This window comes from Bos mutus, chromosome 24 (genome assembly GCF_027580195.1).
Source record: "Bos mutus isolate GX-2022 chromosome 24, NWIPB_WYAK_1.1, whole genome shotgun sequence".
Classification (NCBI taxonomy): Eukaryota; Metazoa; Chordata; class Mammalia; order Artiodactyla; family Bovidae; genus Bos; species Bos mutus.
Window position 1 is genome coordinate 45,479,866 of NC_091640.1, and position 51,923 is coordinate 45,531,788.

The 51,923-nt window shown below is 45.3% G+C and overlaps 1 protein-coding gene across 1 annotated transcript; it reads left to right on the plus strand.

Moving 5' to 3' along the window:
- Window positions 1–784: 784 nt before the first annotated feature.
- On the plus strand, window positions 785–14,711 carry LOC102279157 (urea transporter 2). Its single transcript, XM_014477169.2, has 8 exons — window positions 785–932; window positions 1,598–1,787; window positions 2,101–2,229; window positions 3,090–3,282; window positions 6,132–6,279; window positions 6,910–7,044; window positions 8,085–8,134; window positions 14,511–14,711. The coding sequence occupies exons 1-8, from the start codon at window positions 785–787 to the stop codon at window positions 14,709–14,711; spliced, it is 1,194 nt and encodes a 397-aa protein (XP_014332655.2).
- The last annotated feature ends 37,212 nt before the right edge of the window (window positions 14,712–51,923 follow it).

Below are 51,923 nucleotides of genomic sequence, written 5' to 3' on the forward strand. Positions count from 1 at the left end.
TCAAAACAGAATCTCTACTCATTTAATTTTATGGATAGTTAAATTTTAAAGACTAGACATATTGGAGTTTGGGGAGGTGCTGTCTTCAGCAAAGAGTGTGGTATACTAGAAGTAATATTTTTAAAAAAAAGAATCTAAAAATTTGTGGGTAAATCTAAATTATATATTTGACCTTGACCTTTATAAGTGAGAACCTAACCTCTCCATCCACACCTGAGACCTCATCCACAGAATGAGGCTAAAGCTAGTGTCTTGTTACACTACAGTCATGGGGGATTGGTTCCAAGATCCCTGAAGGGTACCAAAATCTGTGGATGTTCAAGTCCTTTACATAAAATGGCGTAGTATTAATATTTGCATATAACCTATGCACATCCTCTGATACCTTTTAACTCATCTCTAGATTACTTATAATACTTAATATTAATACAATGAAAATGCTGTGTAAATAGCTGTAAATACAATGTAAATGATATGTATTAATAAAAAGTTGCCAGTGTGCAGCAAATTCAAGTTTTCCTTTTTGGAACTTTCTAAAAATTTTTTCAAATATTTGTAATCCACAGTTAATTGAATCTGTAAATCATATAGAGACAAGTAACATGTGAAACGAAACAAAAGATATTCTAGTCTACAGTATCAAAGATGCTTAAATAGCAATTTCACTAAATATCAAATGAAAACCTTAGCTTGCTGCCTGGCAAGCACGTCACTCCTCAGTGTGAGAAGCTCAGAATGTGGGGCTTCTTGCCCGTCTCTTGTCCCTGGACAGGCTCTGGAAACCATGGAGGACAGCTCCGAGATAAAGGTGGAAACGGGCATCTCCAAGACTTCCTGGATTTGGAGCTCCCTGGCCGCCATCAGGAAGAGGATCCGCAAAGCCCTGGGGTACATCACCGGAGAGATGAAGGAGTGTGGAGAGGGTCTTAAAGGTGAACACTCCACGAGAGCAGCCCCTGCTCCCATCCCTGAAAAGGCCCTCTCTGCTGTCCTCTAGGAAACACGCTGCTCGGATCTCTGTAGATGAGATGGAGTCCTGTTTCCATGGATAGGAGTTTCCCTGTTACAACAGGCATATGGACTCTCAGAATGTCAATGCCAATACCCGTAGATGTGCAAACTCTCACCTCTGAACATAATGGTCACGCTCTTGCCAATATTCCCTCAGAATGTCACTTTTTAGTACAGGGATTCTAGAGCCAGCTTTCTAGGAAAATTCCCACCTAGAAATGGCTTATGGGAGAGCTGTGTCTACTGTTCTAACAGGTTCCCATTAGCAGTCTCCCAGAGGTCAGGCCAGGGGCTTGGCGCCTGGATCCGTCCTCCTGAAAATTCAGGCCATTCTCTTGGCACAGGTTGTGCAGGGTACCCCCTGCTTGAACAACAACCTACAGACCAGAGCCAGCTCACAATGGGGTGAAGGGCTTTCTGGGCAGTCAGACGCCCTCTTGGGTTCTTTCCTTACCCGGCTCTGTGGCAGGTGACAGCAGGGGGCGGAACCCACCTTGGAGGCCAGCTTCCCTCACCCTCTCACCCGCTGGGGCCTCACCTGGCACAACTGAGCCTTGACTGACTCCCTGACCCATTGCATTTTCAGACAAATCCCCAGTGTTCCAGTTCCTCGACTGGGTGCTCCGGGGCACGTCCCAGGTGATGTTTGTGAACAACCCCCTCAGCGGCATCCTCATCATCCTCGGCCTCTTCATCCAGAACCCCTGGTGGGCCATCTCGGGCTGCCTGGGCACCGTAGTGTCCACCCTGACAGCCCTCATCCTGAGTCAGGACAAGTGAGTCTCAGGAAACCCAGGGTCCCAGCCTGAGACAAGAGTCAGCTCCCTGAGGGGACCCTTCCCCAGCTTCCCATCCTCACTGCTTGGCTCACAGCTCAGAAACGCCTCAAACAAGGTCACTCATAACTAAAACAAGCATCCCCTGGTTACAAAACTGCACGTTCTCCAGGGGACAGTGAAGGGCTGATGATCGGAAAGTGTGTGTGGTGAGGCTCCAGCTGAGAAAAGCCTGGCTCAGAAGGACAATCAGGGGGGCTGTGCCCTGCTTTAGGCCGCAGGGGACCCCCCTTCAGTAGCGCTCCCCTCCCAGGTCCGCCATCGCAGCTGGACTTCACGGCTATAACGGGGTCCTGGTGGGGCTGCTGATGGCCGTGTTCTCAGACAAAGGCGACTATTTCTGGTGGCTTCTACTCCCGGTCATCGTGATGTCCATGTCTTGGTAAGTTTGCTTCTGAGGCTGTGGGTGCAGATAAAGGGCTTCCCACCTTTCTACCTAACTCTGTGAGCGTCTCAACAGGTGTTCAAAGTAGCATTTCCTTAGAAATATCGTCATACCAGAAATACCATCTGAAAGTAATTACTGACATTGTACAGTGATAGCACCACAGTGCTAGGTGTTCCACACACAGTATTTCATTACCTACATTCCTTTACTCTTCTTTTTTGAGATCTAAAAGAGCCCCTGGCCCTACCCCACCAGACAGGGAAGGGAACTGAGGTCCACAGAGGGTTTAGAGCCAGGGGGTCCTGTCACTCTCCGGAAAACTTCCCATCCCTCCTCCCCAGCGCTGCCCTGTTCTCGGACCCCATGCCCCAACCAGGACAACCTCCCAGGGTGGGCTGCAGGCCCAGGCACTGCCCAGAGCCCTCAGAGGGCCAGAGTCCAGCTCCTCCCTCCCCTGCAGAAACCAAAGGGCACTCCTGCCAGGATCGCCCTCAGCTCCTCTGCAAACATTTGTTGAATGAATGAATGGGTTTCCCCTTCGCTGGTCTGTCCTCTCTGCTCACACTTGCAGAGGGAGCCTTAAGGCCCTTCAAGGAAGTTCTGTGACTCCCTTGCCTTAGGACTTTCCCCAAAAGACCTGCTTCTGAAGCTGAGTCTGGGCACCCACCCTGTTGTGGTGTGGGGCAGAGGAAGGAGGCCCAGGAAGAGGGCTGCCCAGAGCCAGTCAGGCTGGGAGAGGGAGCCAACCAGCTGTTTTTCCCCCAAGAAGGCTCAGGGAGCCCCCTTGTCCCACTCAGTCTAGCGCCAGGGCCAGAGGGCATCATGAACAGCATCTCCTGTGCTTCTGCCATCAGCCCCATCCTCTCCAGTGCCCTGGGCACCATCTTCAGCAAGTGGGACCTCCCGGTCTTCACCCTGCCCTTCAACATCGCCGTGACCCTGTACCTGGCGGCCACGGGCCACTACAACCTCTTCTTCCCCACGACACTGCTGCAGCCGGTCTCCTCTGTGCCCAACATCACCTGGTCAGAGATCCAAGTGCCCTTGGTAGGTGGAAGGTGGAAGGGCAGCATGCCTGCCAACACTCAGTGTTAAAGTGGCATTTAGTTATTTTGCATGTCAGAAACATCCAGTTATATTAATACCTATTACCAATTATTCAGTGCAAGGCACTCTACCTACAACATCACATTAGCCACCAGCTTTTTCTTTTCTCTTTTTAAGAGCTAAAAGGGCCATTTCTGGCCCCACCCTGTCCTGTCGTAGCCAGAGAGAAAGACCAAGGCTAGGTTAAGAGACTGCCTGAGGTCATGCAGCTCATGAGTGAGGGGTAAAGTCAAAAGAAGCCTCCTGATTTCTAGATTTGGGTTCTTTTATCTTTTTTTGTTGTTTTGTTTTTGAGCCTCTTGATCCCTTACTCCAGTTCAATCCAAGCTACGTCATGTTTTCCTTCTCATTCAATGTCTTTGAATCATTGACGACATGCACTCCACACTGCCTTCTGTTGGCTGGAGAAGTCTCTGCTCCAGGCTGGGGAGCAGGTTCCCGTCGCTCTCTGGGGTATCGCCCACTTTAAAGCACGGGTGTTCCTCCACTAAGAAACATCTAACAGAGTTTTTTAAGCTTTTGGTACGCATTCTGTATATAATGCTGGCCTCTGGAAGTCTGCCAAGATAGATTAAAAAAAAAAAACTACACTAAAAGCTTTAAGTCAGCCTGGAGAAACGTGCCCATCAGCCTTCTTTCTTAAACTGGGCATGTTTTCTCTGAGGTCCTCTACTCTGATACACTAAATGACTCTGCGGACTAGCACTCGCTCTGAAATTTGTTATTAGCAGTCTATCATCTAACCACAAAGCCACCTGGGCTTGTTGAAGGGACTTTGTGTCAGAAATAATGGTGCCAAGTTTCTCTGACAGTTCATGGAGACAGCAGGATGGCATGGGAGAGAGCCCTGCATTTGCCCAAGATGTATTATCTAGGAAGACACAAGTTGACTTTAGCCCCATGCTTGTTGATGTGTGTGTGTGTGTGTGTGTGTGTGTGTGTGTGTGTGTGTGTACCTTCGTGAGCCAAAGGTGAGAAACGGGCCATGTTGGCAGTTCAGACCCTCACGCTTCCCTTTCACAATATTCACCCAATCAGTATCTTTTCAAGTCAAAACGGCTCTAACGGGCATGGCTAAGCGGGGATGATGGTAGAAAGGGCAAGTTTGAGATACTTTGCATTCTTCAAACCACAGTTTCCATAGAAAAGATAACTAGGAATTTTGTAAGAAAAAAAAATTAAATGGAAAATACTGTACAAATACTTTGGAACCCCCAAAGTTCCAAGAAAGACAAATTCAATGCTTGGTGATTATTCTTTGAGAAATACTCTTCTGGCTAATTTTGAATGTATTATGATGATGATGAGAATGTCTTGTCATTTTGACCATCATAATTAGAGCCTTGAGTTTGGGGAAACAGCGGTAGATGTTAGAGAGAGGGTCTAGGCCTCCCAAGGATTTTGAGGCTCTGCAAGCTCCCCTGCTCTTTGGTGATGGGAGAGCCTGCTGGAGGCTACAGCTGGCTGGGGACCAGATAGCCCAGCCACTGCCTCTGTCCAGAACTCTGCCTGTCCCACTGTCCCCCACATAGCAATGTCTGAGTCCTGTCCTGTTCTATGTCCTAGGTTAAGGGGGGACTGAACCCAGAGGGTTGCCCTCTAGACCACAGCAATCCTGTCTGGATGTGGAGTGAGGGCCCTACAGCCACAAGACCTCCCTCCTCTGCACCCCAGGAGGAGGCTTCAGAGGGCGTGGGAAGACCTGCTTCCCCATGAACTATAAACAAAGGCAGGATGAACCCAGTGCCCCCCAGCAGGCCCAGAGCCTCTCCTACGTTTTCCTAGCTCAAGTTCCAACCTTCAAAACACAGAACCCAATCTCAGCCACTGGGAAGACTATGTGCCCAGAATCTTTTCCCAAACTTCAGGGCACGTGTGCAAGTGCCCACAAGGCACTGGACTCTGGACTTCCTTTCTCATTCATAGACACTCACTATCTGAGACACACAGAGGCTTGACACATCAGGGCACTCCCCCATCAGCCACCACGTGATGGCTTTACCACTAAAACCTGTGCAAGCCAGGGCACCACCTGCCCAGGGGCTCCTCTGTGGATACAATCTAGCTGCTCATCCAGACGACCGCACCAATATGACCATGGCCCAGACATGCTGCTCTTGAAAACACAAAGAACCATCTTCCCATCTAATATTTGGCCTTCTAGGCATGTTTTTAGCTTAAAAAAAAAAAAAAAAAAACAAGATGTTACAAGAGTTTTTCAATCCCAACTCTGATTAGCCATCTAGTAATTTTCTAATGACCAACACCCTGATTTTTTTCTAAACCCAAATCCAGTTGCTCATCACTCAAAAGACAATTCTCAAGAGACAAGCATTGGTAGGAAAGGAAAATTTGCTTTATTTTGCAGGCCCTTTAAAGGAGAGTTGAAGGGCTTCCCAGGTAGGGCAGCAGTAAAGAATCTACCTGCCAGTGAAGGAGACCCAAGAGACACAGATTTGATCCTTAGGTTTGGGAAGATCCCCAGGTGTAAGAAATGGCAGCTCACTCCAGTATTCTTGCCTGGAAAATTCCATGGACAGAGGAGCCTGGGAGTTTAGTGCCTTACACTCATGTTTCTAAATAAAGGAAACAACATTTTAACCCTTTACTGTTCTTAGAACTCAAGATTAAAATAATAAATCTTGTATTCCTTGTAGAGTGACATTATTTGAAAATATCTTGGAAAATTGTTGCAAAGTGTTAGTATGGAGGGTTTGGCACCAAATATTTTCCTGTTCAAATTGTCTCTTTTGCCTCCGTAACTGCATGTGATCCTGTTGGACCTGAAGCTTTTGAGAGCCATCCCTGTTGGAATCAGCCAAGTGTACGGCTGCGATAACCCCTGGACTGGAGGCATTTTCCTCATAGCTTTGTTCATATCATCGCCTCTTATTTGCTTGCATGCTGCAATTGGATCCACCATTGGGATGTTAGCAGGTTAGTGTCATTATTAATTAACTTAATTAATGGGCCTTATGAATGGGTCCCTTATTAATGGGCTGCAAGAATGTTGTGCCTGGGGCCAGCTCCAAAGAAAATGCTGACGTGTGTCTTCTTGCTCCACCTGCTTATTCCTGTAAACTCTTCCTCCTTCCACATCACCTGGTCTTAGCATTTTGGGTGCTGTGCCCTCCTACTCCGCTGAGCAAACCCCATCCCTGAGAAAAGCTCTGGTCACTTACACCTCTGGATAAACTAAAAGCTTGGGAGGAGCTTGTTCCAGGCATGTTTATATTGTAAGCCTTATCTCTAATCATGATAAGAAGCTTGTTCTCCACGAGAGAACATTCAGGTTGATACCTTAACCCTCCTTCTTCTGGCACTGCTCAATCAAACTTCAGATCATTACTCAAAAGAGTCTCATACCCATACCAGCTGAAGCACTGATATGCATGTGACTCTAAAGCCATTTGTCTGCTTTAGATGTTTTCCCACTGAATAGCCAGGAGTCCTTTTCATAAATACTTCGGGGGTACTGATAACTGTCTGAGTTGAGAACGGTGGGGGACTTCAGGGCTAGTGGGCCCGCTCGACCCCACGCAGCACTCAGCCTGTCTTCTCCCCCAGCTCTCACTCTCGCGACGCCCTTTGACTCCATCTACTTCGGACTATGTGGCTTCAACAGCTCGCTGGCCTGCATCGCCATAGGAGGCATGTTCTACGTCATCACCTGGCAGACGCACCTCCTTGCCATCGCCTGCGGTGGGTACCGCCAGCAGAGTTCCCTATCCACCTCAAATGACACCAGCGTCTATGCCCACAGGGAAACCACCCTGCAAAACTTTTGCTGAGCCTCCAAAGATAAATGGGAGGATTTGTTTTCTTTATAAAGGGATTTTTATTTTAAACAATTTGAATAGTCCTTTAGTGATTAGTACTTTAAAAACTATTTTCACTGAATGCAAAGTGTTCAGCCACACAAAGACAGAGTTTTTGATGGAGGTTGTTCATTTGTTGTCTGTGATTCCTGCTTTCCAGGCAGGTGATTGAAGCAACTCTTGTGTAAATTAATCTTTATATGGAGAATTGGGTGATTTACATCAGATACAGCAGTTAACCTTAAACACCCGAACATTGACCACAGCACCTTCAAATAGTCCTTGTAGGTGTGTGGTTGGGGTATTCAGTGACTCTCTAATAAAGGTTTGCTGTTGTTAATATCCTAGGAACCATTGGGATGTTTTTAGTGGAGAAATTGAGGGTTCAGAAGCAAATCCCAATTACTGTGGCCCATTTTCATAGACCCTGACCTCCCACCAGCTCTTGGGTCTCCCCAGTGGCTAGCCTGGCGATGCCCTCAACATGCAAAGCCCAGCAAGCATATTTGGTCTTCCTCAAGCTTACAGAATGCTGTTCCTCCCTGGAAACCCATATTATGTTAATAACTTGTGATGAAATATCCCAGCAGGGAGTTCTGGGATTCACACGCCTTGGCTGTATAGTAAAACGCTCATTTATGGTTTATGCTGCTAAATGCTCCTTTGCTAGAATGCAAGGTGGTAGGACCCAGGAGAACTGTAACAGCTAAATTCTGGTCCTTTTTAACAAAGTTCATCTGCTGTCTTAGTTATGCCGACATTTGCGTGGAATTTAACACTTTTCAAAGCTGCCAAGCAATGGAAATGTAACTCAATTTTTTTTTTAACCCAAGAGATAGCATTTGTGGCATAAAATGTATGGGGAGAGAATGTATAAACTTGAGGCACTGCTGGTTTCCTGACGATTTCTTTGTTCTCTTGCAGCACTGTTTACAGCCTATCTGGGTACCGCCCTGGCTAACATGTTGTCTGTGGTGAGTCAACAGGGCTAAGGACATGCCTCACACCCTCCCCCATGTTCTCTCGGCTCCCCAAGCCCCTCTTCCAAGAACCCCTCCCCAATCCATCTCTCGTCTCAAATCATTTGCATTGTGTAGATCCTCCACTGTGGGTTGCTAGGATGATTATGCAGATCTATCAGATACAGGGAAAAAATTAAGCCACCCAGATACTGCAATCCCTGCAAGACTACATCTGAAATGTTGAAAAGGTAGATTCTTTATTCACTGAGCCATCAGGGAAGCTCTTCATTTCTTCAAATACGTGATCTTAAGGAGCAGTGACGCCACAAGGGACTGACCCAGACTTGCCCGTGAGTGTCCGGGAGTCTCTGGCGGAGGTGTGGGTCGGTGGTGGCCCACTGCAGGGTCGGGGCACTGAGTGCAGCAGTGCGTGCGTGGGACCTTTTGAAGGAGGCCGCCATTATCTTCATTACCTCCACCATAGTTTGGTCTCAGGTCAAACAACTGGAAGGGAACACAGCCCCGCCCATCAACAGAAAAGTGGATTAAAGATTTACTGAACATGGCCCCTCCCATTAGAACAAGACCCAGTTTCCCCACAGTCAGTCTGTCCCATATGGGCTTCCTTGGTGGCTCAGAGGGTAAAGCGTCTGCCTACAATGCAGGAGACTTGGGTTCAATCCCTGAGTCAGGAAGATCCCCTGGAGAAGGAAATGGCAACCCCACTCCAGTCATCTTGCTTGGAAAATCCCATGGTCTGAGAAGCCTGGTAGGCTACAGTCCATGGGGTCACAAAGAGTTGGACATGACTGAGTGACTTCACTACACTTCATAAGCCTCTTATCATTCTCCATCAGTGGGCAGACAATAGTAAACAAAATCACAGAAAACTAACCAATCTGATCAGTGGACCACAGCCTTGTCTAACTCAATGAAACTATGAGCCATGTAAGGCCACCCAAGAAAGACGGGTCATGGTGGAAAGTTCTGACAAAATGTGGTCCACTGGAAAAGGGAAATGCAAACCACTTCAGTATTCTTGCCTTGAGAACCCCATTAACGGTATAAAAAGGCAGAAAGATAGGATACTGAAAGATGAACTCCCCAGGTTTGTAGGTGCCCAATATGCTACTGGAGATCAGTGGAGAAATAAGTCCAGAAAGAATGAAGAGATGGAGCCAAAGCAAAAACAACACCCAGTTGTGGATGTGACTGGTGATGGAAGTAAAGTCCGATGCTGTAAAGAGCAATATTGCATAAGAACTTGGAATGTTAGGTCCATGAATCAAGGCAAATTGGAAGTGGTCAAACAGGAGATGGCAAGAGTGAACATAGACGTTTTAGGAATCAGTGAACTAAAATGGACTGGAATGGGTGAATTTAACTCAGATAACCATTATATCTACTACTGTGGGCAAAAATCCCTTAGAAAAAAACGGAGTAGCCATCATAGTCAACAAAAGAGTCCGAAATGCAGTTCTTAGGTGAAATCCCAAAAACAACAGAATGATCTCTGTTCATTTCCATTCAACTGAATGGTTTGAAGGCAAACCATTCAATTTCACAGTAATCCAAGCCTATACCATAACCAGTAATGCTGAAGAAGTTGCAGTTGGATGGTTCTATAAAGACCTACAAGACCTTCTAGAACTAACACACAAAAAAATGTCCTTTTCATTATAGTGGACTGGAATGTAAAAGTAGGAAGTCAAGAGATATCTGGAGTAACAGGCAAATTTGGCCTTGAAGTACAAAATGAAGCAGATCAAAGGCTAACAGTTTTGCCAAGAGAACGCACTGGTCATAGCAAACACCCTCTTCCAACAACACAAGAGAAGACTCTACACTTGGACATCACCAGATGGTCAATACTGAAATCAGATTGATTATATTCTTTGCAGCCAAAGATGGAGAAACTCTATACAGTCAGCAAAAACAAGATCAGGAGTTGACTGTGGCCCAGATCATGAACTCTTTATTGCCAAACTCAGATGAAATTGAAGAAAATAGGGAAAACCACTAGACCATTCAGGTATGACCTAAATCAAATCCCTTCCAATTATACAGTGGAAGTGACAAATATATTCAAGGGATTAGATCTGATAGAGTGCCTGAAGAACTATGGATGGAAGTTCATGAAATTGTACAGGAGGCAGTGATCAAGACCATCACCAAGAAAAAGAAATGCAAAAAGCCAAAATGGTTGTCTGATGAGGCCTTACAAATAGCTGAGAAAAGAAAGATGCAAAAGGCAAAGGAGAAAAAGAAAGATATACCCATTTGAATGTAGAGCTCCAAAGAAAAACAAGAGATAAGAAAACCTTCCTCAGTGATCAATACAATTAAATAGAGGAAAACAATAGAATGGAAAAGACTAGAGATCTCTTCAGGAAAATTAGAGATACCAAGGGAACATTTCATGCAAAGATGGGCACAATAAAGGACAGAAATGGTATGGACCGGTGGCAAGAATACACAGAAGAACTGTACAAAAAAGATCTTCAGGACCCAGATAACCATGATGGTGTGACCACTCACCTAGAGCCAGACATCCTGGAATGAGAAATCAAGTGGGTATTAGGAAGCATCACTATGAACAAAGCTAGTGGAGGTGATGAAATTCCAGTTGAGCTATTTCAAATCCTAAAAGATAATGCTATGAAAGTGCTGCACTCAGTATTCCAGCAAATTTGGAAAACTCAGCAGTGGCCACTGGACTGGAAAAGGTCAGTTTTCATTCCAATCCCAAAGAAAGGTAATGGCAAAGAATGTTCAAACTACTGCACAATTGCACTCATCTCACACAGTAGCAAAGTAATGCTCAAAATTCTCCAAGCCAGGCTTCAACAATACATGAACCATGAACTTCCAGATGTTCAAGCTGAATTTAGCAAAGCCAGAGGAACCAGAGATCAACTTGCCAACATCCATTGGATCATCGATAAAGCAAGAGAGTTCCAGAAAAACATCTATTTCTGCTTTATTGACTATGCCAAAGCCTTTGACTGTGTGGATCACAACAAATTGTGCAAAATTCTTAAAGAAATGGGAATACCAGGCCACCTGACCTGCCTCTTGAGAAATCTGTATGCAGGTCAAGAAGTAACAGTTAGAACTGGACATGGAACAACAGACTGGTTCCAAATCAGGAAAGGAGTACGTCAAAGCTGTATATTGTCACCCTGCTTATTTAACTTACATCCAGAGTACATCATGAGAAATGCTTGGCTGGATGAAGCACAAGCTGGAATCAAGATTGCCAGGAGAATATCAATAACCTCAGATATGCAGATGACACCACCCTTATGGCAGAAAGTGAAGAACTAAAGAGCCTCTTGATAAAGGGAATGAGGAGAGTGAAAAAGTTGACTTAAAAATCAACATTCAAGAAACGAAGATCATGGCATCTGGTACCATCACTTCACGGCAAATAGATAGGGAAACAGTGGAAACAGTGACAGACTTTATTGTTTGGGGCTCCAAAATCACTACAGATGATGACTGCAGCCAAGAAATTAAAGATCCTTGCTCTTGGAAGGAAAGTTATGACCAACGTAGACAGCTTATTTAAAAAGTAGACATTACTTTGCTGACAAAGGTCCATCTAGTCAAAGCTATGGTTTTTCCAGTAGTCATGTATGGGTGTAAGAGTTGGACTATAAAGAAAGCTGAGCGCCGAAGAATTGATGCTTTTGAACTGTGATGTTGGAGAAGACTCTTGAGAGTCCCTTGCACTGCAAGGAGATCCAACCAGTCCATCCTAAAGGAAATCAGTCCTGAATATTCATTGGAAGGACTGATGCTGAAGCTGAAACTCCAATACTTTGGTCACCTGATGCGAAGAACTGACTCATTGGAAAAGACCCTGATGCTGGGAAAGATTGAAGGTGGGAGGAGAAGGGGATGACAGATGATGAGATGGCTGGATGGCATCATCGACTCTGTGGACATGAGTTTGAGTAAGCTCCAGGAGTTGGAATGATAGGGAAGTCTGGTGTGCTGCAGTCCATGGGGTCACAAAGAGTCAGACACGACTGAGCGACTGAACTCAACTAAACTGTCTCAAATCACACTCTCCTCAGCATCTACTAGACAGAAGGAGCCAGGCCTCAAAAGTGGAAATGTCTACATTAGTCCATCAGATCCTGTGGTCAGGGGGCAGGCGGGCCTCCTTAGAGAAGGAGTTTCTTGTAAGTCAAGCTCCTCCACAACTAATTTTAAAATGTGATTATTTAATTTTTCCCCTATGTTTCTGGATCAACACCCAGTTAACCTGTGGGCCAGTGTACATCTTTGTTCATCCCACAGCAACTACTGGGTCTGGTGTCATGAGGCAAGGTTTCTGGGATGACAGGGAGCCAAGTACAAGAGAAGCCAGAGCTGGTGGCTGAGCACTTGCACGGCAGTCTGAGAACCTTTGTCTCAGCACCAATGTAGGTGGCCTGTGAAGTCCAGGGGAGCCATATGGCCAGCCCCAGCCCCATATACACATTGGGGCCCAGGCCCTATTGCAGAGCACATGGGGCTCAGCCTACAGTTGATGCCTCCCCCTCCATAAGCATTGAAGGCTCATCACAGGCCACCAGGAAAAGTCCTGATGGTCCTACAGGTGAGGGTGGAGATGGGAATTTCACTAACACCTGTTTAAGTCTCTCCTCCACCCTCAGTGACATTGGGTGGTTTGGACATAGCATAGGAAGGAAATTGTTAAGCAATAGAAATGAACTTCCCTGATACCATCCTGTGTGCCCTGCTGGATTAAGTCCCTTCTCTGGGCCCCATCACATTTTGTGTGCGTATCTGCTATGACACTTGACATATGACATATAACATTTGACATATGACAAAGTGCATATGACAAATGACACTGTGACGAGTCTAGTACACACCAGTCCTCTTCCACCTTCAGCCCTTGTCCCCCTTCAGAACAGGGGCCTGATTGTATTCCTGTCTTTATCTCTAGTGCTTGTTACAGTTCTCAGCTCATAGTAGGTGCTCAAGAAATGTGGAATGAATGAAACTCTCAGGTAGTGAGCCCCCGCCATGGGGTACATTAGAGCTGGGGCTAACTAGCCAATCACCAGAAACAGGATGAAGCCTGGTGTCTGAGGCGGCTGTCTGCTCCAGGCTTTTTCATCTCTTCTTGCCCCCATCCTTTCACCTAATTGTCCATCCAATAGCTATGTGTCCTTCCTCAGACCAGATACTGGAAATGATGCAAACAGGAGGCTTTGGCTCCTGATTGCTTGTGGTCAATTGCCCCTTCCTCTATGTGCAGAGAAGTTACAGGTTACACCACTCAATCTAGACATTTTTCAAAACAAAATCATGTTTACTTTCTGTGTGCATACTATGTTTAAGATACTGTGGCTGTCCACTCTCAGGGATACAAAAAAATGCAGGCTATTAATTCACTCTGAAGGAATTCCCAGTCTCCTTGAGGAACAGGGTATAAAAGTGTTGAATGACATTTATGAGACTGTTCACACCTCCACAGAAGAGAGCACTGAGGAGCTGCACAGTTTTGCTTTCTAATCAGCCTCGGCATGTGCAGCCCCATAACTTCACAGGGCTGCCCTCTGCTGGATGACAGTGACCACAAATGAAGACCATTTATTGAGCGCTTAGTATGCACGAGGCACCAACTCTTTAAGTAGATAGCTTTATGCCTATTTTCTTATTGAGGAAATAGTTTTCAGAAAGAGGAAATGGCTCCCACAAAGGTGACTGGAGCTGAGATTTGGATCTGGGTCTGTGGAACTCCCAGCCCACATCATTCCCTCTGTAGGACTTGAAACACCCCACACAGCCTTAGCAGGGCTTTGGAAAGACTCACAGAGTGGAAATCATCAGTCGTGGGTGTTCCTTAAGGCTACAGTTCTAGTGTGAGGCTGTCATTGCTCTTTGAGTCCCACCCAGCAGATCCATCTTTGAGCATGTACACACACCTGGCCTCATTCCTCCAATGGCATTCCCTGAGGTTTTTACTGCTTGTGATAAAAGGATGTGTGGAGGAGAAGGGGCAATGGTTTGACTTGCTTCATAGTTGGATTTTCAGGCTGTTTGCTAAAAAGCTATTGAGGTTATCCCAAATGAAGAATGGCCAGACACCCAAGAAAAAAAGGTGTCTTCTACATAGAGGCATGTTATAAGAGGGTTCTGGTAGGGTTCTGCATTTTGAAGAATATATGCTTGTCAATGCAGACTGACACACCCCACCCCCCAGCACAATTTGATTTATATTGATCGTGAATTAAGTACTATTGCAGTCAGTGCCCACAAAGCCTCCCCTTCCCTACCCAGGACCGTAGCTGGTTGAGAAAGGCTGATGAAACGAGCACGGGCATCTGATGTAACCAAGACTCCTCTTGTGTTCCCCTCCTCCCAGTGTGGATTACCACCCTGCACCTGGCCCTTCTGCTTCTCTGCCCTCACCTTCCTGCTCCTGACGACCAACAACCCCGCCATCTACAAGCTCCCACTCAGCAGAGTCACCTACCCAGAGGCCAACCGCATCTACCACCTGTCCCAGGAGAAAAACAGAAGAGCATCGACCATCACAAAGTACCAGGCCTACGATGTCTCCTAAGTTGCCCTTTCCAATACATGTCCCGGTAAATTCAGCCTTTGGCAGGGTGTCCAGGTTCCCAAGCTGAAAGCCACTTAAGCTCTCCTGTCTGTTCTGTGATTCTTCCCCTAAGCAAGCCTACACCCTAGTTATTCCCAAGAACAGGGAAATATGCACGCAGTCACTATTCAGGAAGCTCTTGGTTCCAAGATGCACAGTATTTGTCAATAATATGGTTACTTTCAACTTTGTACCTATAGCTCACTCCATAAGAGCTCCCTTTGAGGAGAAGCTTCCCTCTTCTGCAAAATAAACCACATCCTTAAGGACAACTCACCAGGAAGGGGACAGAGATGGGTGACATTGTCATCATTTAGTGCAGTGATGTACAGTCACAGGAAATTAGCCAACAAGGCCACGGGCAGATCTGCCTCCAGCTCTGCCACGAGTGAACTCCAACCACTCAGGTGGATCCATCCCCCTTCTCAGCTCCAATTTCTTACTGGTTTCATAACGGAGAGGGGCCTTGCAGTCCCTTCCACCTCAGAAGTATTGATTCTTCTCTTTCCTTTAAACTGACAAATCAACATACCAATAAATAATGACTTTCAGTTCAGTTCAGTCGCTCAGTCATGTCCGACTCTTTACGACCCCATGAATCGCAGCACGCCAGGCCTCCCTGTCCATCACCAGGCCTCCCTGTCCATCACCAACTCCCGGAGTTCACTCAGACTCATGTCCATCGAGTCAGTGATGCCCTCCAGCCATCTCATCCTCTGTCGTCCCCTTCTCCTCCTGCCCCCAATCCCTCCCAGCATCAGAGTCTTTTCCAATGAGTCAACTCTTCGCATGAAGTGGCCAAAGTACTGGAGTTTCAGCTTTAGCATCATTCCTTCCAAAGAAATCCCAGGGCTGATCTCCTTCAGAATGGACTGGTTGGATCTCCTTGCAGTCCAGGGACTCTCAAGAGTCTTCTCCAACACCACAGTTCAAAAGCATCAATTCTTTGGTGCTCAGCTTTCTTCCTAATGACTTTAAGTTAAGTAAAAGATGAAAGGGCTATCAGGAGAAGAGGCAGGACAATTTTAATGTTGTGTGGAGATTTATTCTCGAGTCATGCAATGTTCTGGAGGAGGAAATGGCAACCCACTCCAGTATTCTTGCCTGGAAAATGTCATGGACAGAGAAGCCTGGTGGGCTACAGTCCATGGGGTCGCAAAGAGTCGGACACAACTGAGCGACTGAGCACAGATGAACACATGTGATGTTCTCTGACTTGGGGTTATAACCTAAGTTCACTGGAAATGACAACATGCCATCCTTTACATCACAAATGTTACTAGTAATGTCATCCAATGAAACGTGATCTTTCTCAACATTTAAATCATATTTTTAAACAAATGTGTTTCCTTTTATAATATTCATAAGCATACTCATTAAATGATTAAGCTTGCAATTTGGTGTGGGTTTTCTTAAAAATGGGGCTTACCTACATTGTCCACACAGTGCCCATTTGAGGGGTTTTCTATGATAAAACGTATATTTGAAAAGCATATATCCTGAGGATGAACAAATAAGATATACTTTTACCTTTTCCCACAGGATCACTTGCCACACATTCTGTCTTAACAATGAGAAAGAAACAGCTATGTATTCATTGTAATGACTGTATGATATAAAGTGCAAAACAATAAAAGTCCTCCTCTCTAGAAAAAGAGATGAGGATAGGTTGAAAGTTATCAGAAGATTTGATTTGCTTATAAAGGGAAGTATACAGAAATGACCATAGTCATTGTTTTCTATTTGAGTTGAAATGCTGGTTATTACAACTCATCCCATTTTTTAGGGTATAGTCTTGCACCCTAAAATGACTAATCCAGCACCACTTGAACAACTCTTTGTTATTCAATTGCTCTGGTTGTAACATTGAGCTCCTAAAACACAGGACCCCTCTGTGAAAGGCATGTGGCTCAGCCTTCCCACCAGTCCCCTCCAAGAACAGGGATGAACTTACAGTGCCCATGGCCTCCATCCTTCCAGGATAGCACGATGGGGTGATCTAAGGCAGAAGATGAAGAAAGGAAGCAAGGTGCAGGGGACAAACTCTTTATGAATCTAATACTTAGCAAAAGCTGGTGTCTGCGTTTATTTTCCTACATTTATCTTTCCTGTGTCAGCCCTAGGATCCCAGTCCTTTTCCACCAGCCCAAGAATCCTGGGCTGCCTACCTTTCTTCCCGATTATATCCAACCAATTATAGCTTCTCCAGGAAAATTGTGCACTTCTGGAAACAAATGCCCACATAGGAAATGGGAGCAAGTCACACTCCAGAGGCTACCTCTGAGTTTGTGATCACACCTGGAGGCCAAGAAGGTCTCAGGCTCTATTTTCATGACCAGGGCGTTATGACTCTCTGAGGGTCCAGCATCCGGGAATTTCACCAGAAGGCTGTTTATGTTCGCAGCTCTCTCAGCTGCCCCAGAACCTCCAAGTGATGACATAGCACTATTAAAATAGCACTTTCGTGCATTTTCCACTAAAGTGTTATAATCTGGTTTTATTAAGAGCAGAAAACCCTCTACATGCATGCCATTCTGATTACTGACCACTAACAAGTTCAGCTGTTCTAAATATTTCAATATCCTCCGTGGTAAAGCAAGTTGAGTTGGCCCAGGATACCAAGCAAGGTAGAAATAGATGGGATTTAAAAAAAGAATTGAGTTATGAAATGTACAACATCTAGAGGCTACCCAAGTAGTTCTACTTGTGGTTGTTTAATCACTAAGGCGTATCCAATTCTTTGAGACCTTATGGACTGCAACCTGCCAGGGTCCTCTGTCCATGGGATTTCCCAGGCAAGAATACTGGAGTGGGTCACCATTTCCTTCTCCAGGGGATCTTCCTGTCCCAGGGATCGAATCCACATCTCTTGCACTGGCAGGGGGATTCTTTACTGCTGAGCCACCAGGGAAGCCCATGCAACACAGCCCTTCACTTCTGTGTCAACAGTGGAGAGAGGAGCCAGCTCCAAGCAGCTGCCGAGCTCTGGTTATACATATGCCTCTGTGAACACATCCTTCCAGGTCTCACTTAGTGGCATTGCCTAGATAGCTGGAAATTTGCCGGATGGGAGTATTTACACTCCAGAAATCAATAGGCCACAAATCTGAGTTTTCCCAGATGGCCAGCTGACCAGTACTCCATTGATAAGTCAGTTTGGTGAGAAAAGAGAAATACTGTAGACTTCCTAACCAGAGACTCCAAGACTATGGCCAAAATATTCAACCCAGCGAAGCTACCTGGATACTACTCTACACACAGGAGGCATTAAAGAGAATAACAAAAGTGTCCTCAGGCATAAGATTCACCCACAGACGCCTGCACTGAAAACAATCTGAGTGGAAGCATCCAAACAAGGGAGAAAAATGAAACCAGGAAATGCTGCAAAAGACACAAGAAATGTGACGTGACCAAATGTGTTTATCGATCATCAGGACCAAAGGGGAAAAGTGGAAGCCAGAGACCTAGAAGTGGAATATTAAATGATGGCAGAGGGTGGGACAGAGAGAGGCATGAGCACCTATTATAGTACTTAGCTTGTGCAAAACTTGGTAAGTTTACAAAGTCCACAAGGAGGAATAAACATGGGTGATAAGGGCAACCACCATGAGAACAAAATCAGAATTGCAAATTTTGAACCAGAAGAAAATTATCTTTACAATGGAAAGCAGAAAAGGAGGAAAATATTATAGAAAGTCTCCCTTTCCAAAAAAAAAAAAAAAATAGTAAGCACAAAAAAAATAAATAGAAGGACAGAAGGTAGAAATTAGATATAACATGACAGTACCTAATTGACCAAAAAAAAGTTAACTATTAGATTCACCACGGAATACAGAGACTGTTCGGCTGCACTTTTTTTGAGACTTAACAATTTGCTATTTACAGTAAACACATTTAAAACAGAAAGGCATAAATGTTTGAATGTGAGAGGATGAAATAAGATAAACAAATCCAGATCTAAAAAAGAAAAAGTTAGGATACCAATCATAACACCTTGAAAAGTGAAATTTAAGGCAAAAAAAAAAAAGTATAAAGAACGATGAAAAAGAATAATAGGGCAAAAGTACACGGTTATCATCCACCCTTGTGTGCTAAGCAATCAGCCTCAAAATACATCAAGCAACAACTGACTGAACTGAAGGGGGAAACAAACAAATTAATAATTGTAGCTAAGATTTTACCAAAACCTCAGAAACTGATATATCAAGAGAACAACAACAACAACAAAAAAAAAATGAGCAGAGATATCAAGGCTATGAACAATTGAATTAATAAGCATGAGCTCTTAAATACATGTAGGATTCCAAACCCTCCCACTCAACACCTCCCCCAAAGTGTGTTCTCAAATAGAAACTGGGTTCTCCTCAAGCACTCATGGAGCAAACTCTGGGTCCTCACTGTTGGTGGGAAATTGCTCACTGCTGCCACGTGGGGCGCAAAGGTCCTCAGAATTCACTCACGTTGAGTATTAAGACCCCTTGTGACCAAGAAGTTCGACTCCAGAGTATAAACGGTTCCCAGCAGGGCTGTTCACAGCAGCCTTGGTTGCACTGGAGAGAGCTGGAGAGAAAGCAGAGGCCAAGAAGGCTGCTACACACCTGGGAGCCAGCACAGCAGGCTGAAGGCCAAGACCGCACGTATAGCCGTGGATCGATTCTAAAAACCTAGTGATGGCACAAATAGGAAAAGGACACGTAAAATCAATACCCATTTCATACATTAAAAATGCACGCACACAAACCAGCAACACATATTTTTCAAGGATGCAAACAAACAAACAAAAAATGGCACTTGGAGTACAAGAGGGAAAAGAGAGTGGAGTATAATAATGAAAAGACATACATACAGACCCTCACAGATTCAAGAGAAGGGCCCTGCACAGACCAAGAAGATAATATGCAGGGACTAAGCCATATGATTAGCTCAATTCTCAGTCAGAAAAATTATAAAATGGGCAGGGCATAGTGTGTGCTCTGCTCAGCCCTGTCAGAGCTCAGAGTGACCCCAGAATTGGGGCAGGATCAACCCATAAAGCCTGAGAGCATTCCGTCTGCCTCCACTAGCATTTGGAAGCATTCTGGTCACACTATAAAGTGAGACAGACAGATAATACACAGAGAGATAGAAGATGGATAGATAGATAGAGACAGAGTTGAAGATTTTGAACCTGGCTTGCAAGTTAGTTGAGCGCATTTTAACTCCCAGAAGAACAACAATAATGAACACAGGTTTTATTTCTGCCTTTAAGATGTTTTTAGAATCTCTGGTGAAATGCAGAAATGCAAGGAAATTTTTGTTACTGTTGAGATTGCAGAAAGTTGGGAAAGAACATTTGCAAAAATGAAAGATATAGGAATTGAGGATATGAACTGAGTCCAGAAAGACCATGAGCCTACAAGAAACATAATAAATCCACCTAGCATCCTACAGTCATCAAACCTTGTTGGTGAGCCAGGAGGTTGGTATGAAAAGGTCTCAGCTTTGAATTCAGATGAGCCTGGGTTTGAGCCCCTCTCTATTACCTACTGGCTGGGGGATTGTCTTGGAGCCTGCAGTCCATCATCTACAAAATGAGGACTGTACCCACCTAAGAGCAGTGTTCGTGTAAAGGCTACTTAAGAAGCCCTGGAAACAGATCAGTCCATGCAGGGGCCGTGGGCACTGGAGAGATGGAGAAGCCACAGTCCCAAGCAGAGTCACAGTGACTGGGAACATCCAGCAAAGCCTGAGCATCATCTCAGGGGTCTTCTTTAAAATGTGGCATCTTGGGCCAGCGGGGCCAGCTCAGAACCCTTCCGTGGCTTTAAGATGCTGAGGAAAGGATGGGCAGGGCACCCAGGGGGTGCCTCTCCCTTCCCCATTTGAACTACCCCATCCTCCCTCTTCCTGCCTCACCAGAGAAGAGCACCACCTGTTTTAGGATAATTTCTTCAAAAGTTTAAACGATGGCTTCTTTAAAGTCAATAACCGTGGAGCTCAGGGCACAACTGTACTCTGCTTCAATTAAAGGTATTTTTCCTCTCCAATTAGATGATAAGTCCTGGGAGGATCATGGTTGTAACACACACTCACACACACACATATAAACACACATAGATGTATACACATATGCTAAACACAGAAGTATGTACATACTCACATGTACATACAGATAGGCAATACATACACACATATGCACTTGTACATTCCTACATACACATGAGAGTAATCTGCAGGTACACACACGGTTGTTATTGTTTCTGTCTCTATTATTCACAGAACTACCCCACAGGTGGGCACACAGCAGCCCTGGAAAACAACTGACCCTTCTGTGTCCACACTCTCTCGCTACAGAGCCTGTGCACTCATTCTGGGGAACTTAAAACCTGTTACACATCCACAGGCATATACGTATAATACACACACAGGTGCTCAGGGAGGGGTGGGCAGCTCATGGAATCCTGCCTCCAAAACTTCCTGCCTGTAGCCTCCCCCAACAGGCATTCCCTGAAGAGTGATTAAGGAAAGAACTCGTCAGAACAGACGCACCACCTCACCCTAGGCATGTCATCATTTTATGGGTAATAACTTCAAGCCTCTACAATTGTCCTTGGCTGCCATCCTTTCCCTACAGAGCCGCCGCAGTGCAGACACAAATCATGTAAGTCTCAAGTAAGGCAAGTAGATGGGAGACCAGTGACTCTCAAACTCAAGCACACATCAGAACCACTGAGAAAGCATGTCCAACATGCCCAGAGTTTCTGATTCAGTAGGTCTGGCGAAGGGCCTGTGAGTGTGCATGTCTAACAAGTGCCCAGATGATGTTGATGCTGTTGGTCCAGGGACCACACTTTGAGAACCACTGGTGTAGACTTAGAAACAGGATGCTCTCTGTAATCATCCCTTCCCCTTTGTTTGCATACTCCAATACATCCCCATTTGCAAACCCTTGTGCCTTAAAGAATCATCTACGGTGCTTATCAAAACCCAGATCCCTGGGCCTCAACTCCAGGATTTTGATTTAGTAGATCAGGGTAGAGCCAAGAATCTGAGCCTCTAACAAACTGTTGGATTATATGGATGCTGCTGGATCAAGATCCAGGCTTTGAAATCACTGCTAGTAGTGTTTAATCCGGGATGCCCAGCCCCTCCCCCACACCAATTAAGTCAGCAGTGGGTCTGGGAACAGGTATTTCTCAAAGCTCCTGGTGTGGTTCCAATGGGCAGCGCAAGTTGAAGACAGCTGGATGTCCATTTCCTGGGCTCTATTTTTCTGACTCCCAGTAGAGTCACTCCAACACACTACGAGGCCCTGCCGCCCTCAGTCCCCCAGTGGATTCTGATGAGGGGCAGTGGGCTTGGTTCGGCTACAATGAAAAGCCCGTGGCGCCTGGAGGCAGGAGGGCCATGTACCGGAGGCACAGAGGAACCTTGAAAAGGTTTGCCTCATTCTCAGGGTTGTTGGGCCCCAGCCTGTGCCCCCAAGGAGACTAGATAAAGAAAAATGAAACCACTTAACAGGAAATAGCTGGCAGACAAGCAAGGTTTTGCACTGGCCCCGGAAGCCTGCCGAGTGGGCGGCCTTGGCCCTGGGGAGGAGGCGTGAGGCAGCGGATGGCGGCCAGCACCTCCGCCCCCGCTGCCCTGGGCCCAGAGCCCGTCTCCCCGGCTCCGTGGGCACAGGCAGCGCTGGTCCGGCCGAGAAGAGTGCCGAGAGGCGAGGAGCTGCAGGGGTGCCGTACCAGCAGGTACAGGATGAGGTCGAAGGCTGTCGGGTGCGGGGTGGCCGGGGCGTGGAGGGCTGGGAGGGCAGTGGTGGTTGCAGCTGCTGCCGCAGGCGGACAGAAAGATGGGCAGGAAGGGAAGCTCCACAAGACCCGCGTGCAGGAAGTCCTGACCGGGTAGACGCCTGCAATAAGAAATAAAGAAGACGGAGAAAAGCCCAACACAGAGAAATGCAGGGAGCACGTGCAGAAGAGCCAGGTGGTCCTCTAACTCAGTTCAGTTCAGTCGCTCAGTCGGGTCTGACTCTGCCACCCCATGGACTGCAGCACGCCAGACCTCCCTGTCCATCACCAGCTCCTGGAGTTTACTCAAACTCACGTCCATTGAGTCGGTGAGAGCAAACAGCAGGTGGGTTTTGGTGCTGAGGTGAGGTTCCACCCTTCATGGCAGAGCCAGGAATGGGATGGGGATGGGGTGGTTCTCACTCCTGTCCCCACTACTTGCTGGCCCACCAGAATGCTAGAGAGAGACTGTCCCCTATGGTGTGGCCTCGGCAGACATGATAAGGAGAGTCATGGGGGCAGGAAGAGAGCAAATCAGACAGCAGAGCAGTTTTTTCTTCCAGTTTAACGAGATACAAGTGACCCGCCACTCTGTGTAAGTTTAAGGGGTGCAGCGTAATGACCTGGCATGCACACTTCATGAAATGATGATCATAAGTTTAGTGAACATCCATCATCTCATATAAATACAACATTAAAGAAATAGAAAAAATAAAATGTTTTCCTCCTGATGAGAACTTAGAGAATTTGCTCCCTTAACTTTCATATATAATGTAGCTGCTGCTGCTGCTAAGTCACTTCAGTCGTGTCCGACTCTGTGCGACCCCATAGACGGCAGCCCACCAGGCTCCCCCATCCCTGGGATTCTCCAGGCAAGAGCTCTGGAGTGGGTTGCCATTTCCTTCTCCAATGCATGAAAGTGAAAAGTGAAAGTGAAGTCGCTCAGTTGTGTCCGACTCTTAGCGACCCCATTGACTGCAGCCTACCAGGCTCCTCCATCCATGGGATTTTCCAGGCAAGAGTACTGGAGTGGGGTGCCATTGCCTTCTCCGATATAATGTAGAGCAGTGTTAATTACATTGATTGTGTTGTACATCACATCCCTAGTACTTATTTATCTTATAATTGGGAGTTTGTATCTTTTAACCACCTACATCCAACCACCCACCTGCTCCCCATCTCTGGCAACCACAAATCTGGTCTCTTTCTATGAGTGTTTGTTTGTTTTTGAAATATCAGTGCCGTATAACACTATTAGTTCCTGGTAGGCAGCACAGTGATTTGATGTTTCCATACATTTCAAAATGATTGCAAGTCTAGTTACCAGGGCAGCAGAGCATTTAAAAACCCCAGTGGCCACAGGCCGCAGTCAGAGCAGCTCCATCAGAACCTCTAAGTTGGGCCAAGGAAGGAGCAGTTTTCATAGTGTTTTGCAGAGCTGGACACGACTGAAGTGACCTAGCATCATGTGGGAGGAACCAAGGCAGCATTATTTTGTCAAGGGACAGTTGTCCTGGCTCTGGGGTCCAATTCTTAACCTCTGAACCTAGACATATTTTAGCTGTGCTCCTGGCTCCACCAAAGACCTGTTCAGCTCATCTGACGGTTCTTTTGTTTTTAAACTCCCCAAGAGACATGGGTGCTCAACCAGTCTGTGGCTACCCTGGCATAGGGCAGGCATAAAGCAGAGAAAGCGGGGAGAAAGATTGATGTGAGGACTAGGAAGGCAGGACAGAGAGCCTGGCGGGGGGGGCGGTCAGAGTATCCACCACCATTCCTGAGCCTAAGCATCCCGTTCCCCTGGGATCCCAGCTTGGCTCCTTGGCCTTGGTCCCAGGTTCTCAACAGAAACAGGCTCCAAGGCCCCCGTGGATAGGGACCGGGATTCACATGCCCCAGAGCACCCCACCCTCTTCTCTAGGAGCAGTGAGAGAGGGTTAAACTCAAGTAAACTCAGACACAGTTCTACTCAAGTAAATCCTCTAAGCCATGGTGAGAAAAATAGGGCATTGCCTCCTTTATTTTCTTCTTCCCCCAGTTCTCTCCTACACAGACCATCTTATCCCCTGACAGGCAAGTTATTTGCAAATATAGTCTGTCTCGTTTCCCGGGCTGAGACTGGACTCCTGGGCATGGGCCCTATGCAGTCACGTGGGCTACCACCTTGGTTTAATGCTATTCTATCATCATCTCAAAAGTCTTAATTTTTGGCTAAGTAGACCCGCATTTACATTTTGCCCTGGACCTTTGAATTACGTAGCCGGTTCTGCACAGGGCTCTTGCCAGAGGCTGAGCTCTCTCCCATGGCAACACCTTCAAAGCTCCCCTCTGCTTTCCAAACTCCTTCCTCATTGGTGACAGCCTGAGACAGCAACATGATTCTCCAATATCCACCAAGGGACCGCACAGCGAAAAAGGCAAGTACCCAGGGAAGAGGGATATGCAGAGAGAGATGGCACCTGCTACTCTGAAGGCCAGGAAACCTGGGAAATGTTCATGGCTCTCCCAACTAGAGTCAAGGCAAGACTCAGGAGATCCCACTCATGGTCAACAAGCAAAATCCTTCACAGTAGAAAGGAGAAAAGAGCAGCCAACCTTCCCCTCCCATTCTGATCCCCCTGGTATAGAGACGTTTAGCGGGACTTCACCCCAACACGGGTGCGTATGAGCAGAGACCACCTCCATGACTTGAGTTCCTGTGTGCCTATCACACCGTGACTTGTTCACTAAACCGTCTTCTCCACATGCTAAAAGCTCTCTGAGGGCCAGATCATGCATCTCTCGGGCACCACCCCCCAACTCCAGGTCCTGGCAGCGCTAAGTGTTTGGTAAACAACTTAACAACAAACCAATCCCTACTTTAGCAAATAATTCCAGAAGGTGTGTCCTTAAACAAGGCAATGTTGGCTCAAAAGCAGATCCTGGGGCCCCACCTTCAGAGACTGGGACTCAACAGGTGAAGAGGACCAGGAAACTGCATTTCTACAAGCATCACCCAGTGCCTTGAGAAGGCCGATCCTCCAGAGTATATGAAGGACTGAGGGAGGGGCATAGGAGAGGGGGCTCTGGGTGGGGTGAGAGCAGGTTTCACATAGAGGCCCAGAACAAAGCTACAGCAGAGGGCCTGAGCCACTGCGATTTACAGGTTCCCATGTGGTGCTGATGCTGCTGGTCTTTAGGCCAGACTTGAACGGAGACAGGTTGTAGTCCCCAGACCAGCCACATCAGAATCACCTAGGAACATGTTAGGGATATAAATTCCCAGGCACTGCCCCAGACCTATTAAGTCAGAGACTCTGGGGGTGGGAACCAGCGATCTAGGTGATGCTGGTGCTGGTGGAGTTTGAGATCTAGTAAGCTGAGCACGGAATTGTCTCTTCAATCACAGAAGTACTGATGTTAAGTCCTATTAGGTGCCTAAATCTGTGCTAAATAATGTGATAGCAACAAAGACCCTGTAACCTCTCCTGGCTTCAAGAAGCTTAGAATTTATAGCTACTGTGTACCGGCGGTGCAGGAGGGGGTGTAACAATGGCAGAGCTTGTGAAAAATGTTGTTTCGTGCTTTTCTACCAGTACCACCCAAGGGGTGTGATTCAGAAGATCTGGATTATTAGGATAGAGCTAGAGCTTTTTCTGACCCTTATTCCATGATTCAGCACCACACTTTGACAGGGATTTTCAAGGCGAGAGACGACTAAGACCAGAAAATTCACTGGAAAGTAGCCCAGCACCAAAGAGTGTGATGTTGGCCCTTGTGTGCTCTGTGTGGCTTTTGGAAAGGGAAGAGGTTTCCAAAGGCCTTGTGAGCTAAGCAAAATACTTCAGATTCGATGCAAGGTCAGGGAGTAGGATCAGGTGAGACAGACGTGGCCATGAAGAACTGTAAGTAAAATCTCAGTTAAATCTCATAGTTCTTGTAGGGTTGATCATCTTATTCCCATTTTACAGATCAAATACCCAAGAATCTAGTAAGTTAAAAGTTGTATACACAAATACCCGGTTCATAAATCTCTTAGCCAGAACTCACACCCAAACGTTCATGGTTGCCCTTGGAGTCTCTTGAGCAAGGATGGAACTTGAGGACAGTGTGAGAATGTTTGTTAAGTCAGGCATGATCGACTGGAGACCGATAAAAGTAACCAGCCTGGACTAGGGACTCTGGCCAAGGAAATTAAACAAAGGAGGCTTTGAGCTATTGAACACCAGTAAGTGACATGGAGATCTGTGGGGGACAGTCATGACAACTGAAGGAAACCGCACTGGTGTAACCAAAGCATTGGACGTGGAGTCCAAAGACCTCAGCCCATGTCCCATTTCTTTCTGTGACCTGGAACAAGGCATTTCCTGTCCTTGAACCTGTTTTCTTACCGATAAAATGGAGATGATAATCCCCACCCTGCCTTCCTTGGATGATCACACATATTAAAAGTTCCAGAAAGAGTAAAGTAAGATACTGTTAATACTCTCAACTAAGCTACCGTGAATGTCATTGGGCACATTATTAGACAGTTCAAACAGAATGTTTTCCCGTCTTTTCTCCAGGAACATTTTTTTTTTAAGTTTTTATTTTATATTGGAATGAAGTTGGCTTACGATATTGGGTTAGTTTCAGGTGTACAGCAAAATGATTCAGTTATACATACATCTATTCATTTTCAAATTCTTTTCTCATTTATGTTATTATACGATATTGAGTAGACTTCCCTGTGCTATATAGTAGGTCCTCATTCATTATCTCCTGTATATATGGGAAGCCCATTGTATATATATAGGGCTTCCCAGGTAACTGAGTGGTAAAGAATCTGCCTGCCAATACAGGAGATGCAGGTTTGATCCCTAGGTTGGGAGATCCTAGAGAAGGGAATGGCAACCCACTCCAATACAGTAGTGTGTATATGCCAATCCCAGACTCCTGATTTATCTGTCTCCCCCATGCTTCCCCTTTGGTAACCATAAATTTCTTTGCTAAGTCTGTGAGTCTATTCTACTTTTGTAAATAAGTTCATTTGTATCATTTAGATTCTGCATATAAGTGATATCATGATATTTGTCCTTCTCTGACTTACTTCACTTAATATGATAATCTCCAAGCCCACCAGTGTTGCTGCAAATGACTTATTTCATTCTTCTTATAGCTGAGTAATATTCCTGTGCATGTATCTATCACATTTTCTTTATCCATTGATCTGTTGATGGACATTTAGGTTGATTTCATATCTTGGCTATTGTAAATAGAGCTGCAGTGAACATTGGGGTGAATGTATCCCTTCGAACCATGATTTTCCCCAGCTATACACCCAGGAGTGGGATTGCTGAATCATATGGTAGTTCTGTGTTTAGTTTTTTAAGGAACCTCCATACCGTTCTCCATAGTGGCTATACCAATTTACATTCCCACCAATAGTGTAGGAGGGTTCCTTTTTCTTCACATCCTCTCCAAAATATATTGTTTGTAGACTGTTTGATGAAGGCCATTCTGACTGGTGTGAGGTGATACCTCATTGTAGTTTTGATTTGCATTTCTCTAATGATCCCCTGCAGAGAAGGCAATGGCACCCCACTCCAGTACTCTCGCCTGGAAAATCCCATGGATGGAGGAGCCTGGTAGGCTGCAGTCCATGGGGTCGCTAAGAGTCAGACACGACTGAGCGACTTCACTTTCACTTTTCACTTTCATGCATTGGAGAAGGAAATGGCAACCCACTCCAGTGTTCTTGCCTGGAGAATCCCAGGGACGGGGGAGCCTGGTGAGCCGCCGTCTATGGGGTCACAGAGTCGGACACGACTGAAGCGACTTAGCAACAGCAGCAGCAGCAATGATCCCCTGGAGAAGGGAATGACTACCCCACTCTAGTATTCTTGCCTGGAGAATTCCATGGACAGATGAGTCTGGCGGGCTACAGTGCATGGGGTCGCAAAGAATCAGGCATGATTGAGCAAGTAACACTTTTTTACATTTCAATAATTAGTGATGTTGAGCACTTTTTCATGTGACTCTTGGCCATATGTACATCTTCATTGAATAAATGTCTAGTTAGGCCTTCTGCCCATTTTTGGATTGGGTTGTTTGTTTCTATATTGAGCCATCAGTTGTTAGCCAAATTTTGGAGATTAATCCTGTCAGTCACATAGTTTGCAAATATTTTCTCCCATTCTGTGGGTTGTCTTTCTGTCTCATTTATGGTTTCCTCTGCTGTGCAAAAGTTTTTGGGTTTAATTAGATCCCATTTGTTTATTTTTATTTCCATTACTCTAGGAGATGCATTGAAAAAGATGTTGATGCAATTTATATCAAAGAGTGTTCCACCTATGTTTTTTTAAGAGTTTTATAGTATTCAGTCTTACATATACGTTTTTAATCCACTTTGAGTTTATTTTTGTCTGTGGTATTAAAGAATGTTATGATTTCATTCTTTTACATGTAGCTGTCCAGTTTTCCCAGCACCATTGATTGAAGAGACTGTCTTTTTCTACCGTGTATTCTTGTCTTCTTTATCATAGACTAATTGATCATAGGTGTGTGGGTTTATTTCTGGGTTTTCTTTCCTGTTCCATTGACCTATATTTCTCTTTTTGTGCCAGTACCATAATGTTTTGATGACTGTAGCTTTGTAGTACACTCTGAAGCCAGGGAGCCTGATTCCTCCAGCTCTATTTTTCTTTCTCAAGATTACTTTGGCTATTTGGGGTTTTTTCTGTTTCCATACAAATTGTAAATTTTTTTATTCTAATTCTGTAAAAAATGCCAGTAGTAATTTGATAGGGATTGCAATGAATCTGTAGACTGCTTTGGGTGATATAGTCATTTTAACAGTATTGATTCTTCCAGTCCAAGGACATGGTATATCTTTCCATCTGTCTGTGTCGTCTTCAGTTTTTTTCATCAGCATCTTATAGTTTTCAGAGTGTAGGTCTTTTGCTTCCTTAGGTAGGTTTATTCCTAGGTGTTTTATTCATTTTGATGCAGTAGTAAATGGAATTAGTTTCTTCAATTTCTCTTTCTGATCTTTCATTGTTAATGTGTAGAAATGCAAGAGATTTATGTGTACTAATTTTGTATCCTGAAACCTCACCAAATTCATTGACAAGCTCTAGTAGTTTTCTAGCAGCATCTTTAGGATTTTCTGTGTATAGTATGTCATCTGCAAACAACGACAGTTTTACTTCTTTTTCAACTTGGATTCCTTTCATTTCTCTGATTGCTATGGCTAGGACTTCCAAAACCATGTTGAATAAAAGTGGTGAGAGTGGACATCCTCCTCTTATTCCTCATCTAAAAGGAAATGTGTTTAGTATTTCACAGTTGAGTATGATGTTAGCTGTAGCTTTGTATATATGGCCTTTATTATGTTGAAATAGTCTCCCTCTATACCCTCTTTCTGGAGAATTTGTGTCATAAATGGGTATTGAATTTTGTCAAAAGTTTTTTCTCCATCTATTGAAATCATTACATGGTTTTTATTGTTCAATTTGTTAATGTGGTATATCACATTGATTGATTTGCGGATATTGAAGTATCCTTGCAACCTTGGGATAAATCCCACTTGATAATGGTGTACAACCCTCTTAATGTATTGTTTGACTCAGTTTGCTAGTATCTTGTTGAGAATTTTTGCATCTATGTTCATCAGTAATATTGGCCTGTAAATTTCTTTTTTTGTGATATCTTTTTTCTAGTTTTGATGTGTGGGTGATGGTGGCCTCATAGCGTGAGTTTGGGAGTGTTCCTTTCTCTGCAATTTTTTGAAAGCATTTCAGAAGAATAAGTATTAACTCTCCGCTAAATGTTTGATAGGATTCACCTGTGAAGCCATCTGGTCCTGGACTTTTGTTTGTCAGAAGTTTCTTTATCATCATTTCAGTTTCAGTATTTGCAATAGGTCTGTTTGTATTTTCTATATCTTTCTGGTTCAGTCTTGTACCTTCTAAGAATTTGTCCATTTCTTCTAGGTTGTCCATTTTATTGGCATATAATTGCTTGTGGTAATCCTTTGTATTTCTGTGGCATCGATTATAACTTCTCCTTTTTCATTTTTAATTCTATTAATGTGAGCCCTCTCCCTTTTTTTCTTGATGAGTTTGGCTAAAGTTGTACCCACTTTGTTTATCTTTACAAAGAGTGTGTGTGCATGCTCACTCAGTCATGTCTGACTCTTTGTGGACTTTTAGCCCACCAGACTCCTCTGTCCATGGGATTCTCCAGGCAAGAATACTAAAGTGGGCTGCCATTTCCTCCTCTGGGGAATCTTCTTGACCCAGGGATAAAACCTGTGTCTCTTGCATCTCCTGCATTGGCAGGTGGATTCTTTAGTCCAGAGCCACCTGGGAAGCCCCATCTGTTCAAAGAACCAGTTTTTATTTTCATTTATCTTTTCAGTTTTTTCCATCTCTATTTCGTTTATTTCTGTCTCATCTTTATTACTTTCCTTCTACTAACTTTGGGTTTTGTTCTTTCTCTAGCTGCTTTCGCTGTAAGTTTAGATTGTTTATTTGAGATTTTTCTTGTTTCTTGATGTAAGATTGCATTGCTATAAACTTCCTTCTTAGCACTGCTTTTGCTGCGTCTCATAGGCTTTGCATCATCATGCTTTTGTTTTCTTTTGTCTCTAGTTTCGTTTGGTTTTTTATTTTCTCTTTGATGTCTTCAGTGACCCACTGGCTTTTTAGTAGCATATTGTTTAGCTTCCGTGTGTCTGTGTTTTTTACAGTTTTTTCTTATAGTTGATTTCTAATCTCATAGCATTGTAGTTGGAAAGGACGCTTGATATGATTTCAGTGTTCTTAAAGTTGCCGAGGCTCACTTTGTGGCCCAGTATGTGATCAATCTTGGAGAGGATTTCATCTGCATTTGAAAAAAATGTTTATTCTGCTGCTTTGGGATGGGATTCTGTATAAATATCAGTTAGGTCCATTGATCTCAATGTGTCATGTAAGGCCTGTGTTTCCTAACTGATTTTCTGTCCCTGTTTGACCTGTCCATTGAGGAAAGTGGGGTGTTAAATTCCCCCACTATTATTATATTACTGTCAATTTCTCCTTTTATGACTGTTACTATTTGCCTATGTTGGGTGCCTATATATTTACTATTCTATATCTTACTCTTAGATTGATCCCTTGATCATTGTGTAGTGTCCTTCTTTGTCTCTTGTAACAATCTTTATTTTAAAGTTAATTTCATATGATATGAGTATTTTTACTCCAGTTTTTTTTATTTCTATTTGCATGGAATAAGTTTCTTCTATCCCCTCACTTTCAGTCTGTATGTGTCGCTAGATCTGAAGCAGTCTCTTACAGACAACATATATACACGTCTTATTTTTGTATCCATTCAATCAGTCTGTGTCTTTTGGTTGAAGCATTTGATTTGTTTATGTTTAAAGTAATTATTGATATGTATGTTCTTATTGCCATTCTGCTCATTGTTTTGATGTGTTTTGCTGGTCTTTTTGCTCCCACTCTTCTTTTGTTTTCTTCTCTGTGATTTGATGACTAACTTTAGTGTTGTGTTTGGATCCCTTTTTCTTTGTGTGTATACAGGTATCTATTGTATAGTTTTCATTTTTGGTTGCCATGAGGTTTTGATACAGCAGTCTGTATGTAAACAAGATTGGAGTTGCCGTTCTTTTCATTTCAAATACATTTGCAGTATCCTGCATTGTGCTCTCCTCTTCTCATGAGTGCTGATTTCATATTCGTGTAGATGAAGCCCTCCCTTTATTGTATGTTTGCCTTTATTGGCGGACTTTTTCATTCATAATTTTCATGTTTCTGGTTGTGGCCTTTTCCTTTCTGCCCAGAGAAGTTCCTTTAGCACTTGTTGCAAAGCTGGTCTGCTGGTGCTGAATTCTCTCAGCTTTTGCTTGTCTATAAAGCTTCTGATTTCTATATCAAATCTGAATGAGAGACTTGGTAGGTGGCGTGTTCTTGGTTGTAGGTTCTTCTCTTTCACCACTTTAAATGTATTGTGACCCTCACTTCTGCCTGCCAAGTTTCTGCTGAAAAATCAACTGATAACTTTATGGGAGTTCCCTTGTATGTTATTTATTGATATTCCCTTGTTAAAAATATTTTCTCTATGTCTTTAATTTTCGTCAGTTTGATTATTATGTATCCCAGAACGTTCCTCCTTGAGTTTATCCTGCCTGGGTTTCTCTTTGCTTCCTGGACCTGGGTAAATGTTTTCTTTCCCATGTTAGGGAAGTTTTCAGCTATTGCCTTTTCAAATATTCCCTGAGGTCCTCTCTCTCTCTTTTCTCCTTCTGAGACCTCTGTAATGCAAATGTTGATCATTTAATAACCAACAGAGGTCTCTTAGACTATCATTTCTTTTCATTCTTTATTCTGTTCCACTGCAGTGACTTCCACCATTCTGTCTTTCAGCTCACTTATTCATTCTTCTGCCTCATTTATTCTGCCATTGATTCCTTCTAGTGCATTTTTATGCATTGGAGAAGGAAATGGCAACCCACTCCAGTGTTCCTGCCTGGAGAATCCTAGGGACAGGGGAGCCTGGTGGGCTGCCATCTCTGGGGTTGCACAGAGTTGGACACGAGTGAAGCGACTTAGCAGCAGCAGCAGCAGTGCATTTTTGCATTTGACTTATTGCATTGCTTGTCTCTGATTATTTGTTCTATGGATCTTCTAGCTCTAGCTCCAGCTTCTAGCTCTAGTTAAACATTTTGATCTGTGCCTCCATTCTTTTTCTGAAATCTTGGATCATCCTTACTATCATTTCTCTGAATTCTTTTTCAGATCAATTGCATATCTCCACTTCACTTAATTGTTTTTCTGGGGTTTTATCTTGTTCCTTCTAGAACAGATTCCTCTGCCATCTCCCTTTATCTAGCTTTCTGTAATTGCAATTTCTGTTCTGGGGGCTACAATTGTAATTCTTTTTCTTCTGCTGTCTGATCCTTGGTGGATGAGTCTGGTCTATGAGAGTTTTCCAGGCTTCCTGGTGAGAGGGACTGGTCCTTCACACTGGTGGATGGAGCTGGGTCCTATCCCTCCGGTGGGCAGAGTCATGTCAAGAGATGTGTTTAGTGGACAGCTGTGGGGTCAGGAATACTGACTGATGGGACTGCCTTGTTGGCTGTTTGGCCTAAGGCATCCCACACTGGAGCATATAGGCTGCTGGATGGGGCCAGGTCTTGGTGAGAAAATGGCAGCTTCCAGGAGGGCCCATACCAATGAGTACTTCCTAGAACTACTGCCAACAGTGTCTTTGCCCCCAGAGTGAGCCACAGCCACCCCCATCTCCACAGAAGACCCTCCAGTACCAGCAGGTAGGGCTGGCCCAGGCTTCTATGAGGTCACTGATTTTCCCCCTGATTCCTGGTATGCACAAGACCTTATGCATACTCTCTAAGAGTGGGATTTCTGTTCCCCCAATCCGATGAAATTCCTAGGATCAAACCCCACTGGCCTTCAAAGCCAAATGCTGCAGGGCCTTCTCTTCTCAATGCCAGACCCCCAAGCTGGGGAACCTGACGTGGGGCTCAGAACCTTCACTCTTGTGGGAGAACCTCTGTGATATAATTATTTTCCTGTTGTGTGTCACCCACCCAGGATTTGCTTTTATTACAAATGCACCCCACCTACCATCTCATTGTGACCTCCTCTTTGTCTTTGGACATAGCATATGGTTTTTGGTAGATTCCAGTGGGTTTTTTTGTTTTGTTTGTTTGTGGTTCTTAAGCAGTTGTGATTTTGGTGTTTTCATGACAGGTGAGCTCACTTCCTTCTACTCTACCATCTTGTCTCCACTACCCTTAGGAATGTGTATTTTTCAAACTTTATGTCCTTGTTATCATTTTAGCTCGAGCAGGCAATAGGTCTTGTTAAAGGTGGTCAAGATAGACTAAACACTTAATTGTTAAATAAATATTTGTTTTCATACATAATTCTCAAGAACTTTCCACTGCCTCTAAGGAAGAAAAAACCTGTAAATTTATTATAACACTTTTATTAAGATACAATTTACATACCATCCAATTCACCCACTGAAGCATATAATATTCACAGAATTGTATAAAAAGCATCACCATCATCAATTTTGGAACATTTTCATCACCTGCGAAAGAAACTCTGTACTCGTTGGCAGTCATTCCCCACTTTCCCCCAGCCTCTCCAAAGCCCTAGGTCAACATTAATCAGCTCTCTGTCCCTATAGATTTGCATATTCTGGACATTTCACATATATGAAAATGTGACTTTTACTTGGCAGAAATAAGGCTTTCCAGATCATCACACTCCAGCAGGAATTACAATTTCCTCTCTTTTATGGCTGAATAGATTCCATTGTGTTCTTATACCACTTTTTGTTTCTCCATTCATCAGTTAATGAGTATTTGTGTTGTTTCTACTTTTGGCTGTTACGAATTATGCCACTATAAATGTTCATGTACAAATTTTTGTGTGATTTAATTTCATTTCAGCGCATACATGGGAGGGGAATTACTTAGGTGTATGGTAACTATTTGTTTAACCTTTTGAGGGGCTGTCAGACTGTTTTCTGAAATGGCTGCACCATTTTACATTTTTACCAGCAGGGATGTATTAGAGTTCCAATTTCCCCCACTTCTCCACAGTTATATTATCTGTCTTTAATTATAGCTCTCCTAGTGGGTGTGAAGTGATATCCCATTGTGGTCTTGATTTGCATTTTCTTGATGATTAATGATGTTGAGCATTTTTTCATGTCCTTAATGGACATTTGTGTTATCTTCTTTGGAGATACATCTATTTACATCTTTTGCCCATTTTTAAAATTAGGTTGTCTTTTTATTACTGAGTTGTAAGAGTTCCTTACAGATTCTGAATACAAGTCCCTTATGAGACATATAACTTGCAAATATGTTTCACCATTCTATGAGCTGTCCTTTCACTTTCTTGATGGTGTCCTTTGAAATCCAAAAGCTTTTATTGGTCATGAGGTCCAAGTTATTTTTTCTTTTGTTGCTTATGCTTTTGGTGTCATATCTAAGAAATCATTGCCTAAGCCAAGGTCATGAAAACACTTCTTTTAAGAGTTTAACAGTTTTAACTCTTATATTTAGGTCTCTTATCTATTTTGAGTTAATTCTTATATGTGGTGTGAGGTAAAATTCTTAGTCTTTTACATATGAATATTTAGTTAGCATCATTTATATAAGACTACTCTTTCCCACTTATTGGAGTTTTTTCCAGAACCCAGAAAAATCTTTAATTTACATTCTTATTATTCTAGGGTAGTATTTCCGAAGCTGGTCTATTGAGAACTTTAATAAACATGTTACAAAAAAAAAAAAAAAACAGGAAAAAAAGTCACATGACCCAACAAGTTCTAGGTATATTAAGCTGAATAAAATTAAGCATCTTTCCATACTGTAATCTCAAAGACTTTAGTACCAGCATATCTGATGGATCTCTTACTTTATCAGTGAAGGCTTTTTATGTGGGCACATATCAACTTCTCTAGAAGCATGCTTCCAAGAAACTCAAGTTTGGGATCCACTCTTTTAACAGACTTACTCATTTGAATGCTCTTAAAATGTTCTAACTTTCCTCTTTGAGAATTAAGCCACCAGTATGGCTGGAGGTTGTTTGTTTTGTTGTTTGTTTTTCATCTTTAGGGCTTCCCTGGTAGCTCAGCTGGTAAAGAATCCACCTGCAATGCAGGAGACCCCAGTTCAATTCCTGGGTCAGGAAGATCCCCTGAAGAAAGGATAGGCTACCCACTCCAGTATTCTTGGGCTTCCCTAGTGGCTCCATTGGTGAAGAATCCACCTGCAGTGCAGGAGATCCCGGTTCAATTCCTGGGTCAGGAAGATCCCCTGGAGAAGGGAATGGCTACCCATTCCAGTATTCTGGTCTGGAGAATTCCATGGACTGTATAGTCCATGGGGTTGCAAAGAGTCAGACACGACTGAGCAACTTTCACTTCATGTTTTCATCTTTAACCAGATGAGAGCAGAAATAAGTCAGTAATCTGTGAGTTCCCCTGGATCACTTTGCTAACTGGTTTAGGATGCACAGTTTTTGTTTATAATGAAGCATCATTTTTTAAGGTAAATATTAAATAGCACTTTTTTTTTTTTTTTTTTTTTTTTGAAAGTGTGATCCAAGAACCACCTGCATCAGAATAACCTGGTTTTTAAGGGCAGATTGCTGGGGCCCTTTCAGACCTAGCAATCAGAAACCCTCAAGCTGGAGCTCAGATGCTGCGCTGACAGGCTCTCTGTTGATTCCTGTTAACACCAAAGCTTAAGAACTGCGGCTCATCCTTGGATTAAGGGAGAAAGCAAAATAGTGTGAGGAGGGGGAAGGGGGGACAGACCCTGAGAGGTAAGTGGGACCAGAATGACCCCGCCCTTCCTGTACTTCTTTCTTTCCCGTCCCCATTTCCACTGCCCACTTCGTGCCCTTTTTCATGTGTATGTGCGTGCATCCTGTGTACATACGTGATCACTGAACTCAGGCACACTAAGCACTCCTTGGTCCGTGATACCTTTGTGTTGCCACCAGAGGGCACCAGAGCACCTCCGAAAGCCATGGGAGTCCTCTCCCCTCAGTATTCTTTTCCACTACAGACTCTCCACCCAGGGTATAATCTCCCAATCTCAGGCCTGTGCCCCAACTCACCGATTCCCAAAAGGACGTCAGATCACATGAGAGCGAAGAGCTGTTTTTTAAAAACCTCTTATGAGTTGTGAAGCCCTGGGGAACTTGTCTAATCCTCTGAGCACAAGTTTCTCATATTAACAAGGAAACATATGAACCTGTTACTGTAGTTCTTTTAACAGTTAAATGAGACAGTAAAGGTAGTGCTCCTGGCTATTGTTTTTCTACCATAGGCAGTGATTTGCATTGCTTGAAATCCTGAAACCTTGAATTGCAAAAAAAAAACACAAGTTCTAAAAATTGTATTATCAACAAGTTATAAGCAAATCTGTTTCTTCTTGGCTGTCTTGCATGCCTATATTCAGATGCCTCTCTGTCTCCTCGATAATTTTTGGTCTGGATCTTATCATTTTGCATAAAGCACAGTTCATGACACCAATGGTGAGCTGAAGAATGCAGGTTAGCAAAGGGGAGCCTCCCTAAAAACCAAGGGGCTCGGCTCCAGGCTCCACACTCTCTCTGTGTCCTTCCCCAGGCCTTGTTAGGTAGTAAAATATAAGTGACATCTAGGTGTTGTTCCCTAATTAATTGTGCTATAATTATCATTGTGATAATTCACTCTGCGAAGGCAGTTATTGCAGTAGATACTTTAGTGAAGGAGGTGGCGGTGGAAGGAAAGAAGAAAGTGAAGTCGCTCAGTCATGTCTGACTCTTTGCGACCCCATGAACCTCCATCCATGGGATTTTCCAGGCAAGAGTACTGGAGTGGGTTGCCATTTCCATCTCCAGGGGATCTTCCCGACCCAGGGATCGAACCCAGGTCTCCCGCATTGCAGGCAGATGCTTAGTGGGGAAGGAAGTAGTGGAAATGGGGGTTATGGTGAGGGTGCTGGTGGAGGAGGTGGAGGTGGTGGTGAGGTTGGTGGTTGTGGAGCTGCTGAGGCTGGTGATAGAGAGGGTAGTGGTGGAGAAGCCGCGGTGGGCTCTCCTACTTAGCAGCCTTCAGAGAGCCTACCACCTGAAGGATAAATCCCAACTCCCGAGCTCGACAAAGTGCTTCATGGTCCAACCGCTGCTTACTTCTTTAGCCTCGCTTCCCGTTAATCACACACACACTGACACACTAAGCTCTGCCGCATTAGAATATTTTCTGAGCCTCAGACCCAGTTTTGCCCTTAATTTTACTGTCTTTGTGCTGCTATTCTTGCCGTCTCTTTCTTCCCACCAGATACACCCCTCTTCAGTCTTCAATACCCAGTTCAAATGTCACTGGCATTTTTTTTTATGAGGAGTTTCCTGACCCTCGAGGCAAAATTAGTGTCCATTCTTTGTGCACACCTCGGCTCTAACATTTTTGGTCTGGCTGGTAACAAGCTGATGGGGTCTCCTTGCCTACCAGAGGTAGCCTTAAAGTGACCTTTTCAAGGTCCTCTTTAGACTCTGGTCCAAGACCTCTGACCCTCAGGCTGAGCCAGCAGTCACTCCATAACAGTCTTCAGTGCCTACCATGAATTCAAATGACCGGGCTCAGAAAACCTGTAGCCAAAGAGTGAACACTTCATAAATAAGTTTCTAGTAAATGAACACACTTCATGTAACTGATACCTGGTCAAGAGACAATACCACTCTAGCATCCAGAAGCCCTCCGACAGTTGTATTTTCAAAACGTTATTAACTATGGAAACGTGCGATTTTTTCAAGTGAGCTGTCAAATTCAAATGTGCAAGTAGTCACTAGCTTTTCAAAGACATTTTAGAAATTACAGAAGTGACTTCACTCAGAGGATGTGGAGACACCGTGTTCCTTTCCAGAACAACACTCCAGCCCTCAGCTAACCTGGGCCACACAGTGGGTGCTCCCAAGCCTGGGAGCTGAGCCAGAATCAGGCGAGGCAGGTACACTATCTAATTAGTGAAACCACTTGAAAAACAAGGTCCTGTTGACGATCAGGACATTCCAGGCAGAGGTTAATGGAAGTGAGATGGAGAACAACTACAGTGTGCTGTCTGTCTGCCAGGGTCTCCATGCTCCTGGGGCAACGCCGCTGGGAGCGCCGTTCCCATCTTACAGATGAGAAGACTGAGGAGAGCGCCCAGAACTTGCCCCACATCTTCACATTATCATGCTCAGAAGCCCAGAATCAGAAACCCCATCCCTCGGACTCTCAAGGGCATCTTTCTAGGGGGAAATAACAAAGGCTCTGGAGTGGAAATGAGAGCCACCGGTCCTGGGACACTTCTACCCTGGGGCTGACACACCTGTCCAACATCCCGCTGAGGAGGAATGTCAGTCGGTGACGGAGGAGGCGTAGCAGCCCACGACAGAGGGAGCGTCCTGAAAACGAGCAGAGGGGCTTCCATGCAGGACGTCTCCCGCTCAGCCCAACCAGCCACTCTGCCACTCCTGCCCACTCCGTGTGTAATGGTTAAGAGTTCATGGTGGGGACACTGGGACATGTGTGAGAGACAGAGGTATCTTGATAAGTATTTTCCTTCTGCATTGCTGCAGACGCCTCCATGTTTTATGTGGCTATGTTTGGTAGTCCCTGCTGCCCTGGTATTTTCCATCAGAGGAAATGTACTGGCTCTGTTATGGCCATATCACCTTGGCCGCCAGCATCACACAGGTGTTTGCGATAGCACCCTGACCTCCTGACCTGCCGTGCTTACAGAGAAAGCACCAGCCTAGCAGCCCACACGAGGCGGTGTGACAACAAGCCTGTGTCGCCGCTGTGTGTGTGCACGGATTCCAGCACATTCCTCCCGTATCTCGAGAGGCCCCTGTATACCAAGCAGGACAGCCAGGTGGTGCATCACCCCACCCCCTCTGGTTGACCTTCAAGGCCCTTCCGTGGGGCCTGCCCTCCTGCCCAGGGGCCCGCCTGCCTGGTTGGCAGCTGCGTGGTCAACGGCATCACATGCCTTCAAGCGGACGGCTGGGCTGGTGCCTCAGGCCACTTTCGCCAGCCTGGACCGTTCACCTCGCCAGCCCCCTGTTTCTTCAGCTTTTCGGGGAATATGATGCCACCGAAAGGGATAAAGGAACACCTTTCCTCCACCCCACAAAAATATAAGGCCTAAAGGACAGAAATCAAGGCTCACAGAATGAAGCAGGGGGTCCCAGTGGAGGAAAGTGCTGAATAGACTTCTGATAAATGGCTCTGCTCCTTTCTCATCTGCCTTCAGCCTTCTAACAGCACCTACTGCTGCTCTAACTGCTCCCTCTTCCTGTCTCTTCAGATTAAACAGCCCCCGCCCCCGCCCCAAAATTAAATGTCTCCAGATCTGGATTCTTGTGCAGACCAGAGTCCCCCATCTCCAAATGCATCCTGAGGATTTCCAGCTGCCTGTCCAGACATCTCAAACTCAATGTCATAGGCCTTCAATTGCTTTTACTTTACACTGTCATTAAACTTTAATTAAAGTGCGATGATAGACATTAAAGGGTACATATGGTAAATATACGATATGTACTTTTCACAAACTAACACACCCAGGTAGCCAGCAGATTGAGCATTTCAGAAGTCCCCCTGATCCCCCGTCCTGTGGTGACTGGTACCCTGACTTCTCTCAGTTTTAGCCTATTTTGAACTTCGCGTAAGTGGGATCACACAGTCTGTACTGTTCTGTGCCTGGCTGCTTTTTGCTCAACATTACGAGATGCATTCATAGCTCTGCGTGAAGTTGTAGGTCATCCCCTCACTTTCTCTGCAAAGGAATCATTAGCTACTCTGCCGGCGATGGGCAATTGACTTGTTGCCCGTTTTTCGGCTGTTAGGAGTAGAGTTGCGTTGAACTCTGTGGCACTGGTCCCTCAGTGTGGCCGTGTGCACACGTTTCTTTTGTGCACGTTCCTAAGGAGGGATTTTTGGACACACACTTTCAGTAGGCAGTTATCCACTCCTGTAGATGCTGCCAGGAAGTATCCATGTGCGTCGCCCACCCGCATCATGAGTTCTGGCTCCTCCGCTCTCTAACGCTTAATGTCACTTTTGATTCATCCATCCTTCACCCCGAGCTTATCTCTTCTTCTTCCCCAATTATCTCACATTTGTGGCCTTTCTCCTTTGATGCTGTTCTGCGGCAGGCACCATGAACTTGTGCAGAGCCTTCCCAGGACCCGTACCTGCACAGTCTCCCTACAAGTCTGTCTCATCATTGCACCTTGTGGTCCACGAAAGTACAGTCGCTCCTGATCTCCAATTACTTTGGAGCTTACCTGTTTATTTATCTGGTTATTGACATCCTGCAGACCTCGCCAATGACCAAGCAAACCTCATCTTTCCCTTAGGCCACGGTGCTTCCTCCCTCACGTCATTCTCCAATGCCTCCGTCCTTAGCTTGTGTGGCAGGAAATCTGTCTTCTCTGTTAGCATTTCTACAACAAACCCCCAAGCTGGAGAGTTACTGCTGGCAGAGACTTCGAGAGACTGCCCAACGCCCTTGTTTCCAAAGAATCCCCAAGAAACTTAAGAAAAAGAAATTAAGGCAAAAGTCCTAGTGACTTGTCACAACTTTCTTAAAGTGACAAGTATCACTTCTTATTTGCTGGTAACTTTTATTTGATCTGAAAGCCAGCAGAGCTTTGGAAATTAACTGGGTGGAGAGGAGAGGGAATAACAAAAAGAAATTGCAAGTTGGCTTTGATTTTAAAACTGCTTCTCAGTGAGAGAAATGTTCTCATCAGCTACTGTTCTCAAACATCTGCCATGTTTAAAGAGGTTTTGACCGGTAGAAAGTTTCATTACAGAGAAGCATAGAATACATGCAAGGGAAATAGCAGGCAAATTTGGCTTACTCCTCCCAAATTTTAAGAAAGCAAATAAAACTGAGTGCTTAATGTTTGCTTACAGTTTGCTACATTTATTACTTGAGTGTATACTTTACACATGGGACCCCAATACACTCTAATACTGCCCATATTTAAAGCTTTGAGCATAATTTTGCTGTTTTATATGGTTAATAGGTTCATAATTCTATCTTTTCTTTCATAATGTAGTATTATCTTACCTCTGCTTTCTTTGATGCTGGGTCCTTCGGTAGGGACCCATTGCCAAGTATTGTATCACAAAGAAGCCAATGTCAGAGTGCCTGTCAATATAGATGCCTGATACAAACGTGAAGGAGCGCCGCTTTCTCTGTGGAGCCGAGTGGGGTGGACTCATGGCCTGTGATTCACAGCACACACCCTCCAGTGCAATCGTGAGGCTACTCACAGCCCACAAGCAGACTGAGCCTCTGTTGACTGACACTCAAGTTTCTTCCTAAAAGGCCATTCCCTCTTTTCCAGCCTTCACTAATGCCACTCAAACTTGTGAAGGGCCTCACGAGGCCCATACCTTCAGTAAAACTCCCTCTGCCTACTCCAGACACCACTGGTATTACCCAAATTCTTTTAGCCCTAAATTGTGTCCACTCAATTTAGCACTTAATTGCACAGCATCTCACATCATGTTAGTGTTACTCACTCAGTCGTGTCCAACTCTTTGCAACTCCATAGACTGTTAGGCCCTCCAGGCACTTCTGTCCATGGAATTCTCCAGGCAAGAATACTGGAGTGGGTTGCCATGCCCTTCTCCAGGGGATCCTCCTGACCCAGGGATCAAACCCAGGTCTCCTGCATTGCAGACAAATTCTTTACCATTTGAGCTACCCAGAAAACACACATCATGTTAGAGGGCCTTAAAACCTGCCAGTTCTTGGTTAAACTTGACAGGTATTCTGACCCTCCCTGGAAGATCGCATGATAGGCTCCCCCGTAGGCCAATGATATTACAAATCCTTTCTTGCTAAGGAAAATGCCATTCCACCCATGGCATGACCAGTGATCAGACACAGCCTTGACCCTGACACTGATGTTCCCTTGTGTCTTATTGCTGCAGCAGGATGTGAGAACCACACTTCACACCATGCCCGAGAGTCCTAGGGACTCTTTGATCAGTAGTATGATGGGAACATAGCTCGCATGGCAGAGCCCCTGACATCTGGCCACATGCAGGCAGCCCTTGCTCATGGGCTCCTGCCACAAACCCATCAATCTAAGGCACCCGCACCCAGCACTCCAGCTTGGTTGGAGGGGGGAGGCTCAGAGCATGGCCTATAGCCTGAGAGAAGATGCTGAGTCCAGGACAGCTGGAAGGAAGTGAATTGGCCAAGACATCATGAATTTACAGCCTATGACCTGGGGTGCAGAGGAGGAGGAGCCAGCCGTACCCCACATCCAGCCTTTGGAGAGCCCAGCCTTCCTGGGTTTGGATTGAACCAGGTTTTGGCAGCTGGAGTTGGGACTGTCCTATCTCGTCCGTACTGATCTCCACCAAGGAGGCCCTGAAGACACAGCTTCCTGCCTGTTTACCCACAGTCAGGATGACTCAGGTGCTCCAAGAGCTGGCCAGCCTACACAGCTGGAGTGGGAGCTCGTCCTCTCCCATTTCAGGAAGTCTTAGAGGAAAAGCAAAGCCCCTAGTCACAGAGGTTGACCTGCAAGTGGGAGTGCTGGGTTCGGGTGCCTTAGATTGATGGGTTTGTGACAGGAGCCCATGAGCAAGGGCTGCCTGCGTGTGTCCAGATGTCAGGGGCTCTGCCACGTGAGCTACGTGTCCCAGCCACGGTGCTGCACCCAGCTCTGAGGACGTAACTGGGGCAGGTCTACCCCGACTCCTCTGCCACACCAAAGACACACACACCCATCTCAGTACAGCGCTGTGCAAGAGCTCGCCTTGGCCCTGGAAGGCCCCAGAGTCCCAGATCGCTCACCGACTCATTCGTCTACACACTCAACAAATAGCTTGTGAGGATCTCTGTGAGCCAGGCTCCGAGCCCAGAACTGGAACCACAGCGTGAACAAGACCAGCTCAACTCTGCCCAGGAAGATTGCAGTCCAGTGGGCAAACTCAATGAAGCAAATACTCACAAAACCATGTAATTTCAAACAGTCAACACTGTAAGAGAAGAGAGAAACCCTCTGGGAGATGTATCCAGTGGCTCTAGCCTTGGCCTGAAAGGCACCTTCCCTCAGACCGTGAGTCTTCACGGGGATGACAAGCGTGCTGTGAAAGGGGTAGTTAACATGCCTACTGTGGGAGCGTAAGAAAATATGATTCCACACAGGGCTCTTGCCTTTGGGCCAAAGGAGTTGCAAACCCGAGTGGGATGAGGGAAATCACTGCAGGGGCCTTAGTATAAAAGGCCAAGAAATCCAAGATGGAGGGTGGAGAAATGGTGGCCACCAAGGAAAATGCTAGGGCAGATCCCCGAGACCCGGGGGCATTATAGTCCTTTCCCCAGAGTGTCATAGCTGATACCCACAGGCGTATCAGTCCTGTGAGTGGGCAGGGGGCAGAGGTCCCCGGCTGGACGTAGGAGCCAGTGGAGGCCGGTCCCTATGCATGTAGGCGTCACCCTTGCATGACCTGTGATAATCTGTCATGGTGACTGGGGGGTGAGGCACTCACCGAGCCCATGTGAAGCAACCAGCCCCAGCAGAGGGTGGGACCTGATGGAGTGGCTTGATGGAGTCTAATGGGATGAATAGGCTTCGCCTAGAGCCCTGCCTTCTACCGGCGTGGCCCAGCGTGTGACAGCGTGCTCCCCGCCACTAGCTGGAATGCAACCCTGACTCATCTGGACTCACCGTGGCATCGCCAACGAGACCTTGGACTCTGTAAACTGTCTCCACTCCGGAAGCTTGAGTCCCTCCCTTTTCACTCAGTTCCAAGGACAGGGAGGCTTGAGAGTGGAGCTTCCCAAACTGTACAGTGCATGCAGATCCTTGGGAATCTGGTTAAAATGCAGACTCCGATTCTGAAGTTCTGAGTGAGGCTGAGATTCCTTGATTCTTAACAAGTTCCCAAGGAATCACACTTTGAAGACTGGAGAACCTTAACCAGAGTGAATAAAAGTAAGCCTTCCCCTCTCCTTCATGAGAGAGTACAGTCAGATCAACCCTCTATTACTCACCCTGAGAACTGGAATACTGATGGCACCATTGGCAACAATAAGAAAATCAGAGGTAGGACCTATTTTAGAGGGAAATAATAAAGGTTACCTTTGGTTGAATGCCTATTGTGTACCATGATCTTGTTTAATCTATTTGTTTGGCAATGTAGGTATTAGTAATCTCCATTAATTTCATAATGGAATTAAGGCTTGGAAAGGTGAAGTAATTTTCCCCCGGGTGTTATAGCTGGCTGCAATTTGGACCTGGTCTGTCAAACTCCAAAATCCATCTAATGCTACAATGACATGTTTCCTTGTTTTGGTGGGTAAGGAATTAGGATTGGATTCAGTTCAGTGGTTCCCAACCTTGCCTTCATGTTAGAATCATCAGGAGGACTTTTAAAACTCCCCCACCCCACACCAATGAGATCAGACTCTCTAGCCACTATCACCACTTTTTAGAAGCCCCTCGGGTAACTCCAATGTGCAGACAAGACTGAGAATCACTGAGCTAGTCCAATTCCTCTTTGAGTAAGTGAGGCAGCTGAAAAAGGATGGATGAAGTGCCAATCTTGTCAGAAGTAGCACCTCTCAGTTCCTGCTCTAGGACTCTTTCTAATAAGCCAGCTAAACAAAAATTCCATAGTGGGATGGAGTAGGGCAGGAGTAGAAGCAGGATGGAGGTTCTTAGCAAGAGAAAAGACATAGAGAAGAGCGAGAGTTTCAGTGAACAGGGGACATTTCACATTTAAAAGCTGAGGAAAAGATTCAGAAAGCTAGAAAAGCTCACACACACAAAAAAAATCCTTGAAATTAGAACATCTAATTCATCTATGAGTCCTCCCGTACTTAGCATACATTGGGCAATTGTATGGATGAGTGAATGGATGCAACAAGAAGGACAAGTGGGGTCCAATGGACAAGAAATTCTAGAAGTCCAGTGGAGTAGAGAAATGGGAGTCTCACTGGAATTGAGGAAAGGGAGGGCTTCCCTGGTGGCTCAGTCGGTAAAGAAACTGCCTGCAGTGCGGGAGACCTGGGTTTGATCCCTTGGTCGGGAAGATCCCTTGGAGGATGGCATGGCAACCCACTCCAGTATTCTTGCCTGGAGAATCCCATGGACAGAGGAGCCTGGCAGCTACAGTCCATGGGGTCGCAAAGAGTCGGACACGACTGAGCGACTAAGCACATAATGATGGGAGAAAGGACTTCAGCTGGGATGAACTACCAACCTCAGGGTAAATGGTCACCATCAGGAAACCTTGTTTGGGGATTTTATTTTTATAACTGGGATTATTTTTTAATGATAGGATGAAATACATCAAGTGGAAAAATAAATGGAGTAATGTGTTTGAAGCAAAAGGGACTTGAGTATTTTTTAGGAACTTCAGTGCTTCATCTCTTGCCCTAATCAAGACAAAAGGCTGAGGCTGCCCACGAGCTCCACAAATAAGAAATCTCAGATTCTACACTGAGCAAAGCTCTGGGCCCTCCACCAGACCCCAGGGCTGCCTTTGGGTAACTTTTTCTCCCTTCAAGATAGTAACAGATATTGATTTTTAATTTATTTATTTGGCTGTGCCAGGTCTTAATCTTGGCATGTGGGATCTAGTTCCCTGACCAGGGATTGAACCCAGGGCCCCCTACATTGGGAGAGTGGAGTCTTAGCTACTGGATCACCAAGGATGTCCCATCTAATGGATATCAATTTAAAACTAGTTTCTCCTTGTAAGTTATGGGGCATAAGAAACTATTGAGAAATTGGTTGTCAGGTTTAGTAGACTCAGCAGTAGACTCTGAGATTCTGTAAACCCTAGATTCTGCAAAACCATGAGCCATGAGGAGCCAAAACTCAGAATGATGTTGGGTATTAAGAGTTGGGGGGATATTGTTTTGCTCATCACTTACCAGTATGTTTGATTAAATTTCTTACTGGACTTTTCCCCCTCATCATCAACCTCATATGTGAATTCAATCATGAGCCCATGGACCCTAGTCTTCAAAAATGGCATCCCTTGAGCTGTGTCCTAGGCACTGTTCTGTAAGGAAGGACTATTTCTAATCCATGCACTCTCCACTGGCCCACCTTGTGACCTCAGCTGACAGCTGGGTATAACTGGCCAGTGCATTTGGGGACCAGGGAGCTTAATCCACCTACTCAGGCCTCTCTTAAACCTACTTATAAATTCTGTGACTTCACTCACATCACATCCCAACCACCTAGGCCATATGACATAATTAAATATTAATAGCACTCCAGTCACATATGTCCCTTGATCCAGGTGTTGGGAGAAAATAAGCAACAACTTGAGCTGAAAGGGAAAAGGACTGTTGACAAGGGAAGTGGATAAAACAGTGGAAAATCTGTTCTTCTCTGTCTGTACCATACTTCTTCCCTCATCAATATTCCTCCCAAACTCAGAGCTGCCCCTTACTTGGGAGAAGCTACCACCAGCTCCCAGAAGCTGAGCTCTACCCTGGTTTCTTCCATTTAGAATCAAAGTGAAACACACAAAGTAATTTCTCCAACTAAGTATAATAACAAGGAATTCCCTGGCAGTCCAGTGGTTAGGGGGGCTTCCCTGGTGGTGCTAGTGGTAAAGAAACTGCTCGCCAAAGCAGGTAGAACAGATGTGGGTTTGAACCTTGGGTTGGGAAGATCACCGGGAGGAGGGCACGGCAGCCCACTCCACTGTTCTTGTCTGGAGAATCCCATGGACAGAGGAGCCTGGCAGACTGTGGTCCATAGGGTCGCAAAGAGTCAGCTGTGATTGAAGTGACTTAGCACTCACTTATGCCAGTGGTTAGGACTCCATGCTTTCACTGCTGAGGGCACAGTTTCAATCTTGGTCAGGGAACCAAGAAAAGGAAGACAACAGTGTTGAAAATTGCCATATTTTATTTTAAAAACAAGGATGTGTGATTGTGAATCCTGCTAGTTCTATCACTACTTTTGCATTGTAATGTTAAATACTCAAATAATTTTTTAATTCAAATAGCTTTCTGCAGAGGATAATGGTGCTATAAACCTAAACAGCATATTAAAAAGCAGAGACATTACTTTGCCAGCAAAGATTCATATAGTCAGAGCTATGGTTTTTCCAGTTATCATGCATGGATGTGAGAGTTGGACTATAAAGAAAGCTGAGCGCAGAAGAATTGATGCTTTTGAACTGTGGTGTTGGAGAAGACTCTTGAGAGTCCCTTGGACTGCAAGGAGATCCAACTAGTCCATCCTAAAGGAAATCAGTCCTGAATATTCATTGGAAGGACTGATGCTGAAGCTGAAACTCCAATACTTTGGCCACCTGATGCAAAGAATTGGCTCATTTGAAAAGACCCTGATGCTGGGAAAGATTGAAGGCAGGAGAAGGGGACTACAGAGGGTGAAATGGTTGGATGGCATCACAGACTCAATGGACATGAGTTTGAGCAAGCTCTGGGATTTGGTGATGGACAGGGAAGCCTGGCACAAAGAGTCGGACATGACTGAGTGACTGAACTGAACTGACTGAAGGCTTAGTTGATTTTTTTAAGTTCTAATAAGAGATGTGGATTAAAAAATACATAAGTATTTCTCCACCGGGTTTAATTTTGGTTTTGAATAAAACATGAACTCAAGTTTTTTCTTTAACAACAGGACAATCTCAGAGGTGCATGAAAATTCTCCCCATGTCTGTCATACTATCCCAGCACAACTGCATTTCCTATGCCAACATTATTATAGGATTACTCAGGCTCTGATACAAATCTGTGGCCAGTGGAATATGACTTATGCTATGACAGCTCAATTTACCAGTTCAAGAGATTGAGGGTGCAGTGTGGTCCAACTTTAAGCCAACTGATCAGACAGGTGGTTGAATCGTGTGCCCTCAAGGTCCCTCTGCCTTTGGCCCCCACCCCAGCCTTGACAGGTGCCAACAGCAGGAATAGAAGAGACAAGAGGAATGGGAGGAGGGAGGAGGGCTAAGAGACTCAGAATCCTTCTCTAAATCTTGGCAGCCAGTGGGTGAGAGGTAGTGGATAATAATAGAAAGCGTCTCTGACCTTTAAATCAGGCTGAGCGGCAACACCATATAGCCAGCAGACACTAAGCCTCCAGTTAGGGCGACTGTGAGGAGCCTGAGCCAGCTGCCACCTCCTCGGCTCCGGAGAGCAGCCTTACTTGAGCATGTCTATCCAGTCGTTGCAACTTCCTGACTACACGAATGCCAGCTGTCTCCTCAAGGCTCCCTAGGGAGTAGCACCCATCCCAGTGCCTGGCTGGCAGTGGGCCTCAGTCCATCCTACCCACCCCCAGTGGCCGACGTCTTTGCCAAGAGCCCACTGGCTCAGAGAGCCTCATTGGCAATGCTGGGGGTCAGGCCATCCCCCTTCTCTTCTTGGCCAATATCTTTAATAGTCAGGAGGCAATCTGATGATTATAAATCACTCTCAAGAGACGGTCAGGGAGACAGGGCCATGCCAGTCCCCAACCCTCATTTTCCCCAACACTCCAGTCCCTTCTTTCTACCTGATCTAAAGAGATTGAAACTACTGTCCTCCTACCCTTTTCCCTACTGTCCCTCTTTGGGAAAGTATTATTTTTTTTAATTATGAAGAAAAAAAAGCACCAGCAGGGTCACTGCTCACCAGTAAGGCCACTACATGCAAAGGCACCCCAGCATTCCTTTCATCAGAACATTTTACTGCCTTCTATAGGAGTTTTGTTGCAGAAAATACATAAAGGTCTTGAATGCTAATGGTGCCCCTTTTGACTCGGTGCATTTGCGCAGTGCATAACCTTAGGTGCTGGCTGAGGATACCAGAGGAGCTACATGATGCTCCTGACACTAGCCTGAGTTTGAGAGCTGGAAAGAAAGTGACGCATGGACAGAAGGGATCTGATAAAAGTCATAGGTAGATCCCCATGAGGTTTTCTCATGCTTCTGCTGTGTGCAGGACAAACAACCAGATATTCAGTGGAGCTGAATAATCGCACAACAGCATTGTTTAAGAGCAAAAATGTAGGCACCTCGGTGCCTCCTGCCATCACCCATCCCCAAGCTTCCCTGGCCAGGACAGGCAGTGCAGCGGGTAGAAATTGTGCACTTTACGCCACTTGGCTCCATGTCTCAGGAATTCTTACCACAAAGGGTCCCCTTGAATGGCGTTCTGGGTCAGTGGGGTCTGGCTCTTGTCTGGAGCCTATTTGTCCGACTGTTTACCAAACCAAACACTGTGGGCCCAGAACACAGTGCAGAGGGACTTTCTGTGCTCAGTTTGTGGTCTTTGCTTCTCTGTGCGGCGGGTGTGGGGGGAGGAGGGCGGTGGGGAGGGGGTGGTGCTGGTCGGCAGGATAGGAAGAGAAGTCTGTCTGCGTTTTCTTTAGCACTTTCTCTCCCATCTAGAAAGGTCCTGCTCTGGATTCAGAAGAGCCCTCTGCCGGTTCCTCTTCTGCAGAATTCCTGTGTAGACCCTGCCCCCTGATACCTGTGGTGCAAATTATCTGTAATGTCAAATTGCTTGTTGATAAATCAACATCCAGCAGCAACCAAAATGACATAGTGCTGGGATAATTTCTGGGTCAAAAAGACATTTTTTAAAATACCTAAAAATGTAAGACATGCTAGGAAAATAGTTAAATTGTGTCATTATCCATAGTTTTTGTTCTTCCTTCTTCCCCATTTCCTCATCTAGCTCTTATTTCCTCTCACATCTATTTTTATAAACTTCCTCAAAAGCTTTCTGGAAAGAAAGAGATCTGATATCAATAAAAAAAAAAGAATTACTAGTATTCTCCAGCCCAGGTGGGACTGCACACCATAGAATATATTTTTAAAATAAAAGACAATAGCAGAGCTGTCACAGGGCTGGGCGGGGAGCGGTGACCACTGTGAGAGGAACATGGACATACCTGTGTTCAGCTCCCAGGAGCGCAGTGCGGACGGGCAGAGGGAAGAGAGCTGGGTGTGGACACTTGCACAAGGTGGGCAGGGAGAGAAGGAGCCTCCAGGGGCAGAAACTCGGTGGAGAAAGTCAAAGAGGACTGAGGCGGACAGAGGGTTACAGGACCAGGAGAGGAGGGGCTCGGCGAGGAGAGGCCTAGGTGGGACTTGGGAAGGGAAACAACATCGGTGCCCGAACACTCAATAAATGATACCAGGAGGGGCTGAGAAGAAGTCATGAAACTATGAAATCAGGGCTGTTTGAAAGTACCTGGGGCTTCCCAGGTGGCTCAGTGGTAAAGAATCCACCTGCCAATGCAGGAGACGCGGGTTCGACCCCTGGGTTCTGGAGCTTCTGGAGAAGGAAATGGCAACCCGCTCCAGTATTCTTGTCTAGAAAATTCCATGGACAAAGGAGCCTGATAGGCAACAGTCCATGGGGTCGTAAGGAGTCAGACAGGACTGAGCAACTGAGGGCACGTGCAGAAGCCCCGAGGAACCTCTGTACGCACTTGTTACTGGGCGCCCGGTTATCCTTCTAACAGGAACCTCTGTACGCACTCGTTACTGGGCGCCCGGTTATCCTTCTAACAGGAACCTCTGTATGCACTTGTTACTGGGCGCCCGGTTATCCTTCTAACATCCAGTGCAGGATTCTCTCCAAAGCCACAGCCACCCAGCAAGACCCTGGCATCTTGGGGGTCTTGCAGTGAGAGAACATGGCTGCCGCCTGCCCACCTCATGGTTCTTGCTGAAAAGTTGTCTCTGCGCTCATAACTACACCCCTTCGGATGTCAGAGCCAAGAAGCCTTTTCTCCTGGTTTAGGCTGGGAACAGGGACCCTTTCAGGAATCCTCAAGGATAAACCAACCCAGGCTGAGAAGGGCAGATATTGGAATGGTGCCACTTCCATGCATCAGGTACAGAGATTTACAAACGC

Bases quoted from the DNA above. Each gene is read 5' to 3' on its own strand.
- LOC102279157 (XM_014477169.2), top strand. From the start codon at position 785: ATGGAGGACAGCTCCGAGATAAAGGTGGAAACGGGCATCTCCAAGACT. The intron at 1,788-2,100 runs GTGAGTCTCAGG...CTCCCCTCCCAG, and splicing joins CTCATCCTGAGTCAGGACAA to GTCCGCCATCGCAGCTGGAC. The intron at 6,280-6,909 runs GTTAGTGTCATT...CTTCTCCCCCAG, and splicing joins CACCATTGGGATGTTAGCAG to CTCTCACTCTCGCGACGCCC.